Here is a 60,948-nt window from a genome sequence, read left to right as displayed (position 1 = left end):
TAGCCAGAAAAGATGTTAACTTTTCTTGATATAATTAGCCAGAATGTTATCCCGTGTGCTCTTTAATATAAAAAGGGATGTTATCTCATCTGTTTGTAATTGGGGAACACGCCCCTGCTCTTGCTTGATCCAATTGCAGCTATTTCAGTACTGGATATTTCGTCATGAAAAATATCAGTCGTGAATGCCTGTTTTGTCAGACCAGTTGGGTGTTTGTTAAAGATCAGAAAATTCCAAGCTCGTGTTTTCCCTCATATTGGGTGTTTATGATTGTCAAGTTCTTCAATCTTCAATTTAGTATCAAAATATCATTTGAAGCCCTTAAAGGTGACCTATCAAAGGATTAGTACAAACTGTCAGAAATCTAACAGCAAAGTTCAATTGAGTGCCTACATTCACCAAAGCCCTGTAGTCCATTTCTTTGCTTTAAACATAAGTACATAAAACTTTTGCTTCTATTAATCAAATATTTTGAGTTCATAATTGCATCTCTAAGATTTAATATTTGTATGGTACATGGGAAAGTGCTAAACGTCACATGCATGCAGATTTTATAAAACTGTGATGAAAATAAAAAATCGTTATCAATTAATCCTCAAAGGGCACTGTAAATCATTATCAATTGGAGGAGACTTTTTTCTTGTCAATTGAAGCTATCTATGTGTTAATACAGGATTGGGGATCGTGCCCTGTTTTGGAATGGCGGACCCAGCAGAGAAGAAGAAACTACGGCAACTGAAGGAGGAGCTTGCGAATAGAGAACGCTTGCTTGAGCAGGAATATGGCAAAGTGCAGAAGCGTCTACAGCGCTCAATACAGGTACATCTCACCCTTTTCAATTGGTTAACGCTCAATATAAGCCAAAAAATGATGCCTTTTGGATGCGCAAACAAAATTCCCACTTGAGTAAATTTCATCAGCGACCCTTAAATTTGTCTCACGTTCTCCCTTAGGTCCTAGTATTCTCAAAATGTAAACTCTAAACTTGCTAATTATATCACATATTCACATGAGGTCCATCTTCAGAATTTGTGTTAAACCATCCATGTGTCGTGCTCATTGACCACACCTGGATGGTTTAACACAAATTCTGAAGATTTAGACCCCATGTGGTACAATTAGCAAGTTTAGAATGCTAAAAATACATTTTGACAATACTGGAACCTAAGTGAGAACACAGACCAATTTAAGGACCACCGATGAAATTTACTCTTTAACTTTGCAGGGGATTGAAATGTTTGCAATTGGTGCAAATGCTGGCCCTAGAGCATTTCATAAGCTGATGATAAGGAGACATTACCGAATTTCAAATATTTGCTCGACAAAAGTGGCTGGTGCACCAGTGTTACCACCCCTACTCCCACTCAAGCAGGCTGCACCAGAGAAGCAGCGGACTTATCACATTGTCAAAATTATTGGGAAGCTTGGACGCCAAGTCTTGCTCCTTTTTCAAGAAAATGATATGTACCTCATTGGATTCAAACCTTTCCACCAAGACAAAAAATATTAATGATGCAACACCTTGGTTTAGGTTTGAGCGTCAGCCTTTCCCCTCTTTCTTGAATTCAATTGAGATTGCATACAAATCAAGCTACACAAACATGTGAGTTATAACTTACTTAGAGCATCTCCAGTGGTTTGCTAAACACACTTGTTATCTTTATAATTTGGCAAAACTAAACAAATGACCCCTCCAATGGTTTGCTAATCAACTTGCCAAAAAATGGCAACTTGCCATTCTGCAGCCTTCGACGCGCAAATTTGCGCGGCTCGTTCCGCTTGCTATCGCGAGTTGCGGACGTCGCGGCCTCCTCTCCCGCGCGAGTGAATTTTCATCGTAGGTTCCCGCGTCTCCCGGACTCCTCGCGCTTGGCATATACCCCGTCCTTTCGTGTTGAAACCAGAAAACGTCGCACATCTATTCCCTGGCGATTCCCCTGGTGATCGGCGAGTCGCTCGCGGCCCTGCGTCGTCCGGCCTCCGCCTCCCGCCCGCGCGTCGTCGGCCCTGCGTCGTCCGGCCTCCGCCACCCGGCCGCGCGCCGTTCAGATCAAGGTACGTAAGTTCTGCCTGCATCCTCCCTAGGGTTCTTGGTCCAGATCGTTTGTTCGATGGAGTCCAGATTGTTCGATGGAGTCCAGATCGATTGTTCGTTGTTGTATGGTTCATGGTGGTCGTGGTACCCTGCATGATCTGCAGATAGGGTCCATATGCTTGATCTTCTTGATGTTTCAGATAATATATATCCGTGAATCAAAACAATGGTTGATAGTTTCTGTTTGTTCCCCACTGTCAGATGTGGTCTAAATTTAATTTCTGTTTGCTGAGTTTTGATCTTCTTCATAAAATTTAAAACTGTTGTATATATCTAGTGGCTTTGTCATTGATCAGTCCCTGCTAAAGTTCTGTCATTCAAGTTCCTAAATTGGATCTAGAAGAACAGTACTCATTGTCCTGCTCTGTGCAATGCCAGTAACTTCCAACTGTACCCAAGATCGGAGCCCCCTCACGGTTAGTTCTTGGAGATCTTTGTGGAGATGATGCAGTCGATGATTGCTTCAGGTCATCAACAGTCTGAGCACCCAGGATAGGCCTTTCATCTCGGTTTACTGACGAGATGGAACAAGGAGATTTGCTTTGCACCTTGTCCACTGTTGAGTTTTCAGAAGAAACCAACCAGGTAGAGAGGCTAGCGTCCAGAGAAATTTCCTTTTTGCTCGATATGCTGGGGCTTGGACCTACATCTGGCACTATGTTTACATTCTCCTTATCGAACAATTTACCATGCACTGGTTGGGCCTTGAGACTCTTGACTTCGTTCCACTGTGACAGATTCTGAACCGGGTTTAGCACAGGATGAACATACTGGCATCTATCACGGAGTTTCTTTGTCGCAATTAGAGGGCTCTCTGCCTCTACAGAGGTACCACTGCTCTTGGGTGCAGGACTGACAACTTCTTGGTCATTTTGCTGATCATTAGACATTGACAGTGAGAATAGGGATTCGTGAGACTCCTGCTTGTTCTCTTCAGTTCTAATTTCCTCCTCCTCATCAACCAAATCAATCTTGCTTGTTTCTGTAGGGCTGCGAGGATCACCTGGAGGGATTCAGAGAGGAGATGAGCACGTAGCAGCCTGTTGGAGGAGAAGGGATCAACGGCAACTAGTAGCGCTGGGAGAAGGGATCACCAGCTTCGACGGCCGAAGACCTAGCGGCAACTACGTAGCGCTGGGAGAAGGATCGCGTGGACTACGACGGCCGAAGGGCAGGGAGAAGTCCTGTCAAAGTTAGTTGATGAAGTGGGCCTACTTTTCCTAATTTACCAAGCCCAAATAGCAAACCACTGGAGATACTAAGAATTTACACTTGCTATATGTTTTAGTCACTTGCCAAATTACAAGATTTGGCAAGTGATTTTTAGCAAACCACTGGAGATGCTCTTACTAGTTTGCAGATTAGTTCACTTTTCATCAAACACAGACTATAATATGTTGTTTCTTCCTTTGATTTGCAGTGACGACATTGAGATTGGCTATAATTGTCTTGATGACATATGTGATGTTTTATCCAAGTACAGTGTGGAAAATGCAATGCAGTGCACTAATGAGAGGCGCAAGGTCCTGAGGTGTGCTTGCTTCATGTTGAGTGAGGCACAGAGACTGGGAGAAGTGCAGGTGTTGATAAAGGAACTGCTGGCCACATGCAGAAGAATATCTATTCCACATTTGGTTAAAAAGATACGCTCATGGAAATTTTTGAGCTCACGGACCCTTCAGCATGTATGCGGCGATGATACTGCTTTGAAAGAGATTGAGTATCTTGTTCCAGGACTATACAATCCCCAAAAGAAAACATATGAGATGTGGAGGTTGGTGGGAAGGAAAAAAGAACAAGAATCTGAAGAATGCAGATTTGGAAGGAGAATTGGGAAAGAACTGTTGATCTTATGCTTTGAACAATGGTATGCCATCGGAGTCATTATGAAGCAAGAGGCTGCAGCAGGAAAGGTGAAGCCTAAGCATCTTAAGGTAACATCACTTGCAATATTCCACAATTACATTATGGGTTCTGCATGTTCTCCACTCATATTTTGCCACTGAAATTTGAATGCAGGAGAAACCAAAACACAGAGTGCTGGAAGATTTTTGCGCTCTAGTCCCACCACTGCCTCCGAAAGACAAGGCTTCAGCAGAACAATTTCTGATCTCAACAGAAGTGAAGCCTAAGCATCTTAAGGTAATATCACTTGCAATATTCCACAATTACATTATGGGTGCTCGATGCTCTCCACTTATTTGCAACTGAAATTTGTATGCAGGAGAAATCAAGTCACAAAGTGCTGAAAGATTCTTGCGCTCCAGTCCCACCCCTGCCTATGAAGGACAAGGCTTCAGCAGAAATTGTTCTGATCTCAGAAGAACGGCTTAACCTGAAGGTCCATGGCACACCCAAAGACACTCTGAAGCATAATCAGCCCTCAGCCTCCTGTGACGATGCTCCTCGAGCTTCTCCTTCAGACAAGATTGTGGTGAGGCACGGAGGCATTTCCCTATACGAGTCTGATCTTGACACTCTTCGTGGCCCGTGGTGGCTGACTGATGCAGTGATCGAATTCACATTTGCCAAGCTCTCCTCCAGCATTACCAACATTGAAGATGTGCTATTGCTGCCCTATAGCATAACAGGGGTGATGAACGCCAGCTCTACCAATGTCGCGCAACTAGAGAACAATCTTAGGCTTAGGTCACGCTCTCTGGTGCTAATGGTAGTGACTGACAGTAAGGATCCTAGCATCGCAGACAGCGGGAGTCACTGGAGTCTCCTAGTGCTAGACAATACCAGGAACCGCTTTGTTCACCATGATAGTATGGGGTTTGCTAATTTGGAGGCTGCTGAACATCTTGCAAACATGATCCGAGAGGGGCTCCCTGATGTACAAGATGCGCAGTTTATCAATGCTGCCACACCACAGCAAAGGAATTGCCATGACTGTGGCATATATGTCATGGCTGTGGCTGAAGTAATCTGCCGATGGTGGTCAAGGAACCGTGCTGGAGTTGACGCCACAGATTGGGTTGACATGGTGCTAAGAGAGTGCAAGGACCCTGATAAGGTGGAAGCTATGAGGACGAAACTTCTTAGGCAGATTGAGTCATACAAGACAAAGGTAACATCACTCACAATATTCCATAATTACATTATGGATGTTTTTTTTTTTGAAACTTCAGCAAGCTTTATTGATGGGTGGTTGATGTTCTCCACTTATATTTTGCAACTGAAATTTGTATGAAGGACAAGTCAAATCATAGAGCTGTAGGGTCAGCGCCTCTGGGGTAAACCTGCATCGCCAAACAACAAGCCTCAAGGTGCATCACTAATCATGTAAGTTGCAGTTGTTCATGTAAGCTGCAGGGGTAAGATCTCGGCAAAGCATGATGAAAATTCTGTAGTGAAATTCTCCATCCTCAAACAAGATATCCACTAAAAACATAAAAAAACATTAGACGACATTAGATTTCGGTAATAAGAATAGTGATACTTACAGCTTTTGAAATTATACTTAGCACGAAGCGTTTGGCAGCACGAATAATGACACATACATTTTGTGAAGTATTTATCAGAGATCATGGGGAAACAAAACAAGATGAACATACACTGAACTGAGTTGAGCTCCTCTTCACTTTGTGCCCTGATTTCCTGAATATATGACATGAAGATGTCAGGGAAGTTGTTGCTGAGTGATAGATTGATGAGCAGAGGGTTGTGTTGGCCGTAGCAGGCGGCTTAGATAACACACATCGCATGCAGCAAGTTATTGTATTAAAAATGACATCATCTCGTCTCCTGAGTCCTGGCTGCATTATTAGGCAATTGAACTTGCTGTTGCACAATTGTTTGAGCAGTCTTTCATACGAAGAGTTTTGTTAGAGTATGTGTAATGCAGGCCATGTGGCTAGGCCCATGAGGCCCATGTATTCCTAACTATATGGCCACCCTGGTTAGGGTTGGCCTAAGCAATGAATGACAGTCCTCTAACATGGTATCAGTAGGCCAGCCATGGCCGGCTGGCCACCTCCTCCTCCTTCCTCTTACTTCCATCACTTCCCCTCCCTCCCTACCTCGACTTGGGCGCAGATTACGGTCGCTCCCAGACCAGGATCTACCAGCGCCACCTCCTCCATGCCCGCGGGCGCGCTGCCGCCCTGGCCGCGGGTGACCCCGCCGCGGACGCACAGGCGGGTGCCGCGCCAGGAGCCGGCGCTGCCGCCGCTGGGGGAGCCGAGGACGGCCTTCTCCAGGGCGCGCCCGTCGGGGATCCCGTCGCCGCCTACGCCCGCGCCGCCGCCGCCGCCGCGGCTGGCCTCGGGATGCCCCTGGCGGCGCCTACTCTCCCTCCTCCTGCGCCTTCTCTCCCCGCAGGGGTGCCTCCTACACTGGAGCTGGGCGGGAGGCCCCTGGCTGCGCCCGATCTGCCCGGAGGGGCGCCTCCTGCACCTGGACTGGCAGTGGGCGTGCACGGTTCCCTCCTGACCGCGCCTGCTCTGCCCAGGGAGGCCGGGGGCGCAGGCGATCTGCTCCAGGAAGCCGCCACTTGGCCTGGTGCTGCCTTCCCCGCTCCGCCTCCGCCCACGTCCCGCTCCGCCGTCATTGCTGCCCTCGTCGCAGCCTGGGCTGCTGCTGCCGAGGGCATGGCCCACGTACGTGAGGCCGCCATCGCCTGGGAGCACGAACGTGATGCAGCTGATGCCTTGGCTGGTCAGATCATCGACGCGGAGCTGCTCCTCGGCCTACCTGCCTCGCCCGACGTTGGGGCCACGTCCTCGGGATCGGCCGGTCCCCGCGTGTCTCACACCGTGGTCATCTGGCACGACCCGGCCGACCCGCTCGTGACCCAGCTTCAATACCAGGCTGGAGGGGTCCAGAACATCCGGCTCCTGGTCTCGGTTGTCCTCGAGCCGGAGTCGCCTTCCTATGCCCGGTGGCGGGACCTGGTCCTCCTCACCCTCCGCTGCTACGCCCTCGACGACCATGTCCTCCGCGACACCGTGGGCGTGGCGCAGACCGTCTCGTGGCTGCGCCTCGACAGCATCGTCCTCTCCTGGATCCTGGGGACGATCTCCCTGGACCTCCACGACCTCGTCCGCAGCACTCCGACCGCTCGCGGGGCCTGGCTGGCGCTCGAGGGCCAGTTTCTGGGCAATGCCGAGGCCCGGTCTTTGTGTCTCGATGCGAGTTCCGGACGTTCGTCCAGGGCGACCTCTCCGTCAGCGAGTTCTGCCGCCACATGAAGGGCATGGCGGACTCCCTCAGCGATCTGGGCTGGCCCGTGGACGACCGTATCCTGGTCCTCAACGTCCTCCGCGGGCTCAGCGATCGCTACGCTCACCTCCGGACGTAGATCACTCGTCAGCGGCCTTTCCCCACCTTTCTGCAGATCTGTGACGACCTCGTCATGGAGGAGCTCCAGCAGGGAGTTCAGGTGCCCTCGACCTCCACGTCGGGGTCCTCGTCCTCCTCAACCGCTCTCGCTGCTACTCCTCCACCCCGTTCGACCGCTCCGCCACAGTCGTCGCTCCTTAGTCCTCTCCCTCCTGGGCCGAGCGGGGGTGGGGGGCCCGTGGAGGCCGCCGTCGCCGCGGCGGAGGCCGTGGTGCTGGTCGTGGGGGCACCACAGCGCCGGCACCTCCACGGGGTGCACCCTGGCCATCCTATAACACCCCATGGTCAGGGCGCATCTCCATGTGGCCGTTCCAGGCTTTCGGTGGCGAGCCTCGCCCGCCGGCGGCCATGCTTGCAGGTGCTCGCCTAGGGTTTCCCTCAGTGACCCCGTGGGCGGCCCCGTTCCCCGCGTCCTCGTGGGCTACTCCACCCGCGGCCTTGCCCGGGTCTGCCGGCTGGGACCAGGCGGCCTTGGCGCACTCCTTCAGCACCATGGCCCTGACACCTCCAGTTGGGCCGGAGTGGGTCGCCGACTCTGGGGCTACTTACCACACCACTCCTAACCTTGGTATACTTTCTTCTATTCACCCTCCATCCTCTCTCCCTTCGTCCATTATGGTCGCAAATGAGTCTTGTCTTCCTGTCACCTCTGTGGGTGCCGCCGGCCCCCATGGTTCCTTTCATCTTCCTAATGTTCTTGTTGCTCCTTCTATGGTTCACAGTCTTCTTTCTATTCGTCGTTTTATAGCTGACAATTCTTGTTCTGTGGAGTTTGACTCTTCTGGTCTTACCGTGAAGGATTTGGCTTCCCGGCGTCCTCTGCTCCGATTTGACAGCATGGGGCCCCTTTACACTCTTCGCTTTCCGGCATCTGCCTCGCCTCCTTCGCCATTTTTGTCAGCTGCCTTCGCCACCACTACCTCCACTACTTGGCACCGGCGTCTCGGGACGTGATGCCCTGATGCAGCTTAGTCGTAGTTCTGATATTCGATGTACTCGGGCTCACGATGAGCATTTGTGTCATGCATGCCAACTGGGCCGTCATGTTCGTCTTCCTTTCATAGTTCTTCTTCTCATGCGGCCCGTATTTTTGACCTTGTATATTGTGACTTATGGACCTCTCCTGTCATCAGTATTTCTAGATACAAGTACTATCTTGTGGTGGTGGATGATTATTCACATTATTCCTGGACTTTTCCTTTACGTGCAAAGTTTGATGCTTTCCTCGCGCTTGTCCACTTTTTCGCTTGGGTGTCCACACAGTTTGGCCTCACTGTCAAGACTGTCCAGTGTGACAATGGTCGGGAGTTCGACAACTCCACCTCCCACGCCTTCTTTCTCTCTCACGGTGTTCATTTGCGCATGTCTTGCTCGTATACCTCCTCTCAAAACGGCAAGGCTGAACGCATGATTCGCACCACCAAGGACACCGTGCGCACTCTCCTGCTTCAGGCCTCGCTTCCTGCTCGCTTCTAGACCGAGTTCCGCACCAACCTCAACATCACCAGTGGCTAGTTGTGTCTGTGGGGGGGCTCGTGTGTTGTACTTCTTTTCGTGTTCAGTCTGCAAACTCCGCTGCGTCGGCAGTTCAGACCGCGGGGGGTGTTAGAGTATGTGTAATGCAGGCCCATGTGGCTAGGCCTATGAGGCCCATGTATTCCTAACTATATGGCCACCCTGGTTAGGGTTGACCTAAGCAATGAATGACAGTCCTCTAACAAGTTTGATGATCAATCTTACTTGATTCCTCAATTTTGGGCCAGCTCATGCTGCATTCCTTTCATATAACACGAAAAGATACCTTGGCAGCTGGTAGATGTTCCCACCTCATACAATACAAAAAACCTTGGCATAAAGTATTAAAGTATACTCAGCAAATATAGCAGACTTAATGGTGGCATGATAACATTGTAATTTGGGATTCCAAATTCTGGTCAGCAAAGAGTCATCTATAACTACATTGACTACTACAAGTCCCCAAACTTTGCTATTATTCATAGACCTGGGAGCCAATCGCTGTTGGATCTCAGCCAAGGGTCCGATATTATTATTCACAGACTTGGTCTCCTTTGAGTCAAGTAGCTTAAACTGAAGCTATCCAATCCTGTGTAAAACTAGTCATGCATCATCTTAAACTGAAGCTGTCTAATCCTGTTTAAAACTAGTCCTGCATCATGCATAATTCTGGTGCTTTAAGAGTTTGATCAATTAATTGACATATGAGATTAACTCTATGATGGCCACATTCTTTGAGAACTGTTTGCATATTGTTATTGCCGACCCCTATGATGCTGTTGATCCAATTCAAGATGATAAAATGTGTATGCTTACTTGCAGGAGGAGAAAAGAAAGGTGATCCAATTTGTATTGGAAGCGGACCAATCCGGTAATTTGCATTTACTAAGAAGTGGAGGATCTCAAATATCTCTCTTAAAGATGTGATGCCAGTTGACAGCGAGTAAAATGCAAGAATCCTTTGCGTTCTCTAGGCTGACAAATATTTACCTCCAAAATAAATACGAAGGATATAATTTTGTACGTTACTGATGAATGCAATCTCAATAACTGTGTTCATGAGTGGTGTTTTGATTTTCTGCGCTAGTGAACCTGAGCGGTGTTTTTTATTTTTCAGTTTCTGATCTTACAGTAATGGCGAAGCCTTGTTGTTTTGTGTAGTTTGTGGACTTGTGTTCAAATGCTGCTGCCTTGCACAGCATCAGGTCCTTGCTGGTTAAGCTTTGACAATGCATGGAACTCCAGCGTAGCCAGGGAAATACTACGTATTCGTCAGTTCAGTTATCAATTTACTTGTGCTGCTTTACCTGTATGTGGTTAAAAATGATAAAATATTTGTATATAAATTGTTCAAGGTACTGCAGGAAGGCAACAAGAATCATGGCAATCTGTAAAGACAAATATGTGGAAAAATTCCTTCATCCAATCAACATTGGCCCAGGCCAGTTGTTGGCTTGGATCTGGGCATGTAGGGCTTGGTTGGTTAGCTTCTTAAATATGTCAAACCAAATATTTGGATATTATTTAGTTGGCCACCAAAACTTGACAACCTCTCACATTTGTCTTGTGAAACCTACGGTAATTTTTTTTACTCAACTTTAGCTTGCAACGGGTTAATTCTTTTTTCACATCTAGCTAGCTCATCCTCGGGATGGATTGACCCACCCGATCTATTGGAGCAACAGGTTAATGAATAGATAGCCCGGTGCGGTGCCCCTAGAGTACTTATTTGGTTGTATGGGTCACATTTGGTTCGCTCCACGGAGCAAAACATCCTATTCGCTGATCTGAAAAGTCATGACTAAAAATAGTGTTTGCTAATTTATTATAAGAGAAAAACACTATTGACCACAGAAAAAATACGGCTTACAAGACAAACGAACTGAGCCTACGGTGCCATAGTTTGCTTGCTTTTGTCCTCTCTAATTAGATTGTGTCGAATTGATTGAAAAAACATCAACTATTCTGCATCAACTTTACTTGCATGTTTAACATGGAGAAAAAGATTTTAGTGGCATGGCTGTTTCATTTTCTCCACAAAATTAGATAGACTTTTAGCTGTTAAGTCGCTATGGTGGGCTATGGGCTGCTCAAACCAGCCTGCTAGATGACTTCGGTGGGGTGGGCGTTGATGCATAACGGAGGTTAAGATGCGCAGACTACAGAGCGATATCAATGCCCCGCAATGTTAGACCATTCAGATACTATCCAACAACAGTGTTGGACATCGATTTCTCTTCTCCCGCGCACACTCTTTCTCTCCCTCTCTTCTTCAAATTCGATGGCCTTAGAAGGAGAAATCAATGGTTGGAAAGGTAGTACTTTGAGCTTGGGAGGGAGGTTAGTGCTGGTTAACTCGTGTCTTAGCAATCTGCCAGTCTATGCCATGTCTATGTTTTGGTTGCCAAAAACTGTCCTTGAAAGGATGGATACTGCCCGGAAAAAGTTCTTTTGGCAGGAGGCAGCATGAAGAAAAAGTATCATTTAATTAAGTGGATTAAGATTACCAAACCAAAAAGTAAAGGAGGTCTAGGTATTAAAGATTTGAGGCGAATGAATATTAGTTTGCTGTGCAAATGGTGGTGGAAAGTTGAGAATGGCGAAGGCATTTGGCAGGAGATTGTCAGGAAGAAATATCTGAAAAAAGGGATGATTTGTATGTTAACTAAAAATCCTAAAAATTCCCCTGTGTGGAATGACTTGTTAAAGGTGAGACACATATATTTGAAGGGGAGAACGATGCGAGTTGGTAATGGCAAATCTACTAGTTTCTGGCATGATAAATGGTGTGGTCTTGTCTCCTTAGCAGACAAGTTCCCTGAACTTTATCAGATTAATGTGGAGCAAAAGTGCTCGGTTGAGGAAATGAAAAGGAAAAATTGGAGACCATCCTTCAGCAGATGGCTTCATGAAGATCTTCAAAATCAATATAGACGGCTGCTTGACATTGTTTTTCGTTATAGTCTGAATTCTGATAAAGATTATGCTAGATGGGACTGGGAAAAATCTGGTATCTTCTCTGTTAAGTCTACATATAAGCATTTATGCAGACATGATTATGGGCTTAACTTCAGTAGGATTTGGAAAGCGAAGCTGCCTTTGAAAATAAAAATTTTCATGTGGCTGGCCATTCAAAATAGCATTCTTACTAAAGACAATCTGGGAAAAAGAAAATGGAAAGGAAATAAATCTTGTGCTTTCTGTTTTGAGAATGAGAGTGTTCAACATTTATTTTTTTAATGCTCCACAACCAAGTATGTCTGGAGTCTTCTGGCTCATTCTTTGGGAGCTGTTTGTAGACCAAATAGCTTAGAACAATACTGGACTTGGGTTCAAAATATTTTACCCCAAGCGCCTAGTATGCATACTGTCGGTTTGGCGGCAGTTGTTTGGGCCATTTGGAGAACCAGAAACAATGTCTGTTTTAATAAAAAGAAAATGAGATCTCCTACTGAGATTGTTTGCTTGATTTGTTCCTTTTTGGCATATTGGACAGGTCTTTTCAAGGAGGACCTCAAAGAACAGGTGATTCAAGGGTCTAAGGTGGTGAAATCCACAGCGCTCTTCTTCCACAATCAAGATATACAAGCACGGGCGCATGATGATCTTCAGATGGTGCCGTTCGCTGGATAGTAGCTTGTGCTTCTGGAGTTGAGCTGGTGTTAGCTAGTTGTCCCTAGCTTTTGTTAGATGGTGTGGTTCGCTTACTCCAGTGGCTATTTTGGCAAGGAGCTCGTTGTTACGTTGCTAAACCTTGCGGCTTGAGCGTTGTTGCTCCTTTTGGGGTTTCTAGTTCTTGATAGGTCGGAGGTTTTTTGGCTGGTCCAGTCATGTGTTTCATCGGTGAACATATGTATGTTCCTTCTTAGCATGGTTTTTGGATCAAACACATGAACTTTATAATTTCGTTGCCTTGGTAATGAAATTCGGTTTTACCGGTGTGAAAAAAAGGAGAAATCAGGAGAAACAGAGCGGTTAGATGTTGGGGATGGCTGGGGAGTGGTGTTCGGGTCGTGGTGACAGTGGAGGCAGCCGGATTAATCGGGACAGAGGCGCCTATGGCCGGAGCTCCCTGCGGAAGGAGGAGGGAGAAGAAGGCGGCCATGGTAAGGTGGTGGACGATGACAGGGACGAGGAAGAAAAACGACGAAAGAATAAAACCCTTTTTTTAGCAATGACTAAAACCCTTGTTGGCTGGATGATTCTGTTCCGGGCAGATTTTAATGCGACAAAGGAGAAAAAAAACTTTTGATACGAAAAGTTGTGGTAGGTGGCCCAACAACTCATGGGTCTGAGGCTCCTACCACAAGAGAAAATAGAGGGAAAAAATTCACATTACCGTTTTTTCTCCTTAATTCTAAACCAGACAAAACACCTCTCTTAACTTTTAAAACCATTTATCTTACCTCCCTAGCTTGATTATAAGTGGTTTTGAAGACGGTTTTGTCTTTATCTTTTATATTTATTTCAATTGAATCTTTACAAAATCATAATAAATCATAAAAATTCATAAAATAGAAAATCTACACCATGAGTAAATCTACACAATAAACATATAATATGACATACTTTAGTATAAAAATTTTGTTGTAACTTTAAATCTATGCTTTTCTGTAATAAAATGGTTCAATTTGTGGTGAAATTCATACTTTATGTTTATGCTTGTTAAATATAAATAAATTTATAACTAAGCTATACATGATCTAATGAGTATAAAATTTTACTATAGTTCAATCATATAACAATTAGTCCACTATAAAAATTTCATCACAATTGGACCATATAAAATGTAGCTATGAATTATTCTAATTAATTACAAAAAATATAGATCTAAAGTTAAAACAAAATTTTGATACTAAAACATATCATATGATGTGTTCATTGTATAGATCTACTCGTGGCGTCTAACAAAATTAGATTTTTATTTTATCATTTTTCTATAATTTACTATTTTTTTAAAAGATTTAGGTAAAATAAGTAAAAAAGGAAAAAGACAAACTGTCTTCAAAACTGCTTATAATATGATTAAGAAGGTAAGTTAAATGTTTTTAAAAATTAAGAAAGGTGTTTTTGTTCGGTTTTAGTGCTCAGATAGGAGAAATGAACTTTTTGTAAAAATTGAAGGAGGTAGAAAAAGCTTTTCGTACGGCAAACGGTGGCAGGTGGCTGAGGAACTAGAGAAGCATAGAGTGTGTTTGGTTCCCTGGCTTAGGGGCTAGCCAGGATTGCATAATACAACATGAGTTCGTTTGGTTGCCTGTATGGCCTGCTAGCCAGGCTTCCCAATTCGTATAAATTTTTTGGCTTGCTGGAAACGCTCACATCGGCCGTTCTCACGGAGCCAGGCTTCGTCTCGCTCTGCCTCCCGCTCTCCTCACCTCTCGCCGCGGCCTGCCACTCCCCTCACCTCTCGCCGTGGCCCGCCGCTCTCGGCTTCGGTGACCGGGACCAGATCCCGCCGCCCTCACCGCCCCTGCCCCTAGGCCCCATCTAGCATTGGCAATGGGTAAATCCCCATCGGGTATGGACTCTCCAGACCCATCCCCGTGATAACAATATGACACCATGGGTATCCCCATATACGGTCATGGGTGGGAGAATTTTCCCAGACCCATACCAAGGTGGGTAAATTAGACCTGACGGGTCACCCATACCCGCCAAACATCAACAATTCAATAGCACTAGTCACGTAGTAGCAATTCACAAGCATTGTCACGTAGCCACCTCACCATACACCTGACAAATAGCAACATAATAATTTCTACTGCAGCCACTAGTCACAGCACCATAATAGTTCATGATCCATACAAATCACGTAGTAGAGAGTAGTACTTTGCTAGCACTATTTAGGGTTTCAGTGTATGAGCTGCCGGTGGACTGGTGGCTAGGCTTCTTTAGTTTTGGGCCGGGTATTTTTTACCCATGGGTAGGGTTTGCTCCGTTTGTGTACCCATGAGTACTAGTTTCACTCCATATTGGTACCCTAATAGAGTAAATACTCATCGGGTCGCGGGTTATGGGCCCCCATTGACATTTTTACCCCCATCTCCCCCTCTCTAGATCCACCGTCTGTGTCCTTGGGCGAAGGTACGGTCATAGCCATGGCGAGGGGCCAGAGGAGCAGCACCACCATGGTGTGCCACTGCCCGAAGCCTGGCTGCCCTCTCCTCCGCTCGCTCTAGACGCTCGCCGCCTACCTCGCCAGTGACCGCTCCTGGCCCATCGAGGACGAGGCGTATGACGTGCCCATCCCGCTCGCCGTCCCGGTGCCACGAGCCGGGCCCCCGACGGCGCGGAGCTCGAACCGCTTGCTGCTGCGCGGTGAGGACGACGAGTTCTGATGGCCGCGGCGGTTTCAGTGGCGTACGGCGGTTCTTGGTCTTGGAGGTGGCTGGCTGTTGGTCTTGGACGGTGGCTGGCTGTTGCGACGGTGGCCGCGCGGTGGTTCTTGGTCTTGGACGGTGGCCGCGCGGTGGTTCTTGGTCTTGGACGGTGGCTGGCTGTTGCGACGAAGAAGCTGCTGGCCAAGGTGCTAGCAATGGTGGTAGTGGACGGAACTGTGGAAGAGCACGGCTTCATGCACCACACCTGTTCGATGTAATGTTGCAAAGGAGGTGAACATACCAGCTTCAGAAATGAGTGAGTGTATTCAAGCCAAACCGGCTAACCAAACATACTCAAACTTAGCTAGACTTGACCAATGTCTCTAACCAAACAAGTGAGTATTGACTTATATTAGACAGGTGAAGTCTAACATGACTTTAAAAGCTAGCCAGGCTTGGGCCTTGTTTAGTTCCGAAAAGTACTGTAGTACTTTCGTTTGCTTGTAACAAATATTATTCAATTATAGACTAACTAAAATCAAAAGATTCGTCTCGTAATTTACAGCTAAACTGTGTAATTAGTTTTGTTTTTGTTTATATTTAATGTTTTATGTATATGCCACAAGATTCGATGTGACGGAAAATCTTAAAAACTTTTTGGTTTTCGGGTGAACTAAACCAGGCCTTGGAAACGAATGGCAACGAGACACACTCGTAGAAACGTTCGGATTGCCGCGGCCGCGCGGCGACGTAGCGGCCTCTAATAAGCGAGGTTCCGCGAGCGTCAGTGACCCGTAGGAGTTAGGAAAGAGCCGCAAGAAGCGAACCAACCCAAACCCTAGCCGATTCGCGGCGCCTTCGCACGCCGCACCGTCGTCCATTCATCGGATTCTCTAGCAACGGCGTCCGACCGCGCCTTCCCTCCAGTCAAGGTCCGCTCCCGTCCACGTCCAGGTTCAAGAAATTTTGCGTTTTTGTATGCAAAAAAAAAAAATCCCCTGTGAAACCCAGGTTTAAAATCCCATCAGATCGGATCGGGTCGGATGGCTTGTGAGTTAGGCAAGATGGGGCAGGAGAAGGCACGGACACCTACTATCGCCTGCGAAAGGGGGAGGACGGACGGAGGTCGATTCGAGGATGAGAAGGAGGACGACGATGATTTCGAAATCGTTGGGTTCCGTAGAACATGGGAACTCTGCTATGCCAGTGACTACGGTTCCTTCGAGGACATCAGTAAGCCAAGCCAACTCATATTCCAGCCCGATTATCTCTCCTAGATCGATTAATCAAATCCTTCCCTGATGCAGCTGTGCCCTCCATGCGCTATACGTTTAGACCCTTCCCAAAGAATGCCATACGCCAGGGCGGATTGCAGTTCTTCTCCGCTAAAGTCGCCGAACTTAAAGAGGAGGAAGGTCTCCACTGGCCACTGCACGTTTATGGCTTGATTGCCACCAGGGACTCCGCAGATCCTAGACGAAACCTTCTTTTCGACCGCACTAGGGATAGTTGCCAAATCATAACTCAAGAGGTACATGCCATGCAATTTCTTTTTTTCTTCGTCCATTTTCTTTGTTTTGCTAGATGTTTAGCTCGCTTCAGTATGCATTTTTCTACTTTTAATTTAACGCTTTTATAATGGCTGATTGATGTTCTACTTATAATGGTTTATGTTATTATTATTTGCGTTTGTCTTCGTGAACAACAATATTAAATGTTACTACCCCTCTTTCATCAAATTATAAGATATTTTAGCCTTTTAAAATTCATAGCTTTTGATATGCAATTAAATATACACTGTCATAGTAAAAGCAATGTAAAAAGCCAAAACATCTTATAATTTGGAATTGAACATCTTATAATTTGGAATTGAGGGAGTACTGTGTAACATGCAAGTTTGGCCTTTCTATGGTCAAGTAGGCCAAATTTGCATTTTCATTCATATTGGATTGACTACCGTCCTCATTAATAATAGATTTCTTATATTGTCCTTCCTCATTGCTTATGTAGCCTTGTTCCTTGCTCTTTTTTTTTGGAAAAAACCTGACATCACAACTAGTAATAATCTATTGATAAATGGTGATGCTTGCAGGATCCCATTTTGCAGTTGACAGGCCCCTCTCGTGCTGTGGTGTTAATTGATCCAGTTACTATCGAAGTTCAACTGAAAGCAAAGTGCAAAACTGAGTCTGAAGATAAGGTGCTCAACTTCAGTGTGTTTGAATACAGCCATCAAGATTCTTATGAGGAACCTCCTTTCTTAACTACAATATATACCCGCTGCAAACGAAGTAAACTTGAGTTTGCAGTTGCGTTTCTTGTTCAATCAGTTGAGGCCACAGTCCGTGTGAGAGTTGTTCGTGGGTCATGGCCGGATCATTTTCGAGGACAAATCATGTCCCGTACAGCCAGTATCAGTCATGGTGCTATTGTGCTACTAGATTCTCGATATGGCAGAATGAATTTCAACAAATATGGTGTAATTGAGCTTTCAAGATGTGTTGTTTCTGTGGAACCATGTGGACAACTGAAAGTTGATGTGGTGGCTTCACAAGTCGATGATGATAGAAATGTTGTTGCACAAGGTCTGGTTGATTTCACACCGAAAATGGCCGGTGTCAGTCATGGTATATGTGACCTAGGCTTCTGTGTGCTGAGATTCAGCGTTCACTGGTCCCTTCCCTGCTATGCTGGCGAGCATGTGGGCCTGATTACAAAATAAGGTTCTCTTTGGCTCTAGCAGTATATAGGGTCGTCGTAGGTCTGGCCACAACAAATGAGCGCCCCAGTTTTAGCGTGCTTCAGCGCACTAGCTGAGCACAAGTGTGGCACACCGCATTACCGGAATTGAAGCAAACAGCAAGCTAACGTCTGGCAGAGGGGGGCTGATTTTCAGCGAGTTTTTCATGTTCTCCTGTGTCTGTTTTGATGAAATGTCTATATTTGGCATTTTTGGTGGCACATTATAAAGCTATCTGACTGTTTCTGTACTCAAATCATCAGATGCATTTGTATTATTAATATATATCAGTCTTGCTGTTATTTGTAAGATTGATTTCTAGGTCTATATTTAAATGGTTTGTTGTCTTCTTTGTCTGTTTGCACTGAGCAATGGCCTTAGCAACGCTGTCGCTCTGATACGTCGTCAGCTGCGTTGTTTTGCGTTGTCAGCTGCGTTGTTTTGCTTAATTGTTGTCAAGATTGGGAGCTGCTATCCCTTGCTGCTAGTTCTAGTTCATTTTTCATTTTCAACTTTCAAGCTCCTGTAGGATAAGAGATGTGCACAAGTTAATAGCCATCGATATATGCAATGGTAAAAGAGCAGAGATGCATCTCTTTCCCCTGCCACATATTCTCTTTCGAACTGCATTGATCTGATGATAGAATATATATACATGATGAGGTGGAGTGGTGAAAAACTGTCTTCTCCCCAAAGGTCAAGGTAACCATATTCGCACTCTGTGTGTAAAAGGATCTGCTCTTTAGTGGCCGTAATAATTAACTATGTAATACAGTTACTAATGGCTACTCTAGTTTTGATGAGATCACTTTTGAAGAGGTGTCTATTTAGAGAGGCATTTTGAACAGGTGTGTATTCGAAGAGTCATCTGCTTCACAACACTTATAAGTTGACACATACCTATAGTGATGGCCAACAACCCTCCACCTAGCTCCTTGTCATTAGTTTTTCTAAGGTGGTTCCTTGTCACTAGCTTGTTGTTGGATCTTTAACTTTGCACATTGGAAAAAACAATTGAGTGCTCTTTGTAGATTGCAATGTTCTAGGGCTCTAGGCAAAATCTATTGGACGTAGGGAGCTCTGGTACAAATGGTTGGTCTATACTGATGGCTAACAACCCTCCACCTGGCTCTTTGTCATTAGTTTTTTTAAGGTGGTTTCTTGTCACTAGCTTATTGTTTTTAGAATTACACAGTATAATGCAGACACTCACAACGCACGTACACTTACCCATATGAACACATGCGCACAAACTCTATCCCTGTGAGCACTTCCAACTAAGTCGGCAGATAACATGATTTTGGTTCAAAATGGTTGGTCTATGATGTTTTATACACTGCAAGAGGTTTGTTTGGTTGTACCATAATATACCTCAATTTATCCACATGTATTGGTACTCTCTCTCTTTTCCTTTTATGTGTTGCTATGTTATTATCGGTCAAAACGATTTAAGTTTGACTAGGTCTACAAAAATATTAGTAATATTTGTATCTTCAAATATTTTTTATAAAAAATTTAAAATAGATTCAAAATATATCTAATAATATTAATTGTGTATCGTAAATATTAATATTTTTTGTATGTATATATTATCAAAGTTTTAGTATGTTTGATTTCTTAATAAGTGAAAACTGCAATTAAGGAAGGAGAGAGAGAGAGAGAGAGAGAGAGTACATATGAAGTTATTAGGACTTGGATTTACATCAAACAAGTCCTGACTAAGGTCTCGTCTGAATACCTATGGATTTTTAGAATCTAGATTCTTCAACAGTAATTTCAGAATCTGGATTTTGTAGGTAAAAAAGTCCCTACTCGTTTGGTTTCTAGATTTTACCTTGAGATAATAGTAGTAGAATAATCTAAACTATTTAAGGGATATACAATAGTGAATTGGCATATTCCGTTAGGTTTAGTCCTATATCGACATTTGATGATGAGGAGCACAATATATAAGACGGGGGCAATTCTCACCTAACAGATTAGTTTTTAGGGTTTAGTTAGGCCTAAGATCTGAATATGTTGTGGGCTCTTATGGATCTAGACCTGAGAGGCTATCGGCTCGTGCCCACTCTAACACAAACTACAATACAAAAAGGCATGTGTCCATAAGGTCTTGTTTAGTTGCACCTGAAATCCAAAATTTTTTAAAGTTTTTTCGCCACATCGATTCAGCACATGCATGGAGCATTAAATATAGATAAAAAATAACTAATTACACAATTTTTCTGTAATTTATGAGACAGATCTTTTAAGCTAGTTAATATATGGTTGGACAATAATTAACAAATACAAATGAAAGTACTACATTGGCAAAATCCAAATTTTTTTTAATCTAAACCAGACCTAAGAAGAATCCAATAAATGGCCTTGTTTAGTTTACAAAAAATTTAGTTTTTGGCTACTGTAGCACTTTCGTTTTTATTTGACAAACATTGTCCAATCACGGAGTAACTAGGCTCAAAAGATTTATCTCACAAATTACAGATAAACTATGCAATTAGTTTTATTTTCGTTTATATTTAATGCTTCATGCATGCAACCAAAGATTCAATGTGACGAGGAATCTTAAAAATTTTTGCAAACTAGCCGATATCTACCTTCTCGTGGATTCACGGATTCTTGAGTTTGGATTTTTTTTAACCCTGTGTTATCCCACCCGTCTGGTTTCTTTCTACCGTGATTCTTTATTCCTTTTTATCAGGTTTTCAGAATCCAGACGCTTCTAAGATTAGTTGTATTTTTATTTGAAATCATTCCATATCGGTGTCATAGCGGTACACGGGCGGAGCTTAGTTGAGGCTAAAGCGGGCATAGTTCCCTTACTCACCTTAATCTTTATTACGTAAACAGTAATTTTAGCACTGCTTATTAATGTTTAGAGCTTAATTACATAGGCCTTGTTTAGTTGTAAATTTTTTTTTATTTCCACTACTGTAGCACTTTCGTTTTTATTTGACAAACATTGTTCAATCATGAAGTAACTAGACTTAAAAGATTATCAAACTGTATAATTAGTTTTTGTTTTTATCTATATTTAATACTTCATGCATATGTCATAAGATTTGATGTAATGGAAAATATTAAAATGTTTTTGGTTTTTGGTTTTTGGTGGGACTAAAACTATGTTCGTCTATTTGTTCGGCCAAGCTCCGTCACTGTAGCGGCACAAATGGATGTTAGCATCGCCGCCGAGCTGGACGATGGCGCAGTAGGCCACGCCGTTCTCTAAGGCCTTGTTTAGGTGTCAAAAGTTTTTGTATTTTGGTACTGTAGTAATTTCGTTTGTTTGTGGTAAATATTATTCAATCATAGACTAATTAGAATTAAAAGATTTGTCTCGCGATTTACAGACAATCTGTTCAATTAGTTTTTATTTTCGTCTATATTTAGTATTTTATGCATGTGCCATAAGATTCGATGGGACGGAGAATCTTGAAAACTTTTGATTTTTGGGTGAACTAAACAAGGCCTAATGCCTTATTTAGATGTGAAAACCTTTTGGATTTTACTACGTAGCACTTTCATTTGTTTGTGGCAAATATTGTTCAATCATAGACTAACTAAGGTCAAAAGATTCGTCTCGCGATTTACAGACAAACTGTGTAATTAGTTTTTGTTTTCGTCTATATTTAATGTTTTATGTATGTGCCGCAAGGTTTGATGTGATGGAAAATCTTAAATGTTTTTTTGGTTTTTTGGGTGAACTAAGGCGTGTTTAGTTCGTCAATTGAAAAATTTTGCGACACTATAGCATTTTTGTTTATTTGTAGTAAATATTGTCTAATCATGTACTAACTAGGCTCAAAAGATTTGTCTCGTCGATTTCGATCAAACTGTATAATTAGTTTTTATTTTCATCTATATTTATTACTCTATGCATGTGTCTAAAGATTCGATGTGACAGGGAATCTTGAAAAATTTTAGATTTTAAGGTGGAACTAAACAAGGTCTAATTTCCCTTGGGCAGCCTCGATAGCTGTAGCCTTGCTGACAGCTGGGTCCACAAGACAAAAAAAATGGAAAAGGTTAAACTGCAGTCTACAGTGGCCCAAGTTCGTCACTGACCCTGGCCTTCGGCGATCCCATCCCATACGCATCGTCCCGAACGACGCAGACGCAAGGCACGGCGCCGACATCTCCCGAGGCCCGAGGGCCCAGCCATGAAGGCCCTGGGCGCGCACGGCGCCGACCTGCTCCGCGGCCCGCACCTCCTCCGCGCCGCCGTTCTCGCTTTCGCCGTTGCGCTCGCCTTCCTCGTTGGCTACCACTGGCCCAACGCCTCCCCGCGCCTTGTCTTCTTCTCGTCCGCCGCCTCCTCGTCGGCGCCCAGGTCCTCCTCCCGCTCTCCTGCCGTCGCGCTCTCCCCCAACTCCAACATCTCCTTCGACCAGTCCCTGATCCCTACCCCCGCCACCCCGCCTGCTTCTCCTGCTCCCAATGCCTGGCCCCCGCCCTCACTACCACCGCCGACACCGGCGCCGCCGCCTCCCCTCCTCCCTCCTCCACCACCAGCGCGCCTCGGCATCGTCGGCGAGGATGGCGCTATGCAGGACGAGTTCGACATCGGCAGCATCGGCGCCAACGACACTGATCTGGCCACCGACGACACCGCCCCGCAGGAGCCTAGCAACGGGGGCGCCAGCGGCGGACCACCCAGGGTGCGGATTGGGAGGTTCCCGGTCTGCCCCGAGAGCATGAGGGAGTACATACCCTGCCTCGACAACGAGGAGGAGATCAAGCGGCTGCCCTCGACGGAGCGCGGGGAGCGGTTTGAGCGGCACTGCCCTGCCAAGGACAAGGGTCTCAGTTGCCTGGTGCCGGCGCCCAACGGGTACAAGGCGCCCATCCCCTGGCCTCGGAGTAGAGATGAGGTGAGCATGTATTGGTGTTGGCCTTTGCCATTTCAGTAGAAACCCGAATGTACTGGCAATTTCGGTGTATACATGTTACTACGATAGAGCACTAATATGGTAAGGCTGACCTTCATCCACAATCTACGCGGAAGTTGATGATAAACCTTGTTTTTTTAATTGCCATGTTTCTTTGAATTTTATGGTTTTGCGACAAGGACTTAAGCTGCATTTCATGATTTATGCTGACATTTGATGAATGCACAAGTATTCAACTATTGACTTGGCTGATTTTGCAGAAACCAAAAATTTGAAGTTAAATGACTTTCTAATATGTTATTTGATTGGATGCAGGTCTGGTTTAGCAATGTGCCTCACACAAGATTGGTTGATGACAAAGGAGGACAGAATTGGATCACCAAGGTCAAAGATAAGTTCAGATTTCCTGGAGGCGGAACTCAATTCATTCATGGAGCTAATCAATACTTAGACCAGATTTCCCAGGTTTGATGTCAAATATTGTTCAAACTGCTTAAGATTTAATCCGGACTCTGACTACAGCAACCTGTTCCCTCTGTTCATCCAGATGGTACCTAATGTTGCATTTGGATCTCATACTAGAGTTGTCCTGGACGTTGGCTGCGGAGTAGCAAGTTTTGGTGCATATTTACTTTCACGTGATGTCCTGACATTGTCCATAGCTCCAAAAGATGTTCATGAAAATCAGATACAGTTTGCTCTTGAACGTGGTGTGCCTGCAATGGTAGCAGCATTTGCAACACGCCGATTATTATATCCAAGCCAGGCGTTTGACATAATCCATTGCTCACGTTGCCGAATAAATTGGACTCGTGATGGTGAGCTGTGATTACTATATAATTATTTTTTTAATTAACAATGCACTCTTTGTTTGTTGCCATGCTGTATCTTCGCAGTTAGGCTGAATGCTCACTTATCTCTTTTCCCAATTTTCCTAGTCTTTCCGTCTAGGTCTGCAGGGATGATATTTTGTTCATATCTCAAAGAATAGATTTGTCAGTGTTAGATGTTGAATTTATTTCGTGATTCTCAAAGCAGAAAATATCTTTTAAATAAAAATATCTTTTCATTTAAACTTGACCACAAAGATGATGTGCCACTTATCTATGTACTTTCCAAGTTTGCCTAAGTTTTGTTATTGTATTTGTTTATTTGAAGATGGTATCCTGCTCCTGGAAGTTAATAGATTGCTTAGAGCTGGAGGCTACTTTGCTTGGGCAGCCCAACCTGTTTATAAGCATGAAGAGGCCCAACAAGAGGCATGGAAAGGTATTTTCTACTTACTGTTTTTGTTTTGTACCTTTTGTTTTGTTAGGGTGATAACATACAACTCATGTATGAGTTTGGTAGCTCTTCTGTAATGTTCAAGACTTGTCATAATCAAATTCATTCTTTTAGTGCCTACTATCCTGTGTACTTATAGCTGGCAAATGTAAAGTTTGTGTTTGTTGATGTGAAATAGCCAGTGTTCCTGTATACATATATCTAACATTTATTTAAAACTCCTTGCCTTATTAGTTCAACTTTATGTACTTTGACCTGAACTTGTCCTTCTCACCATATGCTAAGTGCCCTCACAAAAGTTAATTTGCATGATAGTTATTTACCATTTTAGCATTATTGTGACTATCCACTGACCTGTTAATGGCATGTGAACTTTGAGCGTAATAATAATATATCCATGCACAACTATATCTATATAAGATGAAAACGCTTCCTATCAAATTGCTATTATAACTGAGGAGTGAGGACTCCTTTAATGCTAAGGGGTTTAGAGAAGTTGCTCTTGATTTTATTTAAAATTTTAAAACACTATGGAATATATTCTGTGATAAGTATTTCTCTTGTCTAGATTTTTTGCATCATCAGTTTGATATGCTTACATTCAATGACTTGTGTTTTCTTTTGTTTGTCTGGAAACTATTGCTCATATACAAAATCATGTGCAGAGATGGAAGACCTCACTACCCGACTTTGTTGGGAGCTTGTGAAGAAAGAGGGATATATTGCTATGTGGAGGAAACCCTTAAATAACTCTTGCTACATGAATCGTGGTCCTGCAGTCAAACCTCCACTTTGTGATGCTGATGATAACCCAGATGATGTCTGGTATTTGTCTAACTCATTTAGCCTGTTGCTATAATTATTGGAATACATATCAATTTAGAATCCTCTTCTGTAAGCTGGGTCTAGCCTTTCTTACTGCTGCTGAGTTCTGTTTTGATGAGACTGTATTCTTTATATCAGATCTCATTGCACTGTAAGTTTATATGGATTTATCTGATCTCATTTGTCACATTGGCAGTCATCCCTGTACATATCTATGCTGCAACCCCCCAATTTTATTATTCTTTACATTCTATTTTATCTCAGGTATGTTAGTCTGAAAGCATGTATTAGTCGGCTTCCAGAGAATGCCGAAGCACCAACTCCTGTTCAATGGCCTGCACGCTTAATGGAGCCACCAAAGAGGCTTCAAGGTGTTGAAATGGATGCCTACTCATCAAAGAATGAGCTTTTCAAAGCAGAAACAAAATTTTGGGAGGACATAATTGATGGTTATATCCGTGTCTTTAAGTGGAGGAAGTTCAAACTCCGAAATGTAATGGATATGAGGGCTGGATTTGGAGGGTATTTTTCTCAAATCTCTTCCTTTCATTTGCTTCCTTGGATGTCTGACCACAAATATAACTTCATTAGAACTTCTACATGGTTGCCAACATGGCACTTTTGACTAGCAATATCTATGAATATATTATCTGACACAGAGTTATGTATTAAGCCCTTGTGCTGTCAACTCATGTGAAATTTAAGATATTGATGGTCAAATCTAAAAATGTGGCTTAAGACAAACCTAAGTGGACTTATGTCAGAGGAAGTATTTTATTTTCATTAATGAGATCTGCACTGTTGTGGGAGTAATTAAATAAGCTGGAGTCTGCAAACAAAGATTAGCTGAACAAGGTCATCTCTGGATGGGAAGACAAATGTTTTCTTAGGGAACTGTTTGACGATGTTGTGCTATATTTAGTACAAATAAATATGTGCTCACATTACTTCTATCAACCACTTAGTTTGAAATGAATCTCTTCGCATCTAATTGTTCAATATTTTTAACTGTGATAGTTGTAGTGAAACCCTATCCATTCTGGGAAATCTATTCTTGTTTCTATTTTGCTTGTTGGTGGCTAGCTACCCTTTGCAGATAAAAGAATCTAGAAAACTGAATCTTCTGTGTTTATGTATGGAGATGAGGCAGTCTTGTTTATTTTTGTCTGTCTTGTTTTTACTTCCCATTTTGTATGTAGGTTTGCAGCTGCATTGATCAGCCGGAAACTTGATTGGTGGGTGATGAATGTTGTTCCTATTAGTGAGCCAAATACATTACCTGTAATTTTTGATCGGGGGCTTCTTGGAGTAGCTCATGACTGGTACTCTTTGTACATTCTTGGTTCTTTAAATATTATTTTCTATTTTTTCTAGATTCAAAATGGTTTACTTTAAATCTTATATACTGCAATCAATACTGTTCTGGATAGAGAACAGTGAATCATTTGCACCATTTCCTGATTGCCTCTTGTATTCCTGGACCGCTATGAATTCTTCTTTATCAGAATTCACAAATCAGAATGAGTGGTCATAGATTAGTTTTAACCAGTGTGCCTGATTATAATAGTCAGCAAGCTTATTATTTGTTTTGATGTAATTTTATTAAATTTAGAGCATCAAAATTTCTGCCCTGAATTGAATATTATGTTGCCTTTTCCATGGTAGGTGTGAGCCCTTTGATACATACCCTAGGACGTATGATCTGCTGCACGCATCTGGTCTTTTCTCAAAGGAGCAGAAAAGGTATGTCCTTTATTTAATCATTGGAAGTTCAGAATAAGTCCAGTTTAGCCCCTGGACTCTTGCCTTTGTCTAATTTTCATCCTCAACTGTCATACTGTTTAAATCTTACCTTAACTATCAAAGCCTGTGCAATTTATATCATGAGCCCTCTAAGTGGCATTGCATTATGTTGCAGTGGGTTTTGGAGTCCATGATAGCACATGTGCCAGATCAGCAGTGACATGACACTTTTGTGAGCATTAATATTTAATAGAGCAAGATGGAAATTTTTGTCCCACAGTCTAATATGAATATTTTGATTTGCACCCAATCGACACATTTAATTCTGAAAGTTGCTCTTTATTTTTTTTTATTTGTGTGTGGGGTGGGTTACAAAATTCACCACTTTTGGCAGCTGGATATAAGATTTGAACGGTATTGTAGTTTGGGGTACAAATTAGACAAACACTACAGTTGAGGGGCTAAAAAAGACTTATTCTTCATTATTTCCGGAGAAAGTGGCAAATCTTTATATCTGTTCGGTTTGCTTTAACAACAGTAGCGGAAGTGTAATTTTGTTCAAGATCCGTATCTCATAAGTCTTGCTAACTAAATTTGTAGAGATACCTCTGGACATGAATACTTTTTAAACCTTTTGTGTGAGTCTACTGTTACCTGGATAGCTGATCAGGATGTAAATTCTAACTACATACTTTGAATATTTGTAGGTGTAATATCTCTAGCATCTTGCTGGAGATGGACCGGATACTCAGACCAGGTGGTAAAGCATATATTCGTGACCGGAAAGAAGTTATACAGGAGATCAAAGAAATAACAAACGCCATGGGGTGGCGTGGTACTATACGTGACACTGCCGAAGGTGCATACGCCAGTAGGAAGGTTTTGATGTGTGACAAGCCTATGGGGCGTTAGGCGATCAGGGGAAGGTATGATGACACCTTTGGAATTTCGAATTGCTAAGCAGGGGTAATTTTCAGGCACTTTTTGGAACTGACAAGAGCTGCTGTCGAGACTGACATTCGTTCTGTAGATAGGGTAGGTCAAGGTCTAATTTGTAATGATTTGATTGATCATCCATTTGTACAATGATGATCGGTGTAATTCCTGAGATGCCATTTTTTGTTGTATAATTGTCATGGAAACCTTGCAAAAGTGTAGGAGATATTTTTTCAGAAGAATGGTCAGAATCATTGGCTTTATTTCGCTTATTATGTCAGTATGTCATGATCTGGATTTGTATGTCTCAGGTTATTCACTTCAGCAAAATATCACTAAGAATAATATCAACATGAATTTGAACATGGATCGACACAAGCTTATTTGATTCCCTTTCAGGGGCACTTGAACATCCTGTAGCAGCACTAAAGACTTTATTTACTGTTGAACAACTCGGTTAAACCCCATTACATGGACCGCAGCCTAAGGCTACGTTCGCTTTATATTCAAGAAAACTATTATACAAAACAGGATTTCACGAATCACCACCTGCATCTCGGACCAGCATCTGCCTCTCCAGCTATACACTTCACAACAATTGTTGTGAGGCATCAAGTGCTCCTGTAGTTATTATATTACAGTATATGGTTTGTATGCTCCGCCATCAATATTCAGTACTTTCACTGGGTAACCTGGCTCGTATGTGAAACTTGAGATCAGTGGCTCCCGGTTGACAGTGTATTTGCCTCAATCCAGTCAAAAGCAAGTGGACTAAGGAAGGCATCAGGGATTCCGAAAGAACTGACAACAGCAAGCGCATGGGGCCTGAGTTCACTGCACATTTTCAAGACTTCTTTCCGCACAAGGGCTACATTGTCACGTGATAGATACCCGTATCTTAGAAAAGATGTGGATTCATCTATGTTCACCATAACATATAGAGACCTCAGCAAACCCAGTACCTCCTGGAAATGATAGCAAAAGGTTATAGAAGGATTACAATGAAATATTTTGCGTGATTTCACCCAGAAATGAAAAGATCAAAGGAAAGATTTTGTTATTCAACTGTAGTAGCTAGCAAATGATACAATTGAGGACTAAAAACAGTAGTGTGAATATACCTTTAGGGAACCAGAAGGGACATTCCTCTCATCCTCCAGAAATATTTGGAGGATTGTACGCTCAGTAAACGCTCTAGCTAAGTCTTCAGCAAGTTGGTAACTCTGGGAAAATATCACTTGTATCAATGACAAAGAAATTATATAACAGTGGACAATAGTGCACACTGAAATCTGATTTTTACCAGCATCAAAGCCTTTTCTCTGCTTTCGCCTTGTGCAAGATGGAGAGAAACCTCCTCTGCAAACTGCTTCAGTAAATCTCTCTCCCTTAAGCAGAATAGGTCCATCTATTCATGTGAACAAATCCACACTCAATGATTGAGTTTATGTCATGCCAGGGATATATTAGAAGTGACAAACTAAATTATGATTCTTTACCTGGAACTTGGAGCTCCTTAATATGTTACTTGTCAGCTTATCAGGAATAACAGGGGTTGAGCCATTTAAGTGTTCCAAACCCAATCCCTTGAATGGCCGCTTCTTCTTTTGTGCACCCAAAAATTCAGCATAAAGTGCTTTGCTTACCTAAACAAGGTTAAATTGTTACAACCACACGAAGCACCTTTGATAAAAACAGATGCATGACTGAAAACAACAATAACCTGCTGCATTAGAACATTATTATCACCCTCAAATGTGGACTGGACATCAAATTCAGCTTTGAAAACTCCTACGCGGTTCTCAGTCTTTAGACCTTGACCGCCACAGGCCTCACGACACTCCTAATACATTTAAAAGAAAGTCCTGTGAGAAATAGTGACTGGAATAAAGAAACATAATAATAGCTCTTTCAACACTCAATAATACCTGAAGAGTCATCATATTCTGCCAAGTTAGTGTTGCCTTCAGAGCACTAGAGTAAATATGTATGGCTTTGCTCATTTCAGGAGTTCTCTTTACATACATATTTTTCATAAAATTAGCAGCACTACTCATCAGACATCTGCACCAGGAAGTATAGTGAAATGATAACTGTTAGGAAGAAGTGCTATGGATTAGTTGAACTGTAGTATGGAAGCTTTGCACAAGAAGGTAATATAATGCACAGCTTAGCAACTAGATTAGCACAAAAATAGCCGAGAGTAAGAACTTGTATTATGACTGTTATTAAATATTAACTGTAGATACAGCAAGTTAGTAGCATACACTTTTGCTAGAAGTGGTAGAAGGCGTCGCTGGTGACTGGGATAATCAAGCAACAACGTTTCAGGGCCATCTGGTGTAATTGAAAAGGCTCTCCTTGACAAACTGTATCTCACAGCAATCGCTAGGCTGACCTGTATGCATGGAAAGTAAAAGGCATGTCATTATTTTGTAATACGATTGTATCCATGCTTCAACACTGAACAAGGCACATTCCTCATCAAACTTGCCAAGTTAGTTATTTAACAAATCAACCTATGTTTGCTGGCAGAAAGTTGAATCAGTTCCTTCAAATAAACAATCAAGTCACAGATAATTTCATTGCTTGTTCAAATGTGCTAGTGTTAGAGATAGAGTTGTATATCTTGTATTGTACCCATTCTTGTAACACAAGCCAGCTCCACTATACTCATCACCAACCGTAAGGGTGTGTGTGGTGTTTTTCCTATTCTCTACAACTAGGTTTTTGTGAGAAACAATTCAACTTGTTATCTTTCCCTTGCCAAAATGAGTGATGTTCCATTTCGGTCAAGCTGGCCGGTTACCTTTTACTGGGACAAATTTGATTAACTGTTTAAATTCTAAAAGCAAATTACTGCGAGGTTGGGGGCTATTATATTTGTTAAATTCATCAGCAAAACTTTTTCTGTGTTTACAAGAGAAGAAAATGCCTTGCAATACACCTTTGAAATGTAGACTGAGTCAACTGCAATGTTTACTCGACCAAGTGTAAGCGGAGAGAGGAAAGCTGCAAACCTCTGCAAATCAACATTGCAACTTCTTAAGAAAAAGAAGAATAAGAAATCCTTGTCACATACTGCGTGTGTGTGTGTGTGTGTGTGTGTGTGTGAGAGAGAGAGAGAGACCTGATCTGGATCATCTATCATGCTAACATATTGCCCATCTGGCAAAACGTCAGCAACCAAATTAAGCAAGTTCTCACGAGGAACACGTATATTCTGAAACCTGTTATAGAGGTAAAAAGTAAGAAATGATATACACTGAGCGACGTATATAATAATACAAAAAAGGTAAATACAAGTACTCACCAAATCCGCCCATTATCAACGCCATTCAGTCCAATCTTATGGCCACAGTCAGCTATACGGATATTAGGCAACACAGTTCCATCTTCATCCCTAATTTGAGCTACAAAAGCATGGACTCCTTCATTTCTCCCATTTATATGAAGTTGACAAAAGACTATTGTATGTGTTGCATGCTGCAAAAGGGCATGGAAATCTTTAGTAAGTTGTAACCATATGCACAGGGCAGATGCACATGGTGAGGCAAGCGAAATGTTTTCTTACATTAGCAGCTCCACCAATCCAGTACTTCTGAGCTGATTCACATGGAGTATTTATGATGAACTCTCTTGTTTCTGAATCATAAGTTGCTATTGTTTCTATTCCTCGTACCTTTTGTAACAAAGAAGCAGCAGCAGAACTTAATCAGCACAGTTACTAAGTAATACCATAATAAAGATGCTTAGCACAAATCCCCGCACGTACATTGCTTCCATGGCCTAGTTCTGTCATTGCAAAACAACCCATGATATCATAATTTTCTGTGGCAACCAACCACTTGTCATGGTGGCGCTTTGTTCCAAGAAACTTGATGGCACTGCCCCTGGAATACATACAGAAATTTAACAAACTAAACATGAGAAGATTGCAAACAAAAGAACTCCATACAACAGTATGTGGTAAATGATGTAACAAATGACAGTATCAGTTTCTTTTAGCTAAGATTCTAGATATTCCATATGAGGAAATAAAATTTAGTAAATTAATTGCCAAAAGAAATAAAAAGAAGAGCTCAGCCCTCGATGGAAGACAAACACTAAATCATTGCATCTAACCATGAGAAAAGGCCTTAAAGGCCTTTCGGTGACTTATCACTGCACTACAAGCACATGGCACCTAAGACCTTGGGCGAGAATGTGGTTCTAGTTCTCACAAAAAATGTCCCCTTGTTTTGTGAGAACCAGAGTCCAAGCCCTGATTGGTAGTACCAACAACTAGGTGGCTTACTGCTGTACTATAAGCACATTCTCACCAAAGGAAATAAATCTTACAAAAAACAAACAAACAGGGTGGCTTCTTCGAGACCATTCCTGTAGTACAATTTCTAAACATTCGCTTTAGATAAACTTAATCTAAAGAGCCACAAGAAACTCTTAGAAATGACCTCCGTAAAACGGTTAACCTCAGACACAAGCTTGTTCGGTTTGGACCCTGGAAAGGCTACCAGGCCCAGGCAGCAATCCCAGGCGTCCAAATTTACTTGCGTGCGGATAGATGTTAAACTCTACTCCTTCCATTCCAAATTATAAGTCATTCCAACATTTTTAAAGAGTCAAAACATCTCAAGTTTGACCAAAATTATAGAGAAAATTACAAAGATTTATGACATCAAATAGGTATTACTAAGAAAATAAAATTAATGAAGAATCTACGATACTTAGTTGGTATCATAAATGTTATTATTTTATAATATAAATTTGGTCAAATTTGAGTTGCTTTGAGTCTCTAAAAAAGTTGGAATGACTTATAATTTGGGATGGAGGGAGTAGTAGCATAATGATACTGAAAGGCATCCTGGTGCTGACATAAACCGCAGCCTCCAGCTGGTCAATGCCAGCGCCATCACTATTAGTTACTCCCTCCATCCTGAAATACAAGGTATCCTAGAAAACTTAGGACAGATTATAGAGTAAAACAAATGACGAATAACACTCCCTTAACTATAGAGAGATTTTGTGCCTACTATATTTTGAACCAGGTGGTACACACTAGTGGCAGGTATGCATGTGATTGTTGCTTTGGGGGAGTTAATTCACCTATAATAGCTTATAATTTGGGACAAAAGGCTTCGATATAGGGAGTGTACCAATAGGTTTTTGCTAGTACTATTGCCAATCCAGCACAAGCGAAGGGCAAATCAAAAGCACGGAAAAGGAAGGGATTTTATACAATGGCACAACACAAGCCATGCCTCTATCTATTGCACTACGTACAAAAGAGGAAAATTGAACAAGGACAACGTGCTTCAAAACTAGTATTGGAGGCCTTTCGTGTGCATTTTGTTTCCGTTTCTTTGGGGTTTGTCTATCTCAAGGGCCTGGAGATTTCTTGTAGCCTCTTGAGGTACGTCTACTGTTAAGGCAAAACTTTGTGTTCTGTTGTTTAGCTCCTGCTGCTTTCTTAAAATATAACAACACAAGCCACCCAAAAGAATCAGAAGTTCATAGTGTATCGAAAACACTGGATGGAACTTAAATTGAAGGCAAAGTGAAATATAAATTTACCAATTTGTCATGAACCAAGCCTGGGAATAGGAAGTAATAAGCATATAAGCACTCAATTATGCCGTATGCACGAATGACCCAGCCAATAACGCTGCAAATAGTTGCAGCAAAAATTACCAGAGGAAGAAGTGGACGCCAATCTTGATGGCGAGAGAGTGGTCATAGATGGCGATGCAGTCAAGGAGCGCTAGTTTGCGGAGCTCGGCGTCAGCGCCGTCCTTGGTGAGCCACCCGCGGAACACGCCGCGCTGCTTCAGGTACGCGATCCGCCGCATGGTGGCCTCCCGCTGCCCTTCCTTGCCGTCGTTCAAGTCCGCCCCCACGAACACCCTGGAGCCCGTCCGCGCGCTCGGGCTGCGGAAAAGGGGGCTCTCCTCCATGGCGCGGAAGAGCCAATCGCGCGCGGGCAGGTCGTGCCCGTCCAGCAGAAGCCTGAGGTCGCCCGGCGCGAACGCCGCCGGCCGTTCGGTGGACTCCGGCGGGACGTAGCTCAGGCAGCAGGAAGGTTCCAGGGGAGTGCTCGCCGGGAAGGGGGCGGTGGCGCCAGCGAGGTGGCGCGCGACGGCGGCGGCGCGGCGGGCCGCGGGCGACGGCGAGGTGGGGTCCATCACGCACGGAAGGGTTCGGGGGGTTTGCGGCTCGGAAGTTGGAATGGAGGAGACGCAGCGGTGCCGTGGAGGTCTGGGACTCTGGATGATCGGCGGGGCAACTGGTGAGAGCGGGTCAGCGAGGAAGCATCATTCAGCAAATAAAACAACCTCGATTGAGGTAAACGAGGCGAGGCGATGAGATGAGTGATGACGACGAAGTCGTCGCGTACTAAAAAAAAACGAGAAATCGAGCCAATGATGATAAGAATATAGGCCGAGTCAGCGTGAGATTGTATTTGTGCGCACGTCATTTTGAGGAAAGGGGGAAGAACACATGGAGAGAAAGCTTGTCGAGTTGTCGGAGCCACCTCTGTAGAGACGATCAGCCAAAACAAACGTTGATCCTTTTTTTTCTTTTTACCACAGGAAGATCAAGATGCAAATCTTTTTTTCTTAAAATATTCTCCGTACCAAAATAGATTAACTTTTAGACTTGTTCTAAGTCAAAATATTTTAAAGGCAACCAAGTTTATAGAAGAAAAAAAAGTTGGTGCCAGCTTCAACTTTTAGAGTTGTTCTTTTAAACTTTTAAAACTTTGATTGAATTTTTAGAAAAAAACACTAAGTTTAATAGTACTAATTAATACTATTAGATTATTATAGAATATATTTTTATAAGATACTTATTTTATGTCATAGATATTGATTTTTTTCTATAAAGTTGGTCAAACTTAAAAAAAGTTTGACTGATATAGATTCTAGGAGTTGAAGCTTTTAGGGACAGAGTGAATATCAAAATATTATCACTAGATACATCATTAAATTTTTGCATAATGTATTTATTTGGTATCATAAATAACATTACATGTTTCTATGAAATTTCCAGACTTAGGATAGTTTGACTTTATGGGATTCAAGAAATTAATTATTTTGGGGAACATAAGAGTCGAATTTTTTTTTAAACGCTACTTATAACAAACCAAAACAACATTGAATTAAACTGAACAAACCAAATCAAAGTTCAACCGAAGGAGAGTGCAGAACTAAGTTTGAAGATAAGTCAATTTATATGGTGTTTTGAATATTTGGCAATCGATTCCCATTACCAATTAACGTTTTCTAACACTATAATAAGCGGCAGCTTAGATTTGTTTGTCACCTAGCATGCATTTCTTCACAAGCTTGAGTGCCATGCTCTTCGATCGAGTTTGTTCGCTTGTCTATCCCGTCTCGGAGTCGGAGATGGTCTTTTTGCACAAAAACCCTCAGCTGGCCTTGCAGACGCTCGCCCCGTCGCCTCACGAGACGACGGCAAGGGCCCGTGGTCCGAGGTGGAACTGACGAGCACGGCAGCGTTGTAGGCTTCGTTTCGATGACTCGGATCCCGCGTGGGCGCTCGCGTAATCTGGTTCGCGCCAGGGGGATTTTTCTGTGCAGCAAATCCATGTCCCCTTCACGGCTTCACCGGTGCTGTCGTCAAGGGTGCGGCGGCGGCGGCCGACTCCATTATTCGTGCTCTCAGCAAGGGTGCCACCGATGGATCCACCGGACCTCATCGTCAATGTTCGGTTCAACGATCCTCTCTACTGCTTTGCTGCAGTAGTACTGTATCTGATCTGACGATGTGGGAACTATTTATACATGATCCATGGCTTGCATTCTGCAGCATCTGATTGTCTCTGGTTTGATGATATATGCACACCCTGACAAATCAGCATGAATAGACTCATCACCAATTCAGTTTTGTGTGGTCCGCGAAGTCTCTAAGTTTTCAGTTTAGAGTGAGGCCTTCTTTACTTCCAAAATTTTTTGTAAAATAAAAATAGTAGCACTTTCGTTTGTATTTAACAAATATTATCCAATTATAGACTAACTAGGCTTAAAAGATTCGTCTCGTCAATTTCGATCAAACTGTGCAATTAGTTTTAATTTTCATCTATATTTAATACTCCATGCATATGTTTAAAGATTCGATGTGACGGGAAATCTGAAAAATTTTGCATAATTTTTCAGGAACTAAACAAGGCCTGAGCTGTGAAGTCTCTAAATTTTCCGGTTAGCAAGACTGAATGTCTTTGAATTTTCAGTTCTGCAGGAACTGTGAATGTTTCTGAATTTTTCCAGATACTGTAAGTGTTTCTGATTTTTCAGTCCAGCAGGAAGGAAACCTCCAATTAACCATGTGCCCGACTAAATGCCACTGTCAAGGTTTAGCTGCTGTAAGTTAGCTTGTTTGTGACCATCCTAGCATGCTGTTGCTGGGTACAAACTGTTATCTAGGCCTTGTTTAGTTCACCCTAAAAATCAAAAAGTTTTAAAAATTTCTCGTCACATCGAATCTTTCGGCACATGCATGAAGCATTAAATATAAACAAAAATAAAAACTAATTATACAGTTTACCAGTAAATCGCGAGATGAATCTTTTGATCCTAGTTAGTCTATAATTGGACAATATTTGCCACAAACAAACGAAAGTGCTACAGTGGCGAAATTCAAAAACTTTTCGCATCTAAACAAGACCCTAGTGTTGTAGTGAGGATAGCCCTTATGCATTTCACTGTGTTAGTTGTGCTTTTATGAACCGTGATGCTTGCTCCCAGCTTATGCTTTGAGAAATGCAATATTGTGGAGACTTTCATAGCTCATCCTGAACATTCTAATTTCCAACTGAGATAGTGTACCATGCATGTATCTATTTACATCCTGCTAGCGCATTACATATTCAGCTAACAAATATAGAGAAAATTAAGATTCTAAATTTTTATCTGCAGTCATTGAAATAGCAACACAATGATGTACAAAATAACATTCATAATCGATCTTGGCTACATGCAAAATATTAAATAGTTTATAGACGTCCCCCTGTCTATGGGTCATATGCATTGTCTTTTAGTTGTCTGTATGTCAGATTTGAAGTACAAACGACCCCTTATGTGTGGGTTGTACATGCCCTAAGCCGTACCTTTTCTGCTAGTCAACAATATTTTTCTCTTACAATAAATTAGCAAACAGTACTTTCAATCATGACTTTTCCGACAAGTGAACAGAGCTGGGGCCCAAACTATCGTTTCTTCAAACAATAATCTGTTACAATTTGTACTTGCAAAACATTTAATATTTACTATTTGACACAGAACAAACGTGACCATTTCTTTGAGTATCTCCTTCCGTTGTCTTATAATAATAATCGTTACTCGAAATAAAGTATACAGAGATATACTCCATTGCTCCTCCTACTGCTTTAAAGTGTCCAAGTTAGCTTGGTTAAACCTAATGTTGTACTTGCTCTATAGACGCTGCGGTTGGTGAGTGACCCTTGGCTGCCCCTGTTTTTTATCACTGTTTCTGACGCCACGGCTGTGACGTATAGATTTTTTGCCGCCACAAAACACGTCCCATATATAGACTAATGATTATTGGATAGTATATCTAATTATAATAGTTAAAAATTGTTAGCCAAATTATCGGTTAAAGATTATAGAGTTTATATTTTGATATTCGTGCGCATCATACAAACCGGAGTGTTTACAGAAAGACACATACAGTGAAGCGATCATAGAAAAAAAAACGAAGTGCAGTTCCACTATTTTTTCACCTACTCCTACCTTACATGTAAATACCACTTTATGCTGTGACAACGCTCCTAACAATTCTGAAACTTCTTGAACTACCATTTCACATCATTAAATGCTGAGGCACTTCTTGAACTACTATTTCACATCATTAAATGCTGAGGCTTAGGGGGTGTTTAGATAGGTTGGTAACTACTATTTCACATCATTAAATGCCGAGGCTTAGGGGGTGTTTCGATAGGTTGGTAAATTTTAATAGGTACTGTACCATTTTCGTCTTATTTAAAAATTACAATCATAAACTAATCAGGCTTAAAAATTCGTCTCGCAAATTACTCTCTACTTATGTTTTTAGTTTTGTAAATAGTCTATATTTAATAGTCCATACATGTGTCCAAACATTCAATGTGATGGAGAAAACCAAAACCGGCTTAACTTCTCAACGAGATTCCGGCCAATCCGAAATGAGCGACCAGGCCACAATAACCACCATTTTACAGGATCCTATGTCAACCGTACAAGAGCTTCTGCCTGCTTCCTTGGACGCAAATGCCGCCATAGCTTGCACAGCATTGTTACTATCTTGCCATGCCCTAACAGAAACTTCCAGGTTGCTGTCACTTTTAGCAGAAACAACACTACGAGAAAGCTCAATCACACCATCATCAAGCACAGGCACTTTCTCATCTCCAAAACTAAGCAGGGTGATTTTCTTGTGATCAACACTGGTACTACGGGTCCTACCTCCAATAACAGGACCTTCATGCTTAGAACCATGAAAAATATCACCGGTTCTAACCAAACAGGCAGCAAACTCACCCTGAAAACCATGTGGCCATGAACCACTGATAACTCGAACAGATATTGTGGCCTCGACAGAGGAAGTAATATGCCCAAGTGTAAACTCCACTGTGCTAAACTTGCAACTGTAAGTTCGATGGAACATGTATGAATAAGGCGCTCCTGAGTCTCGCATTTCCTCAGCAAGACAGCATAAAGTTCTATCCTCGAGTTCAGTAGGGCCCTTCACTTTCAGGTAAACCTCAAAGGTTACAGGACCCGTAAACACAACAGCACGAGCAGGACCTGTGAGTACTAAATATGGATCCTGCATGCAACAATTAAATAAAAATAAAAATATGAACTCAAGTGGAAGAATAGAAAAGAAATATTCAGCACTCAAGTAAATGGCATAGGGTGCACACTATCAGATGTAAGATAAAAATGCTAGCTTAATCCACCAATGACAAAAAGGATATGATATTATTTGTTCTGCGCAAACAATCGTAATATAACTCACATGTGTTCTAGCTGAATTGGTTAGGTGGCTCTACTAGCAGGATATTTGTTCTGCGCAAACAATCATAATATAACTCATATGTGTTCTAGCTGAATTGGTTAGGTGGCTCTAGTAGCGCTCCCCAGGTCCTAGGTTCTACCCCTCGTGGGGGGGCAAATTTCACGACGGGGTTAAAAAAATCCCATCACTTGCGTTCAAAAAAAAAAATCCCATCACTTGCGTTCAAAAAAAAAAAAAATCCCATCACTTGTCCCACGCCAAAGCACAGGTCTAAGGCATGAGAAGTTCTTCTTAGCAAAATGCCCAGGGGCTGTCTACACCCCCACAGGTCAAGTTTTTATGTAGAATTCTAAGAAAGCCTTACAACAAACAAAGGCTAAAACTGTCAGGCCAAGAGAAGGAAGAAAATACTAAAACACTCACAAGAATACAAAGAATATGACAGTAGTTTAATAAAAGAGACAAAAGGACAAAATGGACTCAGCTTATATGTGTTGGTGGGATCAGGTAAGACCCTCTCCAGTGGCGGACAGAAACCAATTCCTGCTACGAGATGTCAGGCCAAGAATTGATGATGCCATTGATGCCACACCACTGGAGCAGAGTTGAATCTTGCCTTAAGACAGGAACCGAACCCAAAATGGGATTCGATGCATATGAATTAAACAAACATCCATGTACAGTGAAATATAGAGTGAAAGGAGAGGACAGGAGAGTGGAAAAGAAATATACAGTTAAACAAACATTCATCAGGAGAGAGCAAAGGAGATATTTGTCCCCCTCATGGAGAGCCAAAACTAAGCCCAAAGGGCCCATCATCTTTGGTGCTTAAAAAAAAAAAACTCGACCGGGACTGCCGCCGCAGCTTTCAAATTAAGAAGAAAGTGCCTTCCCACTCGGCAAGAAAACCCCTGACCCCCCACCCCCATCCATACACGGTGGCCTTTCCGTCACCCAAGTGAGAATTTGGGCCAGGGCTCCCCCAGTCCTTTGGTATGAGGACAGGCGAGGGAATTTTTTTAACCCAGCCTGAAATTCGCTCCCACTGGGATAAAAACTCAGGACTTGGGAGGTGCCGCCGGAGTGCCTAGACCAACTGATCTAGCATCCTTTGGCTTGGTGCCTTTTTACCAGGCACTGAATCCACCACTAGACCACCCCTAGAGAAGGCCTAAAGGGCTTTCAGGGAGTACCCTAGGGCACAGTTAGTCAGGTTCCCACCTAGTCTTCACTAGGGATGCCATAACCCAACATCTGCTCCTTGCACCAATATTATGGAGCAAAAACTTCAGTCGATGTGTTGCATCAGTATTTAGTTGAGACTAACATGTGTGTGACACTTGATCAGTAATTAGTTGAGGCTAACTAGTGCTAAATGATGACTATTTCTTTGTGTACAATCTGGATTTCCTTACTGCAACAAAAATCTATCATATATAACAGGCTCTCATCTATAAGATTCATCGACGAAATTAAATTTGTTAACCCTGAGCCATAGTAATTAACTAATCACATTGTATCAAGGTAATGAAATAATGATATACATGTGCAAGTAGTTGCTGGAAGTTGGTAAGCGATGCATTAGGCAGAAATGCAGCTTTGCAACAAACAAACCAAAATAATGAATGAAAAGAGTTACTACAAACCTCCTCAGTGAGGGTTTGGCACTCAGACCTCGAGCGCTGGAAGATAATATTGCGATTGTGATCAACTTTGTCGCGTATGGCAACCAGACCGAACACACAGAGAGGCCACCGGAAGCCACCTCCTATTCCTGCAATCATGGCTGAAAAGATCTGTAGAGTATCGCCAAGATAGATTCTGTCAATTGGAGGCTCATCAGTATAGCGCATAGGGGGGATAAGAGCTGCACGTAGTAGGATGTTTCGATTAGTTTCATATCAAGTTTAATAACAGCAGCAATAAGCCAATAGTAACAGGAAGAACAATACTCATCATGTGCAGCTACGAATTATGATAAAATTTCAGTATTGTTGTTTACAGGTCTAGCTCTGATCATATCTTATCCATAATCAAAGATCCATCAGACATAATAATAACTACACCTATCACGAACCAATGCAAAGTCGATCTCATTACATTAAAAAAAAAAACTCAACCTGATTAGGATATAGATATATATGCAGATAAAATGGAGAACTTACTGGTGTCATCGAAGGATCCGAATCGGTGGGACAACATAGAGGTCCATCTTTTGCGAAATCGGCGAGCCTCGAGGTCCGGGTCGTCCTTGTCCTCCTCCTCCTCATCCGCCTTCTTCTTCTCCTCCTCCTCCTCATCCGATACGCTTGGCAAATCCACCTTCCACCCAAGCAGTTTCTGTTCCGCATGGTTCGCGTCCGTCCTCACCGGACGTCGCCCACTACATTCATCCACATGATCCCAAAACGCATCCTCGATAGCTAGACGTGACAGGAACAGCCGTGATTTTTCTTCCCGTGATAGGATCTGTGGTAGGATCTGTTGGGATTTTTCTTCATGTGCTAGGAGCTGCTGGGATTTTTCTTCATGTGCTAGGAGCTGCTGGGATTCTAACTCAGAATCAGGGCAATCTCTCTTCCTGGAACCCTCCCTCATCAACACCTCGGCCGCCTCCTCCATCTCTCGCACTTCTTGGATGAAGCACTGGGCAAGGTAAAGTTCGCCGCCGCCGCTACGGCTGGGTAGGAAACCCTATTTTTTTTCTGAAGAGATGAGAGATGTGGAGAGTTGGAGACGTACGTAGCACCTCTTATAGTTTTCTGGAAGCACAACTTTAGGCCCTGTTCTCCTTTTCCTTTTTCTTGTCTCCTCGCGCGTTCTTCCTGATGCGGCAAATCCTGCAGGCCGCACGGCTTGCCCCGCGTGCCCCATGGCGGCGCCGACGCACCCCCACTGCCGCGACCGCGTGCCTCACCGGCGAGCACGTTCGCGGGTTCCTCTCTTCCTCCGCTCGTCATGCGTGCATCCCGAAGGCTCCCGTGCTGCTGCATCTCGCGCTCGCGCCATGGAGGCCGCGAGCCAGGCGGCCGCGCCATGGAGGCTGCAAGCACCGGCGGCCGTGCCATGGAGGTTGCGACTGCGAGCCCCGGCGTCCGCGCCCTGGAGGCCGCATGCCAAGACCGAGCCCACGCGCCATGGAGGCCGCGTGCCCCGGTGTGGCTGCGCCCCGGAGACCGCGACCGCCCCACCAGCGGCCGCGCTCCCGGCGAGCTACGCCACCGCCGACTGCGCCTCCGTGGCCCGCGCTCCGGCGGCCGCGCCCTGGCCGACCACACCCCGTCGCCTCCCCCCTGCCCCGCGAGCGAGCGTTCTCTCTTTGCTTGGCAAAAGCTGTCATTTGTGGATAGTGGGCAAAACCTGTGAGAGAGAAGAAAAATATATTTATCAAACTGTTTTGAAAATGAGTTTTGGCAAAGGGAGTGACAACCTAATATAGTAATATAGTAATGATATTTCCCGTATGAATTATCTTGAACAAGGTTACATAACTCGTCAATAACCTAATACAAAAATAAAATAAACTTAAAAACAAAAATAAAATAAGATGACAATAGGTAAATTGAAACGCAGAAGGCAAATGCTCTCCAAAATATGTCGTATGCTTCTCCATGGATGCATTTCTTTTGAAGGACTCCTAGGGCGTGTTTGGTTGCCCGCATATGGGCGAACCAAGCTCCCTGGATGCAGCCTTTCGGTGTTTGGTTCCCTTCTCTTCTCTCTAGCCTGGCTTAGCGCGTGCAAAAGGACCCTCGGAGCCAGGCTCCCGAGCTACGCTCGAATCGGCCGTTTTTCTTCAGCCTGGCTCGCTCCGTGCTCTCGCGTGCTCGCGCGCTCGGCGATTCCGTGCGCGGGGAGATGGCGCGAAGTTTCTAGGGTTACCTCCCTCTTTCCCGCCATTCACCGCCTATATATATCTCCTTTCCCGCTTCCTCCCTGTCTTCTCGTCGCTCCGCGTCTGCGCCGCCGGTTCCTAGGGTTCGTGGTCTTCTCCCTCTCCCCCTTTGTTCTTGGTTTGATTCGTTTCATGCTAATGATTTCTTTCTCACTGGATTTGTTGCAGGGCACTTGGATCTGACGATTTTCGTAGCCGGTGAGTTCTCCCTCATTTTCTCCTCTTTTTGTTACCGATTTGTAAACCCTAACTTGTGTAAATGATTGTTGTGGATCTGTGTGTGCAGATCCGACGTCCCCTGAACTGCTGCTGTGCTTTGCTGGGTCTTGTGCGCTGACGTGGGTAATTTGTTCATCTCCTCCCCCTACCCCCCCTCCCTCTAATCTGCACCGTGTGATACAGAGTTTTGCCTTCTTTGATTTGGATGCATGTCGTACTTTTAATATGAAGAACAATTATATGAAGATCCCTTTTCTGCTAAGCTATTGCTCAAGTCGATGCTTACATTGTTATGTCTGAGCATATGTTGAAGTCTATGATGATTGTTCATTATGTCTGAGCATTTGTCCAAGTCTATGATGATTTTCAGTTAGTCTGAGCTTATGTCCTAGTCTAAGCATTTATTCTATGTTTTATCTTCTAGATGGATTTGCAAGAGAAGAGGTGCATGCTTTTTGCTCGTGCTGCAGCTCTTGTTTCTGCTATGTATGCCCTACTTTTTGCTAGGATTAGAATGATTAAGTCCTCAAGGCCTCAGATCAGTTATGGTTCTTTGAGTAAGTGGGATGAGGAAAGGCAAAAGAACCTAGACTTAATTTACAACTACAATGATGTTGAGTGTGTGAACATGCTTCGCATGAGAAGGGCACCCTTCTTTAGGTTGTGTAACTTGCTTAGGGAGAGAAATTTGCTAGCAGACAACATTAATTGTTGTGTAGAAGAGCAAGTTGCTATGTTTCTACATATTGTGGGGCATAACCAACGTTTTAGAGTGATTAGGTAAAACTGGAGAAGGTCTATAGAGACTGTCCATCGCCATTTCAAAGAGGTGTTGTATGCAATTGGTGAACTTAGGCAAGATATGATTAGACCTCCATCCAATGAGACACCCCTTAAGGTTAGCAACAGCCCAAGGTGATATCCATATTTGAAGGTAAATAATTTGTCATTTAGAATTTAGGTTGTTGCCGCATGGGTTCATGTCAATTCACTATGCACTTTTGCATGCCATGTAGGACTGTGTTGGGGCAATAGATGGTACACATATCTATGCTAAAGTGCCAGCCAAGATCCAAGCTGCATTTAGGGGTAGGAAGAACCACCCAACACAAAATGTCCTTGCTGCAGTCGACTTTGACTTGAAATTCACCTATGTTTTGGCTGGCTGGGAGAGATCAGCACATGATGCAACCATTCTAGCTGATGCACTAGAGAGACATGATGGGTTAAGGGTTGCACCAGGTAACTAAGGCCCTTAGTAATATTTAGTTACATATAGTTACATACACATGAACCTAATGTCTGCCCATTCTTCTTTTAGGCAAGTTCTACTTAGTTGATGCTGGGTATGCATGTCGGCCAGGGTTTCTTCCTCCTTATCGAGGGACTAGGTATCATCTCAAAGAATTTGGTCCTAGGAACAACCCAACAAACTATAAGGAATTATTTAATTTGAGACACTCTAGCCTGAGAGTGACTGTTGAACGTGCCTTCGGTGCTTTGAAGAATTGTTTTCGCATGATTGACAACAAACCCTTCCATCCCTATAAGACACAAGTGAAGTTAGTACTTGCATGTTGTATATTACATAATTGGATCCTTGCTCATGGGGTTGATGAAGTAGTTCCTGCTGAGTTCTCCTGGGTGCCAAATAATAACCCCCCTTTACCCCATGTCCATATGGATGGCAATGCTGCTTGGGCTCTTAAAAGGGATGAATGGGCAACCCACATGTGGGCTAATAAGGGTTCCTCTCGCATCTAGACCTGTATTGTAAGTTTTGCTCATTTATATTTTAAGGACATAAGCTGTGTTGATTTTGTATTTTATATTTATGCTGAGACTATGGACATATGCTGTGATGACTATTTATTTCTTGAGATACTGCACTTGATCTGAGACTATGGACAAATGCTGTGATGACTCTTTATTTCTTGAGATACTGCACTGCATCTGAGGCTTTGTACATATGCAATGATGATTACTTCATTTTTTGTTATTACTTCTTATGAACTGAGGCAAGTATGGCATGTGCAATGATGATTTCTGTTACTACTACTTATGAACTGAGGCAAGTAGGCATGTGCTATGATGATTTCTGTTATTACTTCTTATGAACTGAGGCAAGTAGGCATGTGCTATGATGATTTATGTTTCTAAGTGCCATCTGGCTTTGCAAATAGGCCATGGCTGAGGGGGGCATGCCTGCTGACCACCTTGTGTTTCCTGGAGTTGAGCTGGGTGAAGATACAATTGTTGCTGGGGATGTTGGTCATGGGGAGATTGGGGCTGGGGATGTTGGTGCTGGTTTCACAACTGCATCACAGGTTCTAGCTCAGCAGAGGACAAATCTGAGGTGGACTGACCCTATGTCTGGGTTTGTGCTGCGCCACATGTGACAGCTCATAACCACTGGAGTTAGAACTGATAAGGGTTTCAAGGAAGTTCACTTTAATCAGGTAGCCAAAGCGCTGCATGAGTTCAATGGGCAAGAGGTCACTGGAACCCAGGTGTACAACCACCTGAGAAAGTGGAGGCAGAGGTGGGTGAGAGTGACCAAACTGAGAGAGCTAAGTGGTGCTTTGTGGGATGAGGATGCATGCATGATTGTGCTAGAGGAGGGGCACTACAATGGCCATACCCAAGTAAGCAACTGCCACAGAGTGTCCACTTATTACTTCAAACTTATTTCAATGCTAACTGCCACTTCTCATTGTTTGTGTAGGCACATCCCAAAGATGCTGAGCTCCTGAACAAACCCATCCAACACTACAAGCAGATGATGATCATATTTGGAAATGGGTAGGCAACTGGTAAGTATGCCATGGGATCAAATGAACCACTGGGTACTCCATCTGACTTTGCTGAGAGCTCCCTCAAGCCTGACCCAACAGAGCTTCTTAGTGGGAAAACTGACACAGTTGATGCTACAAAAACTGAGGGGGTTGTTGGGAACAAGAGGAAGAGATATGTGCTTGCTGATGAGGATGTGGTGTTGTTCACTGGAATGGCAGATGCTGTGAGGGATGTTGCAGATGCTATTAGGTCTACTAAGGTGGAGGATTCTCATCCAGAGTTGTATGCAGCTGTGATGTATGTGCCAGGCTTCACTGACGAAGCCCTGATGTGTGCTTATGGTCACCTGTTGGACAACAAGGCCCTAGGCACAGCTTTTGTCAAGATGGTTGACTCCCACCGTGTCTTGTGGCTGAGGACTTTCTTGGCCAAGCACTACTATGTTTGAGATGCTTGGAAGCTGGTGGTTGATCCTTTTGTGCAGTGCATGCCCCTCTTTAGGTGACTGCTTGATGGTGTGCAGTGGTGGTTTCTTTTGTGCATAGCTTACTGCAGTTGGTGGTTGTGTAGTGGGCTGACCTACTCTTTTGTGCAGTTGATCTGATCCTGCATTCTTCCTACTAACACTAACTTATAGTTAGTGTCTTACATATTCTAGTGTAACCCTGCCCTTCCATCCTAGATCAACCAAGTTGTTGGATGTACTTGATGACAACCAAGATGGTTCTGAACATGATCTGAGCATGTGCCTATGCATCAGATTTTAAACTATTATTATGCTCATGCATTAATCTGAGCAGGATGCATGCATGTTTTTATTATTTGGTCTGAGCACATGCCTAATCTTTGCCTGTGATGTTTTCTTATTTGGTCTGAGCACATGCCTAATCTTGCCAGTGATGTTTTCTTATTTGGTCTGAGCACATGCCTAATCTTGCCAGTGATGTAACTTTTCTGTTTATTTTTTGTTTGTTTGCCAATGATGAGTATGACTAAGTTATATTATGTCATGCCTGTCATCAAAGTATGTGATAGTGAGTTGGCCTACACAAGGTTGTTTCTGACTTTGTTGTGTGGCCAGCTCACTTCACATACTTCCATGGCATGTATGAGTTTCATTACAAACTCTGAGGTTTTGTTGTGGCCTATGATGACAAAAAAAGTATGAGGTGGCTATACTGTTTTTCTTGTGTCATTCATCACATCTGAAGGAACCATAAACTTTACTTAGCAACAATTGGGTTCATGACTCAAGGTGATGGCAAGAAGTTTATGGTACTCCAGATGCCATGGGTGCCACAATTCTTTGGATTTTCTATTAGAGCTACCAATGATTACTACCTTATCTGTGCACATGACAATCTGAGGTGGCTTTACATGTTTAGTTGCTGTTGTATTGTATGGCTACCTTTCATTCATGGGTATCATCAAGACATGAGATACATCCATCCCCAATGCAACAGGTTTGGACTTACCACCTGATGGCTGAGGATGGAGTGTCTCATGGCCCCATGGTACACATGAAACAGTTATTTGGGATCATGAAAGTGGCCACCAGGGATGATTGTCTTAAACAAAATTTGTGCAGAAAAATTAATATCTGAGGCCCGTATTATTTGACACTGATGTTAATTTTATGATAATATTTATAACTCAGCAGATTCTGCCTATTTTCTTGCTACTCTTTTCTTGAACAGCTATGGCTTGGTATGTGGTTCACGTTGGCAAGAAACCGGGTGTGTATTCTACCTGAGAAGAAGCACATGAGCAGGTGAATGGCTTCAAGGGTAACTGCTATAAGAAATACAACAACAGAAACCAAGCTGTGCAAGCCTTCTATGGACATTCCCTTGACAATCCTCCTCTTCTACAACCTGTCAATCCACCTCATGTCTACAATGATGGAAACGATGGGAGCCTCGCCTTGTGGCTTGCAGTTTTTAAAATTGTAATACTGCTAGTTGTAGTTTTGCTAATAGGCTTTCTAATTTGGAAGCTGCTGTAACAGCTTCTGTGTGTGGGTAGTGGTAACCTTACCAAAGGTGCAAACTGGTGACAACACCACCTTGTATGCAAGCAACCAAACACCACCTTGTATGTCCAGGATTTGAATTCCATGCGGGCGCAGGTAACCAAACAGCGGCTAATGCTGGCCACGCTGAGCTGATGCAGGTAACCAAACAAGTGTCTGTTGCATGTGTTCATCCTGGCCAATCCTAGCCTGGCTGGCTAGTGCTACCCAGGATCCGCTGGGAAGTGAACCAAACACGCCCCTAGTAATTTATAACAAAAAAAAATAGATTCTAAGAGCATCTCCAACAACTTGGTATTTCAACATGCTATCCTACCAAATTTGCTAAAAGCATAAAAATCCTCCTCCAACAACTCCTTATCTCAACTTGCTAAATTTCCCAAGTTGCTATCCAGAGGTTTCTACTGCCGAGATTTGTCAAGTTGCTATCCCAAGTTGCTATCCCGAGCGCAACTTGTTGGAGACACATATTCTTTTACCAAGTGAGCGGGTCCCATCTGTCATCCTCTATTTTTACCAAGTGAGAATAGCAACTTATTGGAGACACATTCTTTTTTCTTTTGCTAAACAAATTAGCAACTTGCTATTGAAAGGTCCAAATGGCTAGAGGGGGGGTGAATAGCCTATTTAAAATTTCTACAAACTTCAACTAGACAAGTTGGTTAGTAAAACAAAAGGCGAAGCTATTCTAGCACTAGCACAACTAAGCTATGCAAGCCACCTACACAAGTCTAGCAAGAAAGCTAAACACAAGTTACAACAAGAAAGCACAACTACAAACTTGCTACACTCCTAAACAAGAAGACTAAACTAAACAAGCTAAACAACTAGCAAGATAAACAAGTAAGTAAAGGAGTGGAGAGTGATTGTTATACCAACGTTGTAGAGTAGAGATATATCCAACCAATCACTCACAATCACAAGAGAGTCCTCGGCAAGAGATGACACAAGATTTTTACCGAGGTTCACTTGCTTCCCGACAAGCTAGTCCTCGTTGTGGCGATACACCCACTTGATGGATCACGAGCTAATTGGCAATCCAAAGCCAAACCCTCAGCGGGTGCCGCACATCCACTCACAAGATGGGGATCCTTCAACCCACGAGCAATCCACTAGAGTAGCCAATTGCAATCTCCCGCGGGGAAGGCTCAAGAACCCCTCACAAATCACTTGGTGAGGCTCGAAACAATCTCCAATCACGAGCTCAACACCACCGCAGCTCCAAGCCGTCTAGGGCGTCGGGAAACACCCAAGAGTAACAAGAAATCCGCAGCAAACTCAAGAATCAAGTGCCACTAAATGCAACTCTCAAAGCAATGCACTTGAATCTCACTCAATCTCACTAGAATTAGCAATCAAGCAAGGAGATGAGTGGAGGGAGTGTTCTCTAGCTCAATGTATGCCTCAAGTATTCAAATGTGCAAGAGAGACTCTCCCAAAGCCGGCCACCCTCAATTTATAAGCCTCTCAAAGAAACTAGCCGTTGGCTGTTTTCACTGGGCTGAAATCGGGGGCACCGGACGCTACTTAGTGAGCACCGGACGCTCGACTCCCTGCGTCCGGTGCACTGGACTTGGCCACGTGTCGAACTTGAATCTCGCGCGTCAGTTTCTAACGGCTACCTGCAACACACCGGACGCTCTGCAAGTCCACACCGGACGGTCCGGTGCTCACCGGACTCGTGCGCAGAGAGGGTGTCAAACTCACGACCTCACCGGACGCTGGGCACCGGACTCGCGCGCAGAGAGGGTTGCAAAAACCCCTCACACCGGACGCTAAGCACCGGACTCTCTCCGGTGCGTCCGGTGCACTCTGCTGCACCCGACAGCACACCGGACGCTAAAGGCCAGCGTCCGGTGCCTCCACGCAGAGCGTCCGGTGAGTGTTTCCTACTGAGAAACACTCCCGCGACTTCTCCAAATTTCCCACCGGCGCAATAGAAAATATACACTTATTTTTCTCAAAAGCGCCGAATCCCGCCTCGCAAGCTCGGCGGGAGGGAGAGAGGAACCCACACCCCTCTCAACCCTAGAAAAACCACCTCCTTTGCAAATGTGCTAACACCAACAAGTGTCCACCGCCAAAGAGCATGTGTGTTAGCTTTTCACAAACATTTTTACCAAAGGAGTTAAGTTAGCACTTTACTAGATCCTAATGCATATGCTCAAGATATGGACTTAGTAGCACTTGATTCGAGAGATGACCGTGATTTCCCCTCTTGATAGTCGGCTATCTATCCTAAACCCGGTCAATCACTTCATCTTAGACCGGCAAAAGTAAAACCCTATGTTTATACCTTTGCCTTGATAACTTTGCTCCTCGTCTATCACCATGATCTTCACTTCATGCTTCATCCCTTTGTGATCATGTGGCCACCTTTCCATGCCACCATGCACCTTCATCATATGTGTTGCTATGCCTAACTCAAATCACTTAGATACGAGGCATTAGCAACTTGGTGTCATTAATTACCAAAACCAAACTTGGGCTTTCAGCTATAACTCAAGATTTGACAAGTTAATTTTACCAAGTTGTTGGAGATGCTTGGACTAAACTAAATGCAGATTTAACATGGTTTTACTGGACCGCACTTAACCTAGATTCTACACAGACTTAACATAAACTAAAATAGGTTATAATAAACTTAACCTGAAATTGAATTGAACTAAAAAAAACTTACCGCATTCTCTTCACGCAGATTGAGTTTGCTTCAATAGGGAGCTCCTGGAAATATTTTACTTTCTAAAAAGAAGAGTAAAAAAATCAACTTCAAATCTCAGTAGATATGTATTGAAAAGCAAAACTACCATACCTTCTTCTTACAAAAGTTAATGAACTTTTGCATCATTTCTAATGAGCTTCCATCAAAACAACCCAAAAAAGACAAAGAAAACAATAATAATAATTAACAAAAAATAGAGTAAAAATGCATAAATGATATACTTACACTCTTATCATCTTCAAAATCTTCAAACCTAAAAAATTTGTTATGCTACCCAACTCGGACAGGAAATGAATTACCATCATGGTCCGCAGGGTTCTTTATTTTAGTAGCCATCTTATTCATAAAAAAGAAATATAAAAAACTTCAGAAAATCCGCTCAATGTCGAACACTGAAACAAAACTAGAACAAGCACCATTCTCTAGATCCATGACAAAAACAGTATTAATTACTCCAAAAGCATCACCAGGTCACATATATTCTTGCCGCATCCCAACTACACACAGATCATCCATCATCGATTACAAGTTCCAACTTGCAACTACTATTGCTACCACTAAGAGTATCAGGTACTTCACATTCAGAAAACAACACTAAAACTAAACTGAAATTAAAACTGAAACTAAACTGAAATAAGCACTAAAACTGAACTTAATGAAAACTGAAACCACAACCCCACATCATCACTGAAGCATAATAAACATGGAATGAACGACAAATTCACAATGAACTTAACCAGAACTTCCAAGACTAAAAACTGAACTTACAAATTTTCTGAAATAGTTATTTAGACTACGAATAAAATTATGGAGACGCCTAGTACTAGTAGCATGACCATCCTACACATGACATGCAGCAAACTCTTACAAAGTCTGACACAAAAATCAGGCAACAACAATACAATCATGATTTAGAGAATTCAGAAACAACAATGACACATCCACAGTGGGTATAAGGACTACATTAGAAACCACTGATCGTAACCAAAAATCCACACACAAAAAACTAAAAAACCAGATCTACAAACAGTAAAGCAACATGAAGAAGAGGATTGGGGGGAAGACAAATGCAATAGAAGAAGAGAAGGGACAGAGAGAAGAGCACTCACCTATGTGTGTGGCTGGATGAGGACGCGCGGGCGAGGGAGACCATGGCACGGAAAGGTGCACAACGACGATGAGAACAGCAGCGGACGAGGGCAGAGCACGGACAAATTTTTGGCACCACAGAAAAGAGAGTGAGAGCAAAGCGGAGCAGCGAGAAGCAGCTGGGATGTCGATGAACCAACTTCAATGTGCTTTTGGAGCCCAACATGCCGAATACCAAAGGACCTTAAATGGATCATCATGTCATCATGGATCCCTGCTACGTTGTGTTATGATGCGCAGTGCGCTAATGAACTTGCAGCGTAGGAAGGACAGGGGTTAGTCTCCGTTTAGTGCGGTATTGCCTCGCTAATCTTGTTGATAACTTAGAAAGGCTACAAAACAATAGTTGGGTGCAACCTTGAACCATACTTATCTAGACAGGGCCAATGAGCGATCAAAAAGACTCATGGCCTAGGTTAGCAGCCTCCATTGCACTTAAGAAGAGTGTTATCCTACCATCTACCCAGGTGGGAGAGTGAGCGTCACAATTTGTTATGGAGGGGTACCATTTGCACGGCCCCTACTAATATTCAGATTCAAAATTTTATTTAAAATCAACATTGTAAATATATTAAAAACAGTATTGTTGCTAAAAAGTATAGTTATAGCTAAAATTTTATTACTTTACGCGTTCATGCGGCCACGATCCGTGCCAATATTTGTATTTCAAACTTATTTAAATTCGACAGCGTAAATATATTAAAAATAGTTTTGCTGCTAAAAGTATAGTTATAGTTAAATTTACTAACTGAATGTTCTGTGAAACCTCCAGCATTTTTTTTTCACGAACACGCTTGGATCAACGTCACGTGTATTTCATTGAGAGGTAAGCAAATTACATCGCTAAATCAACGACGCACACAAAGGAAGGAAAGGGAAATTACACAAGGCCGTCGGCCTGCAGGCACTTTTTTTGTTTGTTTGTTTTTTGAACTGTCCCGCAGGCACTCTCAGTAAGCTACATGTTTAACCATCGTGCGACTGTAGCATTATGCAACCACCAAACCAACGCTTGTGAGTTGTGCCCCTGGCAATGAAGACCGACACAGCTGAGTAGCCAGCTGACACCCAAGCATTCCCCTCGTCGATGATCGAAGATGTCGCACAAGTTCCCTCGAATACCCGACTACGCTCTTTCTAAATTAGCCATGAGGCAAGCAGGCGGAGGGAGTCGAAACCCCGTCTGAAATGGCTTGGCAGGACCGCAGGAGGGACCCTCCGGTACTTGTTGGAGGGTATCCAATGCACTTGCAAATTCCTGAGAGGGTTCTGTAAATGAGCCAGATACTTTAGTGATGAAACTATAACTTGACAGTTAACTTAGTCACATTCACTACACCATATTACACAGACTACTGGAGTGGCGAGAGCCTCGCAGCAATAAGGGCTAGATCCAAAACAAGGGTACTAGCATCGTTACGACATCGACACGAGCTAAGCTCGCATAAGTTGATGCTATAGTCAGGCAAAAACTATGTTAATGTCACAGATGATTCTTATCATCAGGCAAAAGATGAAGATGAACTGTTGCTATCATCACACTTGGAATTGGTCAGCTGATGGTAGTTGTCGCCTTCACAGAACGGCCGCTACCTTTGCCATGATGTATTGCTTGTGGAGGCTTGAGATGCAGAGTCCCATGTTGATCCATTGTGGGACCACCGTCTGCCAGCGGGGTCATACCTTGTAGTGCCAGAACGCTGGTATGGCGAGTATTCCATTCTTCGCTGCTGATTCTGGTACTGACTTACTGTTCGTCTCCCTGCCCTTTGCAAACTTGTTGTATGACTATGATACTGGACTGGTACTGCTATTTCAAGCCCTGTAGTATTGACCTGTGGACGATTGATACTCTGGTATTGTCCTGCTTTCATGCGCTCTGCATTATAGGGCTGTGGTTGTTTGAGATACTGGTCTGTGTGTGCCATCTGGCGTCCTGTAGCATGACCCTGTGAACTTGATATGCTTCCAGTAGAACCTCTGGCTTGCAGGTGATGTTGATCATCATAAAGTCTAGCTGCCACAGTTGACTGACAATTGGGTGGACGTTTTGCAATAATAGATTGAACAGGAGGTGTACACAGCAGTGACAGTAGCTCATCCCGATTGAGGGCACGAGCAGTAAAGTTATAGTTCACATGGTTGAAAGCCCACTCAATACGTTTAAGCTCCTCTGCTCTAACGGCTCTAGAGGCATTATCAGGTCTCTCGAACGGATCTTCGACCTAAACAAAAATAGTGAAAAGACAGCATTTGAACACATAAAATAAAACAAAATTAAAAAAAAGAACTATCACAATGGACACCCTGTTATGGTGGTGGCTAGGGTTGAGACTCTTGAGAGGGAGAGGGGACAGCGAGAGAGAAGGTTTTTCCTTCCAAATCCTGCTTGATTCCAAATGAAGTGTTGGTTATCCATTTAATAGGCAACCCTCACTTCTAAGAGTCTAATTGGTTGCTTGTATAGTGCAGATTGCTCATGTTTAGTTGCTTGCACATACGCTTACACCAGCTTGTATAGAACTTAAAGCAGGCCCAATGATGCATTAGCTAGTACACTAGATTTTGTCATATTAGGGCGTGTTTGGTTGCCTGCTGCTCCCTTCGGCTAGGCCCTCCGCATGCGACATTTTAGTTTGTTTGGTTGGCGCACCCGTCGCACCTGGCCCATGCAATGCAAAAGTGCTCTCCCGGCCTGGCTGTATCCATACGAGATTTTCTTCCGTTCTAGTGGAGCCTGGCTGGGCTGGTGCAAGTGTGCATGCACGGCATCCGAGTAGAAGGCTAAATCACTCTGACAGCATGCACATCCTACAAACCAAACAGCAGCCCTACTCAACCAGGCCGGCACAAAACAAGAAACCAAACATGAGCTCCTCGCACGCGACCAGCCTGGCTGCTAGGGGCCTGGCTAGCTCGAGCGATCCTGGCTGCACTCAGAAGGTAACCAAACGCGCCCGGACAACACCAGATTTTGTCGCATTAGACAATGCAGGTTTGCATAGGCCAATACGCACACAAAAATGGAATGTTCTCAACCCCCATACCTCTACTAGAACCATGAGACCTCAACTAGAACATAGAGGTGACCACATGCAACAAAATGTAAACAACCAAACACAATTTTATCAAATATCAACCAAACACCTATACACTGCTTATATTCATGATGGCTTAGGTTATGCTGCAAAAGATCTAATGCAGGCTAAGGCTAATGCAACCAATTAGATCCTATTAATCCAATCTAGAGGATAAGCATGCATGCCGCCTAACTAACCCTTGGGATATCAAATGCTGCCCCTTGCCATACACCCATAACAACCCACTGCACCATGAAGGAAATACTTACAAACAAACTGTATGATTTGGCCATCCAACTTGTGTTGTCCTGGATTTTCTCAAGCCGGCCTGTGTAAGTGGATACCACTTTGTTTGAAAGCTTCTGGATGCTAAAAAACTACAGGCAATATAAGATACATTAACATTGCTTTCTCAGATTAAGGAACAGAAGAAATAAACACTGATACACTACACTTTGTTCTTGATTTAACCATGTTGAGCCTTTTTTATATCATCTAAAAACAAACTTATACTGAAAATACCTTGGGCTAAAAAAAAGGAAGCGGTTCTGAGTCAAGAAATTAGCTCATTTGCCCACAATAAGACAATGCGTACGGCTTTACTTAGTTTAGACTTTTATACAAGTTGGCTTTATTGAATTAGAACCAAGGGAAGTAGACTGAAGAAATTTGATAACACAACTAAACCACGTAAGAACATTTGCCCTCCCAGTTTCTTGGCTTCAGAATCCCTGTCAGGAGTTCTAAATCGATTAGCTAAGCTCATACACATATGCCACGAATTTATCCCACATGCTGAGTTCAATATATATGACAAAGAGCTCATGACAGCCTAAACATGGTACCAAAGAAAATGTAAATTTTTATTATACAGATAATAGTTTAAGGCAGTAAAAATGTGAACAGCTTATTGTTGGCCCATATTGAAAGACAGAAGGTAATACTTGGAAATGGAATTTAGTAGACACACATAAACCTGACTTGTTAATATTATAGATAGGATGTTCAGATACCTTGTGAAAAAAAGATTCAAGGACGTGTGAAAGAGAGCTCTGATTTTTGTGCCCCGCATTCTGGCGCAGAAACCTTTCTATATTTGCTAAGCAAAGGGCATCAACATTGTTCTCATCATAAAGCACCAATTCTGCATGTGAATGATATGGGTAAATCACCAGGCACAGATATGCCACAACCATCACGAACAGAACTAGTCAGTCTTACCTTCTGCAGCTTTCACATCAAAAACATCCTTCAGAGGTGGTAAAATTGCAGGCTCACATGTCTGGTAGATGTAATGTAAAGAGGGTATAAGAGGTACTAGGTTATAACCTATAGATTTGATGGAACTATATTATATAAATAAAAGGTAGAGATAACATCTTAAGTAAGAAATAAGACCTGAAAATGAAAGATGACAAGCAAGCACAGAGAATAGGAGTTCAGGGTTCCATTTTTTGGGTCGTTAATATTTCGAGCTTTTGCCCACTCCTTGACCTGCAAGGAATAATACCGAGCCATCAGCCTGGGGCTTGCCAAAGTTGAGTCGCAGCAAAAAGAAAAAAAAAAAGCATCACTTGGGTACATAGAGCTCACCAATAAAACCATATCACCGAAGCGCTCATCTATAGTACCGATCCAGTACAAGATTCTCGATTTGATTTGACCAGGGTAGTTGTTAACTGATACATCACAGGAAATACCAAAGTGGTTGCTCATGTACTTAAGAATTGGAACTCTTGCAGTAGGAATGAACTCCATACATCTAGCAACACCTGAATAAGCAATGAGAATCATGTTTAAAGAAGAGCATCCATAAAAATCAAAGGCTTCAGACCAAAAAAAAGTGTCATACTAATGCTATGTTTACTATAAACAGTCACTTTTAGAAGAACTTGTTTTTATTAGTTTTAGATGTGAGAATTAAGCCAAAGCCATAACAACAAGACCTATAGGAACATGTAAGGATCCCTATAACTACCTAAATTTCACAGGGCAATCCAACAGAATACAGCAACTAACATGAACTATGTATCCACAAAATAAGAATAAGTTATTGAATAGCTCAGTCAGAACATATTAGTGCATAATATTTCTTTATTACTAATCACTATTATTCTCCCACAAAAAAAGTAATAACGGTACAGAATCGATCAATCTGGTTAAATGCCTGAAGCCATTTCATGAATATATAACATGCAACAATTCCAAAAGAGATCGACGGGGAAAGGTTTACCTCTCATTTGTAAAGCTTTCATTAGTTCTCTCAAGGCATTTTGCTTCTTTTTCTTGCTTATAGGAAGTCTTGAGCCATTCCGGAGATCAACTGAAACATCCAAATCACCAGACTTTGCATAAAGGTTTGATAAAAATGATCCAAACGGTTTGACAGCAGCACCTGTTAGGTAGAAGAAACCAGTAAGGTGTAAGGCTATAATTAAAACTGTACTGTTCTAGCTTCTATAACAACTTATATTTGCCATTACAGATATTTCTTAAATAGCGCATGTATTGGCTAAGCACAATACAAAACAAGGCTAGAAAAAGTCCTTTGTAGCCTAATCATGTCCCGTTTTCAGCAGCTTCTATTCTGACAAGACAAATAGCTCTTCTGGTACAAGTTTTTTGTTTGTTTTTTTAGAAAGATCTGGCATTGCCAGCATATATTAATAATGTAGGGAAAGCAGAGTTACATAAGACATGTGCAAGGCGTGCCAGTAAACCCACAAGCAGCAGAGTGCTGATGTGGGGAAAGAAACTAAAGTGATTACTTGCGGTTTGTTAAGGCAATAATCCTGCCGAGGACCTTAGCACCCACCAGCTTCTACAAGTTGCATTCATCAACTAAATAAAAAATGGAGCTTCAGCTGCCCTCTCAGTGCTGAAAAATGTGGTCACTCTTACTCCAGAGCATCCAGAGCGCCAGGATTGCCAGTGTGTGCAGCACTGTCGCCTCCGTACGTCATCTCTGTGAACCAGAGTTGCAGAGTTTGTTCATTCTTCCACTCCTCAGGTCTCAAAATTTGGTGAATGCTCCAAAACTCCCAAGTCCCAACACACTCTCAGATCACTTGCGCAGATGGGCACACGACAGGAAGGTGCAAGGCTAGTACAACTTTGTGCTCATATAGAATATACTGACAGAGCATAATGCTAAGTGCTGAGCACTGCCATAGGTACCAAGTTTCTTAGTGGCAGCCCCATGGATATTAAATCGCCGCTGCCTTCCAAGACCATTGCTGGTGAAGGTCATACACCAAGCCTAGCCCTTTTCTAGGATCATGAATATTGAATTCAATAAGGTTGTCACTTCTCATGCTCTCATATAAAACTAATTCCAGAAAGAAGAAACACAAACAAAACTTGAAAAATGCTTATAACCAATACCTCTCAAGGGCCCAACTGAGTAGATGGAATCTGCCAGCTCCTGAATTGCACTTAACCGTTTCCTTTTATCATCTTCCACAGGGTTTATTGTTGAGAGTATGTCTTCAATACATGCCTTCAGCAAATCATAGTTAAGAACATACTCGATCATACTGAAATTCTGCAGCAAGAAATGGTATATAATTAAATGAGAATTAAGAAGGATCAAATTGTGCCAAGTCTATACAAAATAGAATTGCATGGCATTTGAAACCAGAAGCATTTTCTGTCAACCTAAAAATGTACTATCTGCATAATAACATATTACAAAGATAATGGTTACCCTGTTTTTTGTGTCACGACATGTTTTTTCTTTAATGATACAAACATGATGAAGCTATGTTCATTACAAAGTCTTGCATTGTTCATTAGATGCTTCAGAGATAAATAAAGGCAACCAAACAAAATACTGCCTTCATCTTCCTAAAAGAAGGAAACATTAAGAGGCTTCGAAACCAAAAATGGAATCTGTACATCATCATTTTAACATAACATGGTCGCCGCTGAGTGCAAACAGCATCCTTGCCCAATCCAAGGAGCCCTTTCTGCACTGTATTATCTTGTATGCATTCACTGGTTTATGAATTTACTGACGGCTCAATCGTTCAGCATCTGCACCAAGTACTTGCAGCTGCTCCCTGTGTGGCACGTCTGCCTGGTGATAGCCTGAGAAGTATTTCCCATTAAGGCAGATGCGCAACAAGGAAAAAGGCACCCTTTGCGCCGTTTCGCCCATAAACCACACAGACACACTGCTACCATTCCGGTACCAAAATTCGAAGTAGTAAAGAATGGCACGGGACAGGGTGGTCGGCAGACATAAAGCATGAAGCATTGCTTACTCAGGAAAGAAAAGAAGAAAAAAAAACGGCGATGACGTAGTGGGTAAACCCTAACTTGTACGATCAACGATTTTGAGAACCCAGATTGGAGTTTGTGCGGACTGGACGAAGCGGAACATCAAACGAAAGGAAGATGGACCTGGGAGTTTCGTAGGCCACTACGCGGCGGCGACTGTCGTCTCCGCTTGCGCCGTGCTCGCGTCGCCGCAGTGCAGTTAGCAAGGCACCATGGCAGAGCACTAAACTAGAGTAGGCAGCGGCGCGTCGACTGGAAAGCTAATAATATAAAAAAGAGCTGCAGGTGCGCAAAAGAGCATTGCTCAATTTTGGAAGCCGAAGCGGCGGGCCTCAACCCTCGAGACCTCGTTGGAAACCACAAGCCGGCGTTTTGGGGCACATTGTTCACATTCGGGCCAGGCTTGCGGACAACCGAAGGCTATAGGCCTTCTCATAAGCACAGGCTCAGCGGAGTGTAGAGTGGGGCTGCTGCTGCGGCAGCCTGACGGCAACCTGTGCAGATGAGATTGGTCAGCGTTATACTTCCTCGGTCCCTTATTAACAGTCTCTATAAAAAATGTGTTAACTAAACATTATTAAATTTAACTAGATTTATAGGAAATACTAACAACATTTTTATCTCTAAATAAATTTATTATTAAAAATACATTTAATAATTATAGACATTATTTTTATATATATATATTTGGTGAAAGTTAATTTTGTTTGACTTCTCACAGGTGAGAACCAGGAACAGAGAGCGAGGATCTGATAGTGGGTTCATATAAATTTGGCTAAAAATAGATCTGTTTCTCTACATAAAAGCCTCGTTCCTCAAAGGAAAAATAAGAGCATCCGTTGCAAGGCTCAGCGGCCAGGCCGTTAGGGGCAGGACAGTGGCACTCACTTCCTCCCAAGCGAGGAATATTCTAGGATACAAGACTTGTAAAAGGCCAGTTTCAGTGCGCAATTTATATTCTAATTTCAACACATCTATATTTTCAAAATGATGTATATTTAGAAATGGTGTCGAAGAGTTTTATCCATACGAAACTTTCTCTGTTCTTATGAAACTCTTATCATTTTTCTTTTCATAAATACGATGCCACATCGTCATATTTAAGCTTTGTTTAGTTCACGAAAAATTTTAGCTTCGACTACTATAGCACTTTCGTTTATATTTAACAATTATTGTCTAATCATGGAATAACTAAACTCAAAATATTTATCTCATAAATTACAGGTAAATTGTGCAATTAGTTTTTGTTTTCGTATATATTTAATGTTTTATGCATGTGTCTAAAGATTCGATGTGATGGGAAATCTTAAAAAATTTTGTGAACTAAACTAGACCTCCTTCCAAAATAGATGACGTTATGAGATGTGTGCCGGTTAAACTTTTTCAATTTTGACTAAATTTGTAGAATATGCATGTAACATTTATATCTCTAAATAAGTTTATTATAAAAAAATATTTGACGATCTATTTAATGATATTAATTATATATTATAAATATTAATATTCTTTAACATATAATTGGTCAAAATTAAAAAAAGATTGGCTTCTCGAAGCGAGAATTACATCTATTTTTAAATAGAGGAGGTATAAAATTCTATTGAAACTGTAGCACGACTAACGGCCGAGATACAAAACTACCTTTGCCGTCTATTTCTAGGAATTTCTACATCACAATCTGCCCTAGAAGAGATTCTCCTCTCGGAACTGCTGTACACAGGCTGAGTAGTGAGAGCCCTCCTTGAGGAGTGTGATTGCGAACTATCATCTCAGTTCTCACAACTCTCTAGGTATACTTTCTTCCGAGAATCAACGTGGCCCCACTCCCACTCCCTCTCCCTGATTTGGTTACTCAAGCCTGATTTAGATCAAAAAGTTTTAAAATTAAAATAGAGTAGTACTTTCGTTTATATTCAATAATTATTGTCTAATTATATACTAATTACAATTAGTTTTTTTAATCTATATTTAATGTTTCATGTATGTGCCATAAAAATTTAATATGACGAGAAATCTTGAAAAGTTTTTGAATTTTCGAGGCCCC

The 60,948-nt window shown here is 42.8% G+C and overlaps 5 protein-coding genes, 2 long non-coding RNA genes and 1 pseudogene across 11 annotated transcripts; 5 read left to right on the top strand and 3 right to left on the bottom strand.

Annotated features, from left to right (window-relative positions):
- On the top strand, positions 723–1,518 carry LOC110433402. Its single transcript, XR_002450817.1, has 2 exons — positions 723–819; positions 1,226–1,518. It is a non-coding gene; the product is annotated as an uncharacterized LOC110433402 (long non-coding RNA).
- On the top strand, positions 4,908–10,255 carry LOC110433294. Its single transcript, XR_002450663.1, has 3 exons — positions 4,908–5,168; positions 5,294–5,383; positions 9,779–10,255. It is a non-coding gene; the product is annotated as an uncharacterized LOC110433294 (long non-coding RNA).
- Positions 16,010–18,368, top strand: LOC110434073. 5 transcript variants are annotated; one of them, XM_021457746.1, is made up of 4 exons: positions 16,010–16,211; positions 16,339–16,512; positions 16,587–16,810; positions 17,372–18,368. In XM_021457746.1, exons 2-4 carry the CDS (start codon positions 16,344–16,346, stop codon positions 17,999–18,001), a joined length of 1,023 nt encoding a protein of 340 aa, XP_021313421.1. In that variant the 5' UTR covers positions 16,010–16,211; positions 16,339–16,343; the 3' UTR covers positions 18,002–18,368. The 5 variants fall into 5 exon arrangements, with proteins under 5 accessions (XP_021313421.1, XP_021313420.1, XP_021313417.1 ...); XM_021457745.1 differs by having other exon boundaries at positions 16,308–16,512; XM_021457742.1 differs by having other exon boundaries at positions 16,291–16,512.
- Positions 22,087–27,962, top strand: LOC8060087 (probable methyltransferase PMT11). The gene is made up of 9 exons (XM_002458709.2): positions 22,087–22,890; positions 23,224–23,373; positions 23,456–23,726; positions 24,067–24,177; positions 24,858–25,017; positions 25,282–25,539; positions 26,217–26,339; positions 26,683–26,760; positions 27,468–27,962. Exons 1-9 carry the CDS (start codon positions 22,180–22,182, stop codon positions 27,670–27,672), a joined length of 2,067 nt encoding a protein of 688 aa, XP_002458754.1. The 5' UTR covers positions 22,087–22,179; the 3' UTR covers positions 27,673–27,962.
- LOC8060086 (acyl-coenzyme A oxidase 3, peroxisomal) lies at positions 28,017–34,123 on the bottom strand. The gene is made up of 13 exons (XM_002456582.2): positions 33,388–34,123; positions 31,472–31,589; positions 31,271–31,378; positions 31,010–31,182; positions 30,827–30,926; positions 30,644–30,718; positions 29,964–30,094; positions 29,625–29,760; positions 29,420–29,539; positions 29,196–29,342; positions 29,000–29,104; positions 28,818–28,919; positions 28,017–28,661 (listed from the first exon to the last, which is right to left on the bottom strand). The coding sequence occupies exons 1-13, from the start codon at positions 33,876–33,878 to the stop codon at positions 28,413–28,415; spliced, it is 2,055 nt and encodes a 684-aa protein (XP_002456627.1). The 5' UTR covers positions 33,879–34,123; the 3' UTR covers positions 28,017–28,412.
- Positions 37,764–42,029, bottom strand: LOC8060085. The gene is made up of 3 exons (XM_002456581.2): positions 40,899–42,029; positions 40,380–40,600; positions 37,764–38,541 (listed from the first exon to the last, which is right to left on the bottom strand). Exons 1-3 carry the CDS (start codon positions 41,353–41,355, stop codon positions 37,873–37,875), a joined length of 1,347 nt encoding a protein of 448 aa, XP_002456626.1. The 5' UTR covers positions 41,356–42,029; the 3' UTR covers positions 37,764–37,872.
- LOC110433759 lies at positions 45,034–46,091 on the top strand (annotated as a pseudogene).
- LOC8058898 (protein HESO1) lies at positions 52,341–59,291 on the bottom strand. The gene is made up of 9 exons (XM_021455788.1): positions 59,031–59,291; positions 58,011–58,170; positions 56,860–57,021; positions 56,220–56,398; positions 56,025–56,120; positions 55,848–55,908; positions 55,640–55,770; positions 54,896–55,003; positions 52,341–53,771 (listed from the first exon to the last, which is right to left on the bottom strand). Exons 2-9 carry the CDS (start codon positions 58,159–58,161, stop codon positions 53,136–53,138), a joined length of 1,524 nt encoding a protein of 507 aa, XP_021311463.1. The 5' UTR covers positions 58,162–58,170; positions 59,031–59,291; the 3' UTR covers positions 52,341–53,135.

Source organism: Sorghum bicolor, chromosome 3 (assembly GCF_000003195.3).
Source record: "Sorghum bicolor cultivar BTx623 chromosome 3, Sorghum_bicolor_NCBIv3, whole genome shotgun sequence".
Classification (NCBI taxonomy): domain Eukaryota; kingdom Viridiplantae; phylum Streptophyta; class Magnoliopsida; order Poales; family Poaceae; genus Sorghum; species Sorghum bicolor.
Note: the sequence above shows the minus strand (reverse complement) of the source record. Positions and strands in the feature narration are given on the sequence as shown.

What these genes read in the sequence shown, in the direction of transcription:
- LOC110434073 (XM_021457745.1), top strand. Translation starts at nt 16,323, where the DNA reads ATGGCTTGTGAGTTAGGCAAGATGGGGCAGGAGAAGGCACGGACACCT. An exon ending in CGGTTCCTTCGAGGACATCA is followed by an intron (nt 16,513 to 16,586) that starts GTAAGCCAAGCC and finishes TCCCTGATGCAG; the next exon opens with CTGTGCCCTCCATGCGCTAT. An exon ending in GCCAAATCATAACTCAAGAG is followed by an intron (nt 16,811 to 17,371) that starts GTACATGCCATG and finishes TGATGCTTGCAG; the next exon opens with GATCCCATTTTGCAGTTGAC.
- LOC8060085 (XM_002456581.2), bottom strand. Translation starts at nt 41,355, where the DNA reads ATGGAGGAGGCGGCCGAGGTGTTGATGAGGGAGGGTTCCAGGAAGAGA. An exon ending in CGGATCCTTCGATGACACCA is followed by an intron (nt 40,601 to 40,898) that starts GTAAGTTCTCCA and finishes TACTACGTGCAG; the next exon opens with CTCTTATCCCCCCTATGCGC. An exon ending in GCCAAACCCTCACTGAGGAG is followed by an intron (nt 38,542 to 40,379) that starts GTTTGTAGTAAC and finishes TGTTGCATGCAG; the next exon opens with GATCCATATTTAGTACTCAC.
- LOC8058898 (XM_021455788.1), bottom strand. Translation starts at nt 58,161, where the DNA reads ATGATCGAGTATGTTCTTAACTATGATTTGCTGAAGGCATGTATTGAA. An exon ending in TTGTCATCTTTCATTTTCAG is followed by an intron (nt 55,909 to 56,024) that starts GTCTTATTTCTT and finishes TACATCTACCAG; the next exon opens with ACATGTGAGCCTGCAATTTT. An exon ending in TTGAATCTTTTTTTCACAAG is followed by an intron (nt 55,004 to 55,639) that starts GTATCTGAACAT and finishes TATTGCCTGTAG; the next exon opens with TTTTTTAGCATCCAGAAGCT.
- LOC8060087 (XM_002458709.2), top strand. Translation starts at nt 22,180, where the DNA reads ATGAAGGCCCTGGGCGCGCACGGCGCCGACCTGCTCCGCGGCCCGCAC. An exon ending in ACTTAGACCAGATTTCCCAG is followed by an intron (nt 23,374 to 23,455) that starts GTTTGATGTCAA and finishes CTGTTCATCCAG; the next exon opens with ATGGTACCTAATGTTGCATT. An exon ending in CTTGGAGTAGCTCATGACTG is followed by an intron (nt 26,340 to 26,682) that starts GTACTCTTTGTA and finishes TTTCCATGGTAG; the next exon opens with GTGTGAGCCCTTTGATACAT.
- LOC8060086 (XM_002456582.2), bottom strand. Translation starts at nt 33,878, where the DNA reads ATGGACCCCACCTCGCCGTCGCCCGCGGCCCGCCGCGCCGCCGCCGTC. An exon ending in AACTAGGCCATGGAAGCAAT is followed by an intron (nt 31,379 to 31,471) that starts GTACGTGCGGGG and finishes TTGTTACAAAAG; the next exon opens with GTACGAGGAATAGAAACAAT. An exon ending in GGATTGGTGGAGCTGCTAAT is followed by an intron (nt 31,183 to 31,270) that starts GTAAGAAAACAT and finishes GCCCTTTTGCAG; the next exon opens with CATGCAACACATACAATAGT.